Source organism: Triticum aestivum, chromosome 7D (assembly GCF_018294505.1).
Source record: "Triticum aestivum cultivar Chinese Spring chromosome 7D, IWGSC CS RefSeq v2.1, whole genome shotgun sequence".
NCBI classification, from domain to species: Eukaryota; Viridiplantae; Streptophyta; class Magnoliopsida; order Poales; family Poaceae; genus Triticum; species Triticum aestivum.
The window spans coordinates 555,191,053-555,263,141 of NC_057814.1; the positions used below are offsets into that span (position 1 = coordinate 555,191,053).

Sequence of the window (72,089 nt, forward strand, 5' to 3'; positions counted from 1 at the left end):
CATCAACCGCGTTGATATAACGCTTCCGCTTACGGTCTATGAGGGTACGTAGACAACACTCTCCCTTCTCGTTGCTATGCATCACCATGATCTTGCGTGTGCGTAGGAATTTTTTTCAAATTACTACGTTCCCCAACATTGGATTGATTGTTTGTCACGATGGCTTAAGATAATACTAAATTGTGTGACTTTTCCAATACCAACAATAGTGATTTTATTAGCACTCCGATTGCTTCTACTACCAATGCTGAATCTTGTGAAATCAATACCGCTTTGTTGAATCTTGTTATGAAAGATCAATTTTCTGGCCTTCCTAGTGAAGATGCCGCTACACATCTAAACAACTTCGTTGATTTGTGTGATATGCAAAAGAAGAAAGATGTGGATAATGATATTGTTAAATTGAAGTTGTTTCCGTTTTCGCTTAGAGATCGTGCTAAAACTTGGTTCTCTTATTTGCCTAAAAATAGTATTGATTCATGGAATAAGTGCAAAGATGTTTTTATCTCTAAGTATTTTCCTCATAGTGGGATTGAAGAGGTCAAAACTTTACATAGCAATGAACCCACTATTTTGGATTTCAAGGAATTTAATTATGATAATTTTTCTTTGATAGATTGTATTTCCTTGTTGCAATCTGTGTTAAATTCTCCTCATGCTTATGATCAAAATAAAGCTTTTACCAAACACATCGTTGATGCTTTAATGCAATCCCATAAAGAAAAGCTTGAACTAGAAGTCTCTATCCCTAGAAAACTTTATGATGAGTGGGAACCTACTACTAAAATTAAGATTAAAGATTATGAATGATATGCTTTATGTGATTTGGGTGCTAGTGTTTCCACGATTCCAAAAACTTTGTGTGGTGTGTTAGGTTTTCGTGAATTTGATGATTGTTCTTTAAATTTGCATCTTGCGGATTCCACCATTAAGAAACCTATGGGAAGGATTAATGATGTTCTTATTGTTGCAAATAGGAATTATGTGCACGTAGATTTCATCGTTCTTGATATAGATTGCAATCCTGCATGCCCTATTATTCTTGGTAGACCTTTCCTTAGAATGATTGGTGCAATTATTGATATGAAAGAAGGAAATATTAGAGTCCAATTTCCATTAATAAAAGGCATGGAACACTTTCATAGGAATAAAATTAAATTGCCTTATGAATCCATTATGAGATCCACTTATGGATTGCATACCAAAGATGACATACCTAGATCTATTATTGTTTTTATGCCTAGCTAGGGGCGTTAAACGATAGCGCTTGTTGGGAGGCAACCCAATTTTATTTTTGTTCCTTGCTTTTTGTTCCTGTTTAGTAATAAATAATTCATCTATATTCTGTTTAGATGTGGTTTTATGTTTTAATTAGTGTTTGTGCCAAGTAGAACTTTTGGGAAGACTTGGGTGAAGTCTTTGCGATCTTGCTGTAAAAAAAGAAACTTTTGCGCTCACGAGATTAGATGCCTTTTTTTTACTGGAGAGTGATTTTATGTTGATTCTTTTTGAAGATGATTAATAGACAAATTCCTCACGTCCACCAATTTATTTCAGAATTTTTGGAGTTACAGAAGTATACGTTTGATAGAGATTGCTACAGACTATTCTGTTTTTGACACATTCTATTTTTCCTGTATTGTTTGCTTATTTTGATGAATCTATGGCTACTATCGGGGGGTATGAACCATAGAGAAGTTGGAATACAGTAGGTTTAACACCAATATAAATAAATAATGAGTGCATTACAATACCTTAAGGTGGTGATTTGTTTTCTTATACTAACGGAGCTCATGAGATTTTCTGTTTGAGTTTTGTGTTGTGAAGTTTTCAAGTTTTTGGGTAAAGATTTGATGGATTTTGGAATAAGGAGTGGCAAGAGCCTAAGCTTGGGGATGCCCAAGGCACCCCAAGGTAAAATTCAAGGACAACCAAAAGCCTAAGCTGGGGGATGCCCCGGAAGGCATCCCCTCTTTCGTCTTCGTCTATCGGTAGGCTATATTTTTATTCACCACATGATATGTGTTTTGCTTGGAGCGTCTTGTATGATTTGAGTCTTTGCTTTTTAGTTTACCACAATCATCCTTGTTGTACACACCTTTTGGGAGAGACACACATGAATCAGAATTCATTAGAATACTCTATGTGCTTCACTTATATCTTTTGAGCTAGATAATTTTGCTCAAGTGCTTCACTTATACCTTTTTAGAGCACGGTGGTGGTTTTATTTTATAGAAATTATTGATCTCTCATGCTTCACTTATATTATTTTGAGAGTCTTTTAGAACAGCATGGTAATTTGCTTTGGCTATAAAATTTGTCCTAATATGATAGGCATCCAAGATGGGTATAATAAAAACTTTCATATATAGTGCTTTAAATACGATGGAAAGTTTGATACTTGATAATTGTTTTGAGATATAAAGATGGTAATATTAGAGTCGTGCTAGTTGGGTAATTGTGGAATTGAAAAATACTTGTGTTGAGGTTTGCAAGTCCCGTAGCATGCACGTATGGTAAACGTTGTGTGATAAATTTGAAGCATGAGGTGTTCTTTGATTTCTTTCCTTATGAGTGGCGGTCGGGGACGAGAGATGGTCTTTTCCTACCAATCTATCCCCCTAGGAGCATGCGCGTAGTGCTTGGTTTTAATGACTTATAGATTTTTGCAATAAGTATGTGAGTTCTTTATGACTAATGTTGAGTCCATGGATTATACGCACTCTCACCCTTCCATCATTGCTAGCCTCTTCGGTACCGTGCATTGCCCTTTCTCACCTCGAGAGTTGGTGCAAACTTTGCCGGTGCATCCAAACCCCGTGATATGATACGCTCTATCACACATAAGCCTCCTTATATCTACCTCAAAACAGCCACCATACCTACCTATTATGGCATTTTCATAGCCATTCCGAGATATATTGCCATGCAACTTTCTACCATTCCGTTTATTATGACATGCTCCATCATTGTCATATTGCTTTGCATGATCATGTAGTTGACATCGTATTTGTGGCAAAGCCACCTTCATAATTCTTTCATACATGTCACTCTTGATTCATTGCATCCCGGTACACCGCCGGAGGCATTCACATAGAGTCATATTTTGTTCTAAGTATCGAGTTGTAATTCTTGAGTTGTAAGTAAATAAAAATGTGATGATCTTCATTACTAGAGCATCGTCCCATGTGTGGAAAGGATGATGGAGACTATGATTCCCCCACAAGTCGGGATGAGACTCCGGACGAAAAAAAAGAGGCCATAAAAGAAGAGAGAAGAAAGGCCCAAATAAAAAAATATAAAAAATGAGAGAAAAAGAGAGAAGGGACAATGCCACTATCCTTTTACCACACTTGTGCTTCAAAGTAGCACCATGATCTTCATGATAGAGAGTTTCTTATTTTGTCAGTTTCATATACTAGTGGGAATTTTTCATTATAGAACTTGGCTTGTATATTCCAATGATGGGCTTCCTCAAAATGCCCTAGGTCTTCGTGAGCAAGCAAGTTGGATGCACACCCACTTAGTTTCTTTTGTTGAGCTTTCATATATTTATAGCTCTAGTGCATCCGTTGCATGGCAATCCCTACTCCTTGCATTGACATCAATTGATGGGCATCTCCATAGCCCGTTGATTAGCCGCGTCAATGTGAGACTTTCTCCTTTTTTGTCTTCTCACACAACCTCCATCATCATATTCTATTCCACCCATAGTGCTATGCCCATGGCTCGCGCTCATATATTGCGTGAAAGTTGAAAAAGTTTGAAAAGGCTAAGTATGAAACAATTGCTTGGCTTGTCATCGGGGTTGTGCGTGATGGGAACATTTTGTGTGACGAAAATGAAGCATGGCCAAACTATATGATTTTGTAGGGATAAGCTTTCTTTGGCTATGTTATTTTGATAAGAAATAATTGCTTGGTTAGCATGCTTGAAGTATTATTATTTTTATGTCAATATTAAACTTTTTTCTTGAATCTTTTGGATCTAAACATTCATGCCACAATAAAGAGAATTGCAATGAAAATTATGCTAGGTAGCATTCCACATCAAAAATTCTGTTTTATCATTTACCTACTCGAGGACGAGCAGGAATTAAGCTTGGGGATGCTTGACACGTCTCCAACGTATCTATAATTTTTGATTGTTCCATGCTATTATTTTATCTGTTTTGGATGTTTAATGGGCTTTAATATGCTATTTTATATTATTTTTGGGGACTAACCTAGCAACCGAAGGCCCAGTGCAAATTGTTGTTTTTTTGCCTATTTCAGTGTTTCGCACAAAAGGAATATCAAACGGAACGAAACCTTCATGAGGATCTTTCTTGGAACAAACGCAATCCAGGAGACTTGGAGTGGAAGTCAGAGACGCAACGAGGCAGCCACGAGGCAGGAGGGCGCGCCTAGGGGGGTAGGCGCACCCCCACCCTCGTGGGCCCCTCGTAGCTCCACCGACCTACTTCTTTCGCCTATATATATACTCCTATACCCTGAAAACATCCAGGAAAGCCACGAAACCACTTTTCCACCGCCACAACCTTCTGTACCCGTGAGATCCCATCTTGGGGCCTTTTCCGGCAATCTGCCGGAGGGGGATTCGATCACGGAGGGCTTATACATCAACACCATAGCCTCTCCGATGATGTGTGAGTAGTTTACCACAGACCTTCGGGTCCATAGTTATTAGCTAGACGCTTCTTCTCTCTCTTTGGTTCTCAATACAAAGTTCTCCTCGATGTTCTTGGATATCTATTCGATGTAATACTCTTTTGCGGTGTGTTTGCAAAGATCCGATGAATTGTGGGTTTATGAACTTGATTATCTATGAATATTATTTGGTTCTTCTCTGAATTCTTATATGCATGATTTGATATCTTTGCAAGTCTCTTCGAATTATCGGTTTAGTTTGGCCTACTAGATTGATCTTTCTTGCAATGGGAGAAGTGCTTAGCTTTGGGTTCAATCTTGTGGTGCTCGATCCTAGTGACAGAAGGGGAACCGACACGTATTGTATTGTTGCCATAGAGGATAAAAAGATGGGGTTTATATCATATTGCTTGAGTTTATCCCTCTACATCATGTCATCTTGGTTAAAGCGTTACTCCGTCCTTATGAACTTAATACTCTAGATGCATGCTAAATAGCGGTCGATGTGTGGAGTAATAGTAGTAGATGCAGAATCGTTTCGGTCTACTTGACACAAACGTGATGCCTATATTCATGATCATTGTCTTAGATATCATCATAACTATGCGTTTTTCTATCAATTGCTCGGCAGTAATTTGTTCACCCACCGTAATACATGCTATCATGAGAGAAGCCACTAGTGAAACCTATGGCCCCCGGGTCTACTTTACATCATATAAGTTTCTGATCTATAATTCTAGTTTACTATTTATTTTGCAATCTTTATTTTCCAATCTATACAACAAAAATACCAAAAATATTTATCTTATTATCTTTATCATATCTCACTTTTGCAAGTGGCCGTGAAGGGATTGACAACCCCTTTATCGCGTTGGTTGCAAGGTTCTTGATTGTTTGTGCAGATACTAGGTGACTCGCGTGTAGTCTCTTGCTGGATTGATACCTTAGTTCTCAAAAACTGAGGGAAATACTTAGGCTACTTTGCTGCATTATCCTTTCCTCTTTAAGGGAAAACCAACGCATGCTCAAGAGGTAGAAACGGTGAGCCCTGGCTCCGTCTTCACGGGGGCGAGCCCTGGCTCCATCTTCGGTTTGACGTAGCGGGGAGGAGCCGAGGAGGAGGCGCGCCCGCCGCCCTCGTTGATGATGATGCCTGCGCTGCGGGTGCGCCGGCCGAGCGGCGTCTCCGCTGCGGGCTCGGCCTTGACGCCGAACACCGCTGGCGAGCCGGAGGAGTGGGAAGAGGATCGGGAGGAGGAGTGGGAGGAGGAGCCGAACCTCCTGGGCATCCATTGCCCGACGCTCCGGTAGGGGACCGGCACGGGGCCCGCGGCAGGGTATGCCAGCGGCGGGTCGTTGCCGCCCTCGAGGTACTGGAGAACCTCGTGGAGCGTGCAGCCAGGGGCGCCCCACCATAGGTGGCGCCCCTCGCTGTTCTTGACGCCCCCACCACCGGAGCCCCCTTGGTGGATGCCAGCAGCTGCGCCTGCTAGTGCTGGAAGTACGCCGTCCACGACCCATGGTTGTCGGCGGCGTACTGCGGGAGGGCGCGTTGCTCCTCCGTTAGCGACGCCCGCACGCGGTCGACCTCGGCGGCGAAGAGGTCGGGGCGCACGTCGACGTCGGGCACCGGGGGAATGGGGACGCCACCGGCGCTGAGCCTTCACCCCGTCGGCCCGGCGCGCATGTCCGGTGGCACCGGGATGTTCGCCTCGAAGAACAGGTACGCCCCCCACTCGTGCAGCAAGCGGCGGCCGAAGCCGTTGGCCGCCGCCCCATCGCCGGGGAACCGCTCGGCCATCGTCGCGGATGGGCTTGGGGAGAGAGGGTAGGAACGTCAACGGCGGCTGCGCACGGGGAGAGAGGCAGAAATCGACGGCGGCTGTGGGCAGGGTGTGGCCAGAGGCGAGGGGGAGGCGTTGCTTTTTATAGCCGGGCGCCGTGTGTACGCGTGGCGGGAGTGGGGGCGTCGCCGCGCCACCCGTGAAGCGCCGCCCATGAGGAATCAATGGAAGGCTGACCTGCGGTAGCCTTGCCATTGATTCCGCGCGGGAAACCGAGGCATTCTAAGGACGACGAGGCGAGTGTCGCTGACTCGGCGGGCCCGCAGCTCTTTCGCGCCAAAATCACTCGCCCCGGCGCCCCCCAGTGCGCCGGGTTCGGCCTGGGTCCGCCGGCGCCAGTTTCGGCCCAAACCGGCGAAAACGGCTTCCTGGGGGCGCGACTGGGCCGATTTTTGGGCGCCGGCGCTGAAAAATCGCCTGGGGGCCTGTTGGGGGCGCGGCTGGAGATGCTCTTACATGATGGAATGGATGGGATGATGTGTTTAAGTTCAGCCAGTAGTGGAGGTTTCCTCAGCCCCCTTCTTTTTCTAGTTAGTTGAAAGAAAAGCAATGAGGAAGGTTGGCTTACCAGTAATTCTTGCTATGGTTGGACATCATCTTCAGTTTAGGTATCCATGGACGGTGGTGCTTGCGGGCGTGGTGGTCGTGGCGAGTCTCCGCCATGCAAGCTCACCCAACACGATGTGGAGGACAACAACTCTAGCCGGCCCGTTGTCGAGCCATGGCGGTCCAAGCAGGCGTGCGAACATGGTCACCTCTTCCGCAGCGGCGGGCGGAGTGCGTGGGCCGGCTTCAACAACCTCCACGAGGTCATTTTTCTGCAAACCTTGAGATGTCGGGAGGCGGATGCGGAGCTCCTCGCCGCGGAGCGCGCGGTGGCAGCCGGAGAAGGAGCCATCAACAGGCTCGCCGCCGTAAAGAAGGATCACACATACACCCACACTTGCTGCAAGTCGACGGGGAAGTTCTACCTCGGCCTCGACGATTGAGCCGGCCTCCCCTAGGTTTAATTTGTAGTTTGTTGATCTATGTTTAGCTATGTATGAAATTCGATTATGTTGATGAACTTTGTAGCGTGAAATCGTTTTTAAATTGATAGTACAAACTATAGCGGTTTTGTTCTGCCGGGCTTCCAAGTTTCTGCAAGACGGACTTCCGAGTTTCCGCAAAATCGTCTCAGGGGAAGTATCTAGAGACAAAGCTGGACAAACGGGCTGGGCCAGCCAGGCCAGCCCGCGAGCACGTCGGCATGGCCTGCCATGGGCCAGGCATGACACGGGCTCAACGGGTTGTGCCCGGCAGGCGACACGCCTGGGGCCGTGCATGGGCCTAGAGGCTGGGCACGCGGGCCGGCACGGCACGACCAGTTTATTACCTTTTTCAGATTTTAAAAAATTCTAATAAAAATTGTTCATAAAAAATGTTCACTCATTTTTAAATTGTGAATTTTTTGAATGCACAATTTTTTAGAAAAAATTAGAACTTTTTATTATCTCGAATTATTTTAACATAGAATAAAACAGAAATTGAAAAATTAAAAGAAAAGTAAAAACGAAAATGAAGAAAGAAACAGGGAGCGCCCCGCTCGGGCATGGGCCGGCCCAACAGGGGCACACAAGGGTTTTGAGGGTGTGCTCTCACGCGACTGCGGTCATCTCACCTGCCAAATAGGGGTTTCCAGCAGGCAGCCTACCTCAAACAGACCCTAGCGGGAAAAGTATGCAAAATGCCTGAAAAAGATACAACCAAGAACCGACCATTAAACGTTGATGCAGCTTTCTTTGCAGATAAAGGAAGTGGTGCGACAAGTGTTGTCCTTAGAGATGATAGGGGTCAGTTTATCGTCGCACAATGTAAGTTCATTCTAGTTGCAGTTGATGCAATTACCACAGAAGCGATGGCTATGAGAGATGGCTTGGCATTTGCCAACTCTCTTAGTTTCAATCAGATTGAAGCGGAGTCAGATTCACTTCAAATAATTATTTTTGTTCTGGTTATACAAGATGGTGGGATGAAGCTGCATCACTATTTACAGAATGTGTGGTCATTTATTTAGATACACTAGTAGAACGCCCGTGCGTTGCCACGGGCTGTATTGCCGACTTTTTTTTTACCGTTATAAAGCGCTATCATTTTCTTTCTTCTTTTCTTCTCCCAACTAAAAATGTTTTTTGAATTTAAAATTATAGAGTAGAACTTATACGAAATATGCTACAAAAATATCATCTTGTGTTTAAAACCATAGAACCGGCGATCTTTAATAAGGCCATCAGAAAGACATGCATAAGGCAACATAGTACTAAGGTGACTATGATTTGCCACGGATCCAAGACATGAAAGTCAAACTATAATAATTTGCTCATACACACTATGTGTAATTTAGACATAGATCAATTAAAGTCCAAAAAGAATAGTGATGAACAACGATCCTGTCATAATTCTAATCACAACATATGTTTGAAATATTTTTTTGGTTATACAAAAACAAACAAATAACATGCTTCTTTATAAAAATTAGAACTATTGCTTCCAAGGATGACTCCCTAGGTACGAGAATCAATCTGAAGCTGCCTTTGAGTAAACTATGATGCAAGAGGCTTTCAACCAAGAACCAGAATTGGGTTGACTACCCACAAAGGTCAGAACTATTCTTTAGAACTTCATAAAAAGCTAAATTCAATCTACAAATAAATATGAAGAGAGGTTAGTAAGTAAAACTAAGTCATGACTAAAATATTGAGGGGGGGATGATTGTTTTTAGTCCAAAGATGAATACCCCAGTATAATAAGAAATAGCATTGTGCAAGCATCGACAACAATAAAAAATAGTAGTAGCCTCTCAATCCCTCGCTATCTCTCTACAGCTCTTTACTACTCTCTTTTATTCCTCTCCCAAGACCACACACGACAACAACAACACGCTCAATCTCTCTTCTTCCCCCCAAAATCAGCAGCTAATCTTTCTTCTTCCTCTCAAATCGAACATCAATGCCCAAGCACCGCCAACCACCACACCGATCACTCGATCATGCATTCTGTCGTCCAGACGCACTGCACGCATGCACCACTGCCCCGCCTCTCTCCAACGCCTCACCCCCGCCCCACTGCGATCAAGGCGGACAAAAAGAGTATGCTGTCCTTTATTAACTTTATTAATTGTCACATGGTTCATCAAAGAAATTACCTAGACCAACATTCATCAACAAGAAAACACCACGTATGGCACAAGCTGATGTGTTAGCTTCCTGGGGTAATGCTGGAAGGTCTTCACAACCTGGATAAGTAAAGTTTGAAAGGTTATAACCTCGACTAACAGAAAAAAATGAATTTTAATGCACACACATGTAGATACATCTCTATTACTACTTGCTCACAAGTCCTTGACAATGGAAAACTTTGACATCCTCCTTCGTGATCTTAAACACTTGTAGGTAATTTCCTCCTTCATGCTTTTGAACTCTTAAATAGTGCACTGCAGCTCCCGCATCCATGAGGCATCGTGCCCAGTTAGTGCAATGCAACTCCCACATCGATGAGGCGGCGTGCTCCATCTCCTGGAGATAGACAAGCCACCGGTGCAGCCGCTGAATCCTCTCATCCCCACTTTAGGATAGCACTGCCCCACTGTAGGATTGTTCTGTGGCAACGCATGGGCAACCATGCACCTATTGCTGACTGGGATGGTGTGCATAAAACTACAGGCTGAACTTTGGATTGCCTAGATAAGCACTTGCACGTAGCATGCCTATATAACTATTTCCATAGATCAAGGTAATTCAAATGCAATAAACTGGTCCAATGTGGGTGACATGTACACTTAGTATTAACAATCAGAATGGGCAGAAATGACTGACTGAAAGTAGGAATGTCCGGTGTGCAGCGAAGTTTAATTTCTACATAAGAAGGAGGTGAAAGAAGAAAGCTTGACGATTGGGTACGTACCATGCTTACACTCGGTCGTGGGAGTTCATGTCGGACTTCCAGCCAAGCAGCAGGCATGCCACCTCCTGCCACCACTCGCAGGTCGTCATGTATAGCACCATGTGAGCTCCTCAACCCCGCTCACGCCCCCGGCATCCGTGACCAACAGCCGCATTGTCGTGTTCACCGGTAGCCTAATCCCCAGATGGTAAAGTATCAAACAATATGAGCAGTGTCCTAATAAGCCCTCTAGATACTTCACTGGTTTAAGAATCTTTTCCTGACATAACAAATTTTGAATTTTCCTTTGCACATGTTTGATTGAGATAAATTTTGAACTTCCTTTGCCCATAGTAATATATCTGAATCAGCGCCCGCAGAGAATGTAATTTTCATCATAGGTAATCTACAATGGAGTATCAATTTCAGAAAATAAACAACATACTGACCAAAATATATTATGAAGTAAACTGTACAAGATTCAGCTTACCTTTTGCTTGGGAAGAACCTTTCCAATCATTTTATTGGTTCATCTGTCTCTAGTAAGGCACATGCAAACTTCCCTCTATTTGTAGTCTGTAGACATGATCCCAGCGTAAGGTTGAGCAAGCAAACAACTCACATATTGCTGGAAATGATTTAGAAATTATATATTTTAGTAAACATGCCTGACCTGTAAAAAGCCTTGGGTATTTCTCGGTTTTATAGTGCAGAGCTCAACAACTGAAACTAAAAATACATGCTGGGTCAAGACAAGCTGAAACATGGCTTAAAGCACATCACATGAAACATCAGTCTATCCTACGCCATTTGGGTGTGGTGGTGTGGGGGGATGGAGTTCGTTGTCACTGCTCGTTGAAGGTTGATAATATCACTGGAATTTTAATTGTCGGAAGCACATAAGCTAATTTCAACCCTTTGTCAAAAGCCAAAATGAAGGCAACCACATCACATCCCATGAGATAGAAGATTAGAGAACTTACCATCAAGATGGAAACTGGGACGGGTTCCCCTCCGTCGGATGTTTGTAGACGACATCATAATCGGGGCAAGTCATACTATGCCTCTGATGCGTCGGACATTACCAAACGGACAACGGAGGCTTCGCCAGTTCACAAACCCATGGTGTCCACTCCTCGTCGACTCTCATTCCTTCGCCGGCATCATGGGTCGGGCATCAACGAACAGTCCCCCATTGCTGTTGAGCACGGCCTCCAACGTCACAACACCAAAGTTGCAAATTGTCTTGATTTGACTACAACATAGAAAACATCATTCAAATGGCAGATTATAAATATGCAAGAGAAAATTATATTGCGCTATCGGATATATCACACAATCTCTGTTCTTTGTCTTCTCCATGGTGCACACAACAAAGAATGCTAGATTTTGATCGATGCCTTGAGTTAACTGATGCCTGGTAAATAGATGATCGTGATCCAAAATCTGTACATGTTCAACCATCATTTTATAAGCACCTCCTGTAAGAAGTCTCCAATGGAAAGTAATGTTACTGAATGTTAGGTAAACCTGAACGACATAAAAATCAAGGTTGTACTATTACTGATAGATAGCTAACATGAACCACAAAGAACTTCAAAATAACCTTGTTTAGTCAGCCGTATCTCCTCGAACATTGAGCAGGTCCACACGAGTGCCTCCCCTCCATCTTGAAAGATAGCTGCCAGTAAAGCGGACCGATGTGCATCGTATCATATTGTTCTAGTCATATATAGAACCAATATAGATTATTAGAAAAATGGCATAACTCAATCGGACCAATTTATGCATAGATGAGGGTAAATTAATTGGATAATCAAGAAACGAGACAGAGAGATTCAATCGCTAATCGTTCCCCTACACAGAGAAGCAATTGATCTACTAATGCATGGCAGAATGTATGTCTTGCCCGAAATCAACATAGGAAGCTCCTTTTCTTTCACCAAACATGAAACATCAAGTGTACCCTACCTGCATACAGAACAAGACCAAGATCAACACATGCCTGTAAAATCGAGACCGCCAAATCTGATTCAAACACAAAACAAAAAGGAAGAGCCGCCAAGTCAGGCCGCAACCGCCTGGTCGTAACTGCTGCTGCTAGCAGGCATGTGTAAGAGGAAATCAGGCTGCCCCAACTATACGTTGAATTGCCCGTTTATTACCGAAACAGAAAATTACATATTTTCTATTTGATCAGCAATATACTTGGATCGTCATGAAATGCCTTGTGGATATAAAAAAGATCTTCGTCAGTCAGGTGTATAACATCTTCTTAAACTGCTAGTAACTCAGTTTGCTTCAGAATGGATTGTAACATATTCAATAGAAAACACTTGGTTATTATCAGAAGCATTCGGATGATGGTCAACGGGCTGGGTATGACTTGACTACAGATAAGTTTTACTGACAAACAACCACACCAACTTTCAATAGTAGAGCATTGAGCGGCTCCCATGTGCTTCTTGTTCACTGGTTTTTAGAACTACATCTCCAAATTTCTCCTTGTTCACTGGTTTTCAGAACTACATCTCCAAATTTTGACACAGAAGGCACGCTGACCCATTTGGGAGAACAAATGCAATATAGCAGATAAGAAATCAAATTGGGATTGACCTGCAACGGAAGAGAGGAGATAACAAATCTGTTGAAGATCGAGGAGCGGACACTTGGGCGCAGAGGTACCGCTCAACGGAGTGGTTCGGAGGCCATGGTCGACGAAGGAGAGAGGACGCGGCCCCGCTCGCAGGCGGCCGCCCCACGTGCGTGCACGTGCCCGGCAGTAGCATCTCTCCTTTGTCAGGGACGACCTGATAAACTGGGACCGGGAGGATCAGGCAGTGAAATCTCACCGGCGACCGGGGTGGAGGGATTGTCACGTCCCAGACGCAGATCTCGCCGTGGCCGCCGCCGAGGCGCCCATCGGCAGCCCTCGGGTAGATCGAGCAAGACATGAGCGCGTGAGGGCGGATGTCTTCCGGGTCGTTGTGCGCTTCCCCTCCCGGCTGCCTTCCGCCGCCTCTGCCGGACGAAGGCGAAGGCGGATCTCGGCGGCGGTGTCCCGATGGCGACCTGGAGGCCTGCAACGATGGTGGCGGCGCCTCCTTTAGGACCTCGGCGCCGGCTCCTCGATGACTGCTCGGCGCCGGCAAAGGGATCCGTGGCTAGCGCCTGGTTTCCGTCGATGTAGCGAATAGATCGGCGGCGTTTCAGGGATCGCGGTGGCGGGCGGCGGCATGGCTGCCCGTCGTTGTAGCGAATAGATGAGGGTAGCCTCGGTCGTGAGGTTTCTTTCGTGCGAGGGGTCGTCGTTCCCAGGCCCGTCCGTTTCTTCCGGTTTATCCTCGGTCGTCGTGATCGGCTCGGTGGGGTTCGGTGGGTGGGCGTGGGGTGGGGGTAATTTGATGAAAAAAACCGGTTGAAAAAAACCTGTCGAAAATAAACCAGTCGAAAGTGGGGGGACTATTCAACCAACTCAGACATTAGGAGTAGAGATTATAACCGTGCATCTTTCCAGCCCTCTCAGGCCATTACTCTTTTCGACCATTGGATCTGCATTGATAGGCATTTGTGGCCTTCAGATCTAATTTTTTTAATCTCGCATGGGATTCAGTTACGAACAGAGGAGACACACAGGCTGGGCCGCTGCTTCCGGAACAAAATCTGAGGTCATCTGTTATTTGGGCCCATGGGCCTTACGTCCGCGAGCAAATACCTACACCTCCTGACCTCCAATGGGAGCCGACGAAGGAAAGAAGAACATCGTTCCCAGCCGTCGGTCTCACAGGTCTGTACGATGCGACTAACCTACGCCCCGTCAAAGGTGCGATGCGACCGTACCTCTGGTTCGACCAAGGGAGCGACAGGGTCAACTTGCCAGGCGACGCCACAAGACGGTGGTGAGGCAGCGAAGCGTTGGCTGCAATAGTAGTAGTCCAGTCGCCCGTGATCCTTGGCCGCAAGAGGGGGTAAATCGCAATTGCTGCTGCCATTAATGGCAATCGATGCACACCTAGCAATTTGAACCGGCAGTTCGACACTTCAAGCACCCTGCAATGGCGAGTAGTGGCCATGAAGCGTTACTCCCCAATTTCTCTCATTATACTCTAGAATTCTCCATATATTTTGCTCCTTTGCGTGTTGCTTCATCTCTTCCGTATGGCATTTCCTTCCATTCATATCTTCTCCCCTCCTGGTCTATTTGGTTCTTGGGATCAATGTTTGCTTGGTGCGGAATTGGCTTGTTTGCTTGCATCATATTACAAATGGCTTTTCCGTAGGGTTCACTTGGGCGTTGGCTGATCTTGCTTCAACAGTAAACTGCGTTCCTGTTGACCCATTGTGCTCGAGGTGACAACTGGGATCATGATAGGCCTCCTATATTGTATTTTTGGCCGCACCCTGTTCTCACTAAGTTTGGACATGGCTCCTGGGCAGGCTAGCTTTTGTTTAGTCCATGTAATTCTTTATCATTGTTCCTTCCAAATACTGTGCTTGTTCTGTAGCATTTAGGGTGCAGAGTATACAAGTAAGCCATCATATTATCTTGCTTCCTCAAGGGTGTCTTAACATCAAAGACATTTAGAATTTGGCATCCAATCAGGCATATTAGCTTTTGTAAATCGACAAAAGCCACAATGTTAGATGAAGCAATAACGCACTCTGCATAATCCAATTTCTGTATGATCTCATACTTTCTTTTTCCCACTACCTACAGTGTCATAAATTTCTGGTTCGCATTTTTATGGGGAGACAATGATACCACTGTTTTAGAAGGAACTGAACAACTTTCAATTTTATCTAGATTCTTCTGCATTGAATCTTCTCTCTGCAAAATTACCCGTTGTTTTTCTTCACGAGGTATTAGTCTTAATTCATATGTAGATTGGGTGCGCTTGCTGTGTAATAAATAAGAGTTTTTATTCTTTGTGATTGGACGAGTATCTAATTAACAATTATTTAGGGTAAGAAAGGAAATGCATCACTCATTTCTGTTTTTGTTGCAGATACATGGACGTTCATACCAACAGAAGCTTGCCGTTATAAAGGTTGGGTAACTCAATCACTGGATTCATGTATTAGGTCAGAGGTTATTGGTGTTTTAAAGTAGCTAACATGTAAATGTTATATCTGCAGACAAAAGGCAGGCATGGGAAATTTATAAAATCAGGTTAACATGTGAATCTTTCTTATATCAACATGGCTTCAATTGACTGGCATAGATAAACCTAAATGAGAGTTATCTTTTGAAACTGTTAACTCCCATGAATCAATCCTATGTCATCTCCAGCAGTTGATTTCCCATAGATCGCCCCTCCCTTACCTGGGTTATTGAGAGTTCCAGCTAAACTCCAGTTGCACCACTATGATGGTCTTTCTGTCTTTCAAGTGTACAACTTACAAGGTATTGAAGTGCTACCAGTTGGAGATGAATCTCCAGAAGCATTGATGTTCAGAGAGAGAAGGAGAGAGACGCAGAGAGAGATGCCAATTGATGCTCAATCATTTGACTCATTTCCGCTGCAAATCATGAAAGTTGTTTTTCTCGCTCTTTACAAAATCAAATTCTATGAAGGCCAAGCCATATGCTACATTGTTGTTATTCAGTTTGTTGATAATTCAGCTCCACGGGTTGGTGATGAATCATGTATATTATTACCTTGATAGCAATCTCCTTTCATAAGTTCCTATCATTCTATTGGCAAAATAGACAGGTGCAGCAACGCGTGCCTTCATGGCCTAGTACGTACTGCAACTGGGGAGGTCATGTTTAAGCATTTTCTCGTTCGTGTAATCAAGCGGCTAATGTGCTATAGCTAACTAAGTAACTATAGTATTTATAATAAGTCTATTCTTACGAGCCTCCTGACTTTGCTGTTGGTATGCTCGTAGACAATGTAAACGTTTTTTGATTTAGTATAAAGTTGGCCATGGTGACCTTAAAAAAAACGAAGGACGCAGCCCTCGCGCCTCCCCCTGACCGCCGCCCGTGCGTGGCCGGTCCAATCCACCACCACGCCGCACGCGGCTGCTCAGAGAGGCCGAGGCCGAGATGCCGGCCTCACCGGCGTCACCGCCGCCTCCTCCCTCCCACCCCGCGCGCAACACCTCGCACTCGATCCACCCATCCCGATGCCTCGGCCTCGGCGCGCCTTTACCCTCCTCATTTTCGCCCTTCGTCCCCGCGGCAGACGAAGACGGCGCATCTCGAGCGCGTTCCCTGGCGGGTGTGCCGGCGGGGACGCAGATGGTGCTTCTGAGGAAGAGGAACGGGGCGGAGGACGCGCCGCTGATGCTGCCAGTCCTGGATGGGGATCTCCGAGCCAGTCTTGCTCCAGTTCTGCTTCGACAGTACTTCACCTTGACTTGCTGATTGTTATGGTACTTAGATCAAATTGTGCAATGCTTGAAATATCTCAAGTAGTAGAATTGTTGACTCTTTGCTGACGCGTTTGATGCGGTATTCATCGACTCAGGGGAGGTTCTATGTGGAAGTGGCTTACTTGCATCTTCTGTAGGATACTGTCCAAGATCAAAGGAAATTTCAGTTATATAGAGAGCAAGGAGGTATATATGAACAGGGTTCTACATTTTATCACCTAATTAAACTACGGTTGTTGATCTTGGACAGATTTTATTTATTTATTTTGATTGTCTTGTGTAATTTTTCAGACCCCTGCAAACTTATACTGCTTTGGGTGGTGTGCACTTGGGATACTGTTAAACCCAGTAGGGATTGGGGAGGGCCTTCAAAGGTATACGACAATTGAGTTGATCTCTGAGTTACATGTATTCTTTATGTAATTTACCGCATCCTTCATTTTTATTTTTCCTGAATAAACCTCCTTCATTTGATAGTTGTCACTTACTGATGATTCATTCCCTGTAAAATAGTTTGTGTGAAGGAGGCACACCACCAAGGTTTCTGATCTGATGGTTGGCAGGAAATAGTTGATGATTTCAAGTAAGTGGATGAAGCTCTCCTTGAAGTGATCGTGTATGTATATCAGCCTTTGCTAATACATAAACAAAATGTGTACCGTGCTTGATTTTCATTGTAACATTGCCAGGTCTGCAGAGTGGCCGTTGATCTGAAGGATTGACTTGTTGACACCACCAATGTGTACTACGCAGGTTGATCTGAAGGTTTGACTTATTGTTAGGTAGAAGTTCAAAGTTTTGATACTTGCACCTGCATTAGCTTGAATCCTTCAGAATTAGTGTCTTTATAGAGATACAAGCTGCACAAGCCTTTCCATGGTCCACAGTAATTTCTCCCTGAACCCAAGCAAGCCTCTAAATTAGAATAGAAAGTTGCATAAGCAACAAACTTCTAAATTCCTCTATCTTGTATCACAAATAGTGGGTACATGTACAATACCGTTGGACCTCATTTTTTTATAGAAAAACCACTCGTGACCCTGCTTTATTTGATTGATTTGTAAGAGTTCAGACTAGAAGACTTATAGAGAGGTATACTGGGATTACCAATTTTAGTTATGAAACATATCAAAGTAGAAACCAGGAATACACAACTCCATGGTCCACTCACTCAAAACCACAGAAAAGGATTTGCCTTACACCACATCAGCCATTTTCCTTTAGCCTGCTACCTATCCCTTCCACAATCATTGCTAGTGAGACTTTTGTTTTTGTTCAAAATTAAAAAATCAACTCAGAATTTTGTTGCGGCTTTAACATTTATACCATGCGAGAATTAATATCCGCAGAAGAATTTCAATTATCAGTCTAGAATTACCTCATAAAGTGCTGGATTATTATCTAACAATCGTACATCAACCAATGACGAGACGTCAAAATCCGGACACACCCATTACATCAACCAAGTGGGCAGTACATAGTTTTGTTATCCGTTGCAATGCACGAGTTCTTCAAGTATTTGTCTCATTAGGGCTTCTGTATACATGTCTTGAACAAGATAGTCTATTGGAGAAGAAGGTTTCCTGAATGCAATTTGGTGGTTCCTTCATTGCCATCTCGGCCTACTGCTTCTTCTCATGTCCTCCCTCTTCTTTCTATTACCACCACCTCTCTTGTCTGCAGCTGCACCACGTCGCCTCCTGATGTCGGCGTCGCCGCTGCTACCGGTCCCCGGATCAGGGTGTTGATCACCACTTTCCATTTCCATGGAGCTCGTGCTCGTTGTGTCCGTAGCACTCTGGTCACTGAGCGCATGGATAGGGTTCATCTTGTCCAGCAAAAGTTCTGGCAAGGTACACTTGTCATCGTCATCTTCATCTTCGTGTGAATAACATGGAGTTGCTTCCACCACAGCGTCTGAGCCTCCTGTCCCGCCCATTCCATCACCATGGACATCTACGGGTATGTTCTCTGCCGGCAACTTATGCTTTTCTGAATCAAGGAATCCAGTGCTTGTCATCAATGGATTCCCCGGCAACACACCATCTTCGGTGTTGCCCTCAGCTGCTCCACCATCACTCTCGATGCTCATGAATTCATCGGTGGACTTCTCATCGCAGCCGGTTTCACCCAGGGCATGTTTATCGCTCGAAGTATCCGGTGTGTCGTTCTGATCTAAACTGGTGACATTATCATCGGTCTCCTCATCTCTTCCTTGAGCATTCCTTCCCACATCAACTCCTCCAACGTTGAACACATCTTCACCACTTTGAACAGTTGCTTCTTTTTCTTGTGAACTGGAGCTATCTACTCCACCTCCCACCAGCGCTTGGACTGCCCGTTTCGCGGCATTGGTAGCCCATGCCTCTTCATGGATGGTATCACTGTTGCATATGCAGCATAGACATAAATAAACAATGTGTAATTTGACCGCTGAGATATTTAGGGAAGTGAGCTCTGAACTGTTAATTGTTACCTCTTCACACTGGGTTCCAAAGATGATATTTTCTCTTGTGCTCTGCTAAGCAGGTCCAATGCGGAGGTTCTGATACCGTCGGAAGAGAAACCACCAAATTGTGCAATTTCAAGTAGAAAATGAACATCTAACTGGATCTGCGTGCAGTACAGTCTCTGTAAGATGAGATGGAAAGGTCTAAATGGACACCAAACCGAAGTAATCGTACGCGTACAAGATTTGTTCAACCAACCTGATGAAGAAGTGTGTCCTTGGGTAGATTCTGAGCGTGATGGATCCAGGGATCTAGGTTGCTCCCGAGCCAGATTATCATGGCCTCCATCAACTCCTGCAGCAGTTTTCTCATGGTCCCGTCTTTACCGGCCAAGATGGTGCCATACAGATTACTCAACTGTCTCACCCGCAGGAACACCGTCTGGAATGCAGAACAAGGCATCATGGGCAGGAAGCTTGTCGCTGTCGATGTTGGTTTATCATGCAGACTCGACGTGGTGTCTCGTATGAACTGCTGGCAGAAGTGTGTCCATACTTGACCGGATGCTTCCTTGATGAACACGGTCAAGCCGTGGAGTTCTGGTTCCATCTGCGACGGCGACGCTTGGTTGTTGCTCTTTATGAAGACACCGTGGGCGATGATCGGAAACAAGGAGACCAGCGTGGTGCAGTTGATGAGGAAGGAGAGCTGCCACATGTACTGCTGCTGCTGGTCGACTGCGTCGACGGCTAGGATGGAGTGCATGTAGTCTCTGAACAACCCGGCCAGGAGCTGCAGCACTGAGCTCTTCATCCCAAGGCGCAGCAGCGGGGACACGTCCTCCACAACCTCCTGCATCAACGTGACAAATTTCCTTCCACTGGCCGTGAGCAAGCAGTGCTCATTTTCGCCACCGCCGCTGCCACCGGGAGCGGGAGGTAGCCTTAGGACTCCTGACCTGAGGAACCTCCCCAGCACCCATGCGTCGGAGCAAACCAACAACCTGACGACCTTCTCCAGATGCTTGGCATACGTTGACAGCAGCTCCTCCATGCAAGGCCGGATCAATGCCTTGACATCTTCCACCGAGACGACCGTGCCGAGCATGGAAGAGTAGGAGACGGCGCAGTTGGCGGCTTCAGTCGCCAGTGCCAGCTCGTCGCCGGCCCCGGCTTCTGATACGGACCTGAAGTAGTCGCGGAACGTGGCGACAAAGTCATCAATTTCCCCCTTCACCCACCGGCTGAGCTCGGGAGACGGTGTCGGCCCGTGCAGCGCGACGAAGCTCCTCGACGCCTTGAGGATGGAGGAGAAGACCGTGTGCGCCAGCTCCCCGATGCAATTCCTGTGTGATGATGACCTCAGCTCCTCGACACACCGGAGGGCACCTCCCCGGCTGTAGAACTTGAAGAGGAGGTGGTTCGCCCGTTGAGCGTCGCCGAGGCTGCAGAGGCCGGAGAGCGCCTGGAGGAGCTCGTGCCGTGGCGTCCGCCGGTTGCCGGCGAGGGTGGCGAAGCGGTCGGCGACTCTGGCTCTCCGGGCCGACAGCGCGGACATGCTTGCCGTGATCATCTGGGCGTCGTCGCCGTGCAGTTTCTCCAGCGCCTGCCCTTCCGCTTCAAGGAGCTCAAGGGCTTGGTCCATCCTGTGCTCTGACAGAAGAACGTCCAACGGATCGACGGCGGTGTCAGCGATACTGCTGGGTGATGGATCAATTGTTGAATTCTCCGGTATTATCGAGGGCGAGTACAGGTTGTTTGTGAGATGTTGGAGGAGGCTCCTCTGCGCCATGGCCTGGCGTTTGAGATGGTCGACATCTTTCTCCAGATCGCCAGCTTCTTGGAACAATCTGGCCATGCATATTACTGTCGATCAGGAGCTTCATTGATAAATTAATTGGTTGACTGACGAACGATGTATGGCATACCTGAGGAAGGAGAGGTAGGTTAGGTGAACATTCCTTTGGAAGTCTTCCTGCGAGGCCTCGTTTATTTCCAGGAGCTCGGAGCACAAGTGTTGGATGCCCTGCAAAATTCATTAATTTTCTAGAGAAGCAGTAAGAAAGTGATCCTGATCGAGCTGCACAAGTGTTCAAGAGATCAAAGTTGGTGTAACCTTTGCGGTCATGGAGTGCAGCTCCATGTTGTAGGGGGTTGGAGACCTCTCCTCCTCGGTGCTGCCTTCCTCTGTCTCTTCATCGTCCTCCTCCTGCTCCTCATAGTCGTCGTCCTCCTCGTCCTCATAGTCGTCCTCATCGTCGTAGTCGTCCTGGCGGCGGCGAGGGTACCTCCAAGAGGAAGCCATGGTGGTGGTGCTGGGCTGCTGGCCGTGAATGGAATTGGAATGGAACGAACGTGTCTTGTGTAAGCTGGTAGCTGTTGCGGATCTTGGAATTAAAATGAAAATAGAATATGCAGCTAGTGTGGCGCCAAAGTGCCGGCCATCAGCATCACACACGCCGGCCCGCCTTGTTGCCTCCGCCAGGTATAGGCCAACTCGATATATAGTTTGCATCCTGCCAGGCTGCCACATTCTTGACTTTTTCACCCAGTAATGACGCACCTCCATATATTTTACTACTGACAAATAACTATTTCTATGTCAATTTTTAAGAGACATCAGACGGATATTTGGGGCAAAACGACCACGATTGTGGTCGGTTTTGTAGAAAAACCACCGGCTTTCTCTTTTTGAAAAAAAAAACACCGACCCGGTAAGATTTTTTCTGATGGCACTGATGGCTCCCAAACTGCCTCGTTCTGACCCATGGGGCCGGCATGTAACCAGTAACATGCATCATCTGACCTATGAAAAGAAATCAAGTCAGAATGTTGGATAAGGCTGAAAGGACTACCCGCAGTAAGGTCAGAAGTTTTTACAAGGTTCAGTGAGAGCACCATACAAAGAAATAAGCAACCTAGGAAAGGGAGGATTGTCTCATGTCAGTGTATCCATATTTGTTCTCCGAGCAACCGGAATCTCAAGGACGAGATTCATTCTAATGGCGTAGGTTGGTGACATCCTAAGGGGTAGGATGGTGACATCCTAGGGGGGCATCCTCCAGATGACCGACTGTTGAGTTCTGTCCGTCACGCGGTGGTAATTCGAATGTAGGCACGTGGTCCTACGGTGGGTATCCCCTCTACTATTTGACGTCTTGGTTATAGCTCTATTGGGCCTGGCTGGTGGCTCTCTTGGCCCATAGTATTTTGGACCATACTCTTGATTGTCTTGGGCCTTAGGGTGGGCCATATCTAAGTATATGCCTACCTTTGAGGTATAACCCCGTCACTTGCTCTGCTCTGGTTTCCATTTTTTCTTTTGTTTCTTCTCTGGCCTGGTTTCCATTTTTTTTCTTTTGTTTCTTCTATGTTTTTTTCCTTGTTTTCATCGGTTTTTCTTTGTTCCTTTGTTATACTTTTCTTTTTACCCGTTTTCTTTGAATTTTTATTTCTTTGGTTTTATTTTGTTTCTATCATGGTTTTCTTTGTATTATTATCCTTTTTTGCTTTTTTTGGTTTCTTTGTCGGTTTTAATCATTTTTTACACATGTCTACTTTTCCTAACAATGTACAATTTTACCGCCCACGTGAAAGATTTTTTGATACACTTTCAACATTTTTCAAATATGTTATGTACATTTTCTAAATACGTTTGAGCAACTTGTTCAATACAAGGTAACAATTTTCAAATACACGTTGTACATTTTCTTCATGACAATAAATATTTTTAACTACACATATTTTTTTACATTGTTTAAATATTTTAAAAATGTATACACATTTTTCATATACATGTCACATACATTTTTTTATGGTACAAAACATCTATTATCTATTATTTAATCAAAACAAGAGTCAAACTAGCCATCACGTTCGTCCTCATATGTTAAATTATATCAACCATTAATTCCAGATATAAACGGCCAGGATTTAAAGAAGAAAACATTGCATACAAATATAGTTGTCTACATGTTTTTGACCTAAAAATTCTGTCACGTAGGACATATTAGATGGAAGGGTGCAATCATAATCACAAAAGTGCAGGAGACGTGTAGGGAGTCTGTCACGTAGTGCATATCTTATCTTATCTTATCTTACCTACTAATAAAAGGGCTAGCGTTTCTTACTCCACCCTAATTTTCGTCCGTTCGGTCCGTCGTTAGATTTTCGTCCGTCCGTATGAAAAAGATTACATCTTGCACATGGGCCGGCCCATTGACGATGCATCGCTTAAATCAGTCAAAAAATAATGTGGTTCGGTGGTATCGAACCCGAGCCTCCTCTTTATCGGAGGTAAGGAAGGTACTAGCTCGCCTATGATTCAATTCTGTCAAAAGACAGTGTTCGCTCGTATTAATCAATAGTACCACATCGCTGCTTTATATGAAATTACACCAATTTATATATGTCCACAAGTACACAAGGAACAAGCTTGGCAAGAAATAAAAGAGATGCCTGAATAAAGATGGATTGCGCTATAACAGGAATAAAGAGGGGACCTTGAGGCAAGGAGATCCAATAAATGCGGGAATAAAGATGGATTGTGTTGCCCGAATAAAAAGATGGAATGTGTTCCACTATAAAAGAAATAAAAGAGAGGACCCATGGCAAGGAGGGAGATCCGACAAATATGGGATTTAAATAAATAAGGACATGCATGGCGAGAAATAAAAAAGAAGGCATAAAGATGGGATGTGAAATACTAAAAGAGAGGCCTAAAGATGGGATATGGTACACTATAAACGAATGGCAAGAAAATCCGAGGGTTATCCGATAAATGTCCGAGGTGCGCTATAGAAGAAATATGAAGAGATAGACCCAAAAAAGAGGGATGTATACGCCCATAGTTTGACATAAAAAAAATGTTGTCTCTATGCTTTAAAAAAATCTTCACGTCTTTAATAAATATGCATGTGAAATACTAAAAGAGATATGGTACTAAAAGAGAGGCCTAAAGATGGGATATGGTACACTATAAACGAATGGCAAGAAAATCCGAGGTTATCCGATAAATGTCCGAGGTGCGCTATAGAAGAAATCCCAAAAAAGAGGGATGTATACGCCCATAGTTTGACATAAAAAAAATGTTGTCTCTATGCTTTAAAAAAATCTTCACGTCTTTAATAAATATGCATGTGATTTTTTTTCAAGAGTTGCAACAAAAATATTTGCATATAAAAAATAAATGTGGTAGAGGATGAAGAATTTCACAGAGAGGGAAACGAGGACGAGCTCGGGGCGGCGGTACGAGGATAAGCTTGAGGTCATGGAGCGAAGCCAAGAGCTGAAATGATGTTGAACATGCCCTAAGTTGGTTACGCTTAACCGTCCATGATGCATGTATGTCTCCGTAGTGTGCAAATGTATATAATGTTTGTTTTTATCGTTTTCCTTTACCGATAACAACACCCCATTTCATGCACGCCATGAATAAATCTAAGAACATCTTTGTTTCGGCTGCAACTACATATTCTCAAACTCTAAACCACCCAATTATAGACTATAAGAACGTGTGATATTTTTTTTCTCCTGTTGTAACGCACGAACCCTTTTACTAGTATTAAATAAAAAAAGGCGCAATCCCCGTCACATATAAGATATGGAAGACGTGTAGGAGAAGGAGACCTACAGGTCTATATAGCGGTGGAGATATAAGTTGGACTACAAGTATATGATATCATGTACGTGTCCAAATATAGAAAGCTAACGTACGCACACGTGGGTGCCTAATACAACACGGAAGCCAATCCGGCAAGCAAGTCTACTCGGACATATATATTGCATGCATGATATCCTGCTGATGCCATTAAAAAAATATGACTTGGCAGGCATGTTCCTTGCTTCTAATTAGCTTAAGCGATTGTAAACGAGGTACAACCAATAAATAGCAGCCTAACTGGAGTACGAAACACACGCTAGGAAAAAGTGCAGTCCGCAACCGGAACAGAGAGACTTTGTGTATGTTTTTTTCTCTTTGAACTCCACTACATGTACGTTTCAAGGCCACTGCATGTATCAATTAGCACTACAAGAAATTTGTTCATTGTTGACCCTCCATTTTGGTCACTGAATCGTCATTATTCATATTTTAGGACCCTATTTTGACCAAATTCAAAAGGTCAACAGTTGGCCGTCAAGAACGAACCAACATGACCTTTCTAAAATTTTGGTCGCAGATCTCTATTGACCAAAATTTTGGTTTGGTCATTACCCATTTCTCTGAGCCACGTACGATCTGATGTGGCTGAGCTGACGTGGCATTGCTAGTGACCAAATGGAATCATCATAAATTTCACAGCCCGGTCCACCAATCTAGCCTACATGGGCCTGGCCCAATACATATTTTATTATAAAAAAAAGTCTGATTTGTATGGGCTGATGCATTATTTTGCCAGAAGCATGCATATATCAAGATAGGCCCATTAAAAAACAAGTACAACAAAATACAATATTGCAAATAAACTGAATATTTCATTTCAGTAACACTTCACATGAAATACAATACATCATCCAATGACTCCTCTATACAACAAGGTTCAAGGCCCAACAAGTGAACACCAAAATGATTCTAAAAGTGCACAGAAAAATAGTTCTATATGTGCAAGTGCACAACAAAAGGATCCAACAAGTGCACAAGCGCACAACAACATAGTTCTACAAAGATTGGATGAGAAGCACAAGTTTTAAGTTATCACACATAACATCAATGAGAAACGAAGCTTCTTGTGCCCTCCTTCTACCCTCCACTTCTTCTGAGTGACTCAGATCATCCTGGTAATAGGAATAATCAAACATAAGAAAGCATACAAAATATGAGAGAAAGAAAGACAAATGGTGGTTTTACATTCAGCTGTGAGACTTAAAAGTTCACATCAATGAACAGAAACACAAGACATTAAGACATACTCCCATAGAAATTTCAGGACTTGCAAGATTATTCGTGTGTTAGCTCTGAACACTTTGTGCAAAAAAGCTCACATCAATAACTTCCAAGATCAAGACATGTGAATAGTGTATCTTTAACACAGTATAATAAACAACACAACCATGAGCAGTACAACATAACACAACTCATAAACAACCAAACCAAACTGATAGCAAACTACTCCCTCTGTCCCAATATAAAAGCGTGTTTTACACTACACTAGTGTCAAAAACACTCTTATATTATGGGACGGAGGGAGTATAAGTTAACCTCAATGCAAACAACACATGCACACAAAGTATACATGGCAGAAACACAACCTCATATGTAGAACTTAACATACACTAGTAGAAAAAGGGCCATTTGTCCCGATTCGTAAGGCCCATTTGGCCCGGTTGGGGAACCGGGACTAAAGGGTCGGTACTAAAGCCCTATACCTTTAGTACCGGTTCTTATACCAATCGGGACATATGGGGCTCCACGTGGCCGTTGCGGCTTGCCCTGGCAGGGGGGCCTTTTGTCCCAGTTGGTAGCACCGGCCGGGACCAATAAGCTACCACGCGTCAGCAGTTGAGGGGCTAGGGTTTTTGTTTTTTAAGGGGGGGGGGGTTGGGGGTTTTGGGGGGTTTTGTATGGTTAATTTAGGTGTTTCATATATTGTGTTAGGTAGCTAATTAATTAATAGAGAGAAGTGCCCTCTCTTATCTCCGTGCTTGGTCGACGCTACTTACTATACGTATAGAGAGGCCCTCGACACGCTAGCTAGTAAGCAAATGAAGGAAACCATTAAGTACAGAAGTTCGTCATGAACATATGCATACAGAGAGAAGTGATATTGACCTCTTCTTCTCCGAGAGATTGGGCGAACAACAAGTTTTCCTATATCTATCCGACGCTACTCGCTACATATATACAATATAAGATCTCTTACAATCCCCTAACATCTGAACTCAACTTCCACATGGTATTCTCCGGCTTTATTGATGACGTGATCAAGAAAGAATCCCGCCAATTCCTCTTGAATTGCTTTCATGCGATCTTGTGGTAGGAGTTCATCCCGCATCTGCCACGTCTAATTTGAAGAAGGGGGTTAATACATATATATGAATGAAATTCAATAGAAATGATGGTGTAATAAAATGAAATTGTGAATATTATTGCTTACACACTTCATATTGTCTTTTGGAGTAGCCCCGCTTATTTTTGCAAGTCGCGTTGTAGATGAACTCGCACACGTAGTATCCACAGTAATCATTCCCGGGTTCCTGCCACAAGCACTTTACGAGAAATAGAGGTCAATCAAACTGATAATGGAGCATTATAAATGGCATTGATGAAAGTAGTTAGAATCAACGGGATCGAGATGCGCGGAACTAGCTAGCTAGTAGTACTTACTTTCAGGTGTGTAAATCGCAGCTCCCCCGGCAGTCCCAGAGCTTGTGCGGTGAATACTTTCCAAACCCTGCGAGACAAAGAAAACAATTACTTGATATCAGGAAATGAACAAAGTTGCCGATATGGTGTGATAATGATCAATTGAACTTACTTCTTGAGCATTTTAGTCATGTCCGCATATTCCTCGGGATCTTTTCGTCTCGAGTCTAAGACGGTTACAAGTCCCTGCTCAAGCTTAATCTCTAGGAGAATATAGTGGAAGCTGCGCACGCATGCATAACTCATCAATTGCATTACTATAACCTCGAGTAATAAGGGAAACGGAATATGCACAAGACAGTAGCACTCACTTGAAGTTGTAAGGAAAGAGTATTTTATCTTTGTTTTGATTTATTAGCAACGATTTGAGCAAGTTGGCCTCGATGTCTTTGGCATGAAACTTAACCGTAAATTCATCTATGAGATTTGTGTTAATGAACCCAATATCATAGATTTCCGCTTTTTGCATTTGACGATCTTCAATCTGCATAATATAGTGAGGATAATCATATATACATGCAATGAAAGAGCTGAGCTATATATAGAGACTTAATGACAGAAGTAGTACTTACAGACAGTAGCAAGTGACCATTAATTTATCGAGGGCCTTTTGATTGAAAAACTAGAAGAACTCCTCAAATGGAAGAGTCAACAATTCAATTCCAACGAGGTCGTGCTCCTCTTTAACTCTCAGCATCAAAGTATCCTTCCCCCAGACTCTCTGCAGGTTTTCATGTACCAATCATGGAATCTTCGTGAAGGAAATATGCCCTAGAGGCAATAATAAAGTTATTATTTATTTCCTTATATCATGATAAATGTTTATTATTCATGCTAGAATTGTATTAACCGGAAACATGATACATGTGTGAATACATAGACAAACAGAGTGTCACTAGTATGCCTCTACTTGACTAGCTCGTTAATCAAAGATGGTTATGTTTCCTAGCCATAGACAAAGAGTTGTCATTTGATTAACGGGATCACATCATTAGGAGAATGATGTGATTGACTTGAGCCATTCCGTTAGCTTAGCACTTGATCGTTTAGTATGTTGCTATTGCTTTCTTCATGACTTATACATGTTCCTATGACTATGAGATTATGCAACTCCCGTTTACCGGAGGAACACTTTGTGTGCTACCAAACGTCACAACGTAACTGGGTGATTATAAAGGTGCTCTACAGGTGTCTCCGAAGGTACTTGTTGGGTTGGCGTATTTCGAGATTAGGATTTGTCACTCCGATTGTCGGAGAGGTATTTCTGGGCCCACTCGGTAATGCACATCACTTAAGCCTTGCAAGCATTACAACTAATGAGTTAGTTGCGGGATGATGTATTACGGAACGAGTAAAGAGACTTGCCGGTAACGAGATTGAACTAGGTATTGAGATACCGACGATCGAATCTCGGGCAAGTAACATACCGATGACAAAGGGAACAACGTATGTTGTTATGCGGTTTGACCGATAAAGATCTTCGTAGAATATGTGGGAGCCAATATGAGCATCCAGGTTCCGCTATTGGTTATTGACTGGAGACATGTCTCGGTCATGTCAACATAGTTCTCGAACCCGTAGGGTCCGCACGCTTAAAGTTCGATGACGGTTATATTATGAGTTTATGTGTTTTGATGTACCGAAGGTAGTTTGGAGTCCCGGATGTGATCACGGACATGACGAGGAGTCTCGAAATGGTCGAGACATGAAGATTGATATATTGGACGACTATATTCGGACACCGGAATGGTTCCGGGGGTTATCGGCTATATACCAGAGTACCAGGGGGTTACTGGAACCCCCACGGAGGTAATTGGGCCTCATGGGGCCAAGTGGTGGAAGAGGAGAGGCGACCAAGGGGCAGCCGCGCGCCCCTCCCCCCCAAGTCCGAATTGGACAAGGAGGGGGGCGGCGCCCCCCTTTCCTTTCCCCCTCTCTCTCCTTCCCTCTCCTCTCCTACTCCAACATGGAAGGGGGAGTAGGACTCTTCATGGGGCGCGCCAAGGGTGTCCGGACCCCTCCCCTCCTCCACTCCTTTATATACTGGGGAGGGGGCACCCCATAGACACAACAATTGATCCCTTGGATCTCTTAGCCGTGTGCGGTGCTCCCCTCCACCATAATCCACCTCGGTCATATCGTAGCGGTGCTTAGGTGAAGCCCTGCGTCGGTAGCATCATCATCACCGTAATCACGCCGTCGTGCTGACGAAACTCTCCCTCGAGCTCTGCTGGATCGGAGTTCGTGGGACGTCATTGAGCTGAACGTGTGCTGAACTAGGAGGTGCCGTGCGTTCGGTACTTGGATCGGTCGGATCGTGAAGACGTACGACTACATCAACCGCGTTGTTCTAACGCTTCCGCTTTCGGTCTACGAGGGTACGTGGATAACACTCTCACCTCTCGTTGCTATGCATCACCATGATCTTGCGTGTGCGTAGGAATTTTTTTGAAATTACTACGTTCCCCAACAGTGGCATCTGAGCCAGGTTTTATGCGTTGATGTTATATGCACGAGTAGAACACAAGTGAGTTGTGGGCGATACAAGTCATACTACTTACCAGCATGTCACACTTTGGTTCGGCGGTATTGTTGGATGAAGCGGCCCGGACCGACATTACGCGTACGCTTACACGAGACTGGTCTACCGACGTGCTTTGCACATAGGTGGCTGGCGGGTGTCAGTTTCTCCAACTTTAGTTGAACCGAGTGTGGCTACGCCCGGTCCTTGAGAAGGTTAAAACAACACTAACTTGACGAACTATCGTTGTGGTTCTGATGCGTAGGTAAGAACGGTTCTTGCTCAGCCCGTAAAACTTGCAACAACAAAGTAGAGGACGTCTAACTTGTTTTTGCAGGGCATATTGTGATGTGATATGGTCAAGGCATGATGGTATATTTTATTGTATGAGATGATCATGTTTTGTAACCGAGTTATCGGCAACTGGCAGGAGCCATATGGTTGTCACTTTATTGAATGCAATGCAATCGCCCTGTAATTGCTTTACTTTATCACTAAGCGGTAGCGATAGTCGTAGAAGCAATAGTTGGCGAGACGACAACGATGCTACGATGGAGATCAAGGTGTCGCGCCGGTGACGATGGTGATCATGACGGTGCTTCGGAGATGGAGATCACAAGCACAAGATGATGATGGCCATATCATATCACTTATATTGATTGCATGTGATGTTTATCTTTTATGCATCTTATTTTGCTTTGATTGACGGTAGCATTATAAGATGATCTCTCACTAAATTTCAAGAAAAAGGTGTCCTCCCTCAGTATGCACCATTGCCAAAGTTCGTCGTGCCCAGACACCAGGTGATGATCGGGTGTGATAAGCTCTACGTCCATCTACAACGGGCGCAAGCCAGTTTTGCACACGCAGAATACTCAGGTTAAACTTGAGGAGCCTAGCATATGCAGAATTGGCCTCGGAACACTAAGACCGAAGGGTCGAGCGTGAATCATATAGTAGATATGATCAACATAGTGATGTTCACCATTGAAAACTACTCCATTTCACGTGATGATCGGACATGGTTTAGTTGATTTGGATCACTTGATCACTTAGATGATTAGAGGGATGTCTATCTAAGTGGGAGTTCTTAAGTAATTTGATTAATTGAACTTTAATTTATCATGAAGTTAGTCCTGGTAGTATTAGCATATCTATGTTGTAGATCAATAGCTCGCGTTTAGCTCCCCTGTTTTATTTTTTATATGTTCCTAGAGAAAACTAAGTTGAAAGATGTTAGTAGCAATGATGCGGATTGGATCCGTGATCTGAGGATTATCCTCATTGCTGCACAGAAGAATTATGTCCTTGATGCACCGCTAGGTGACAGACCTATTGCAGGAGCAGATGCAGACGTTATGAACGTTTGGCTAGCTCAATATGATGACTACTTGATAGTTTAGTGCACCATGCTTAACGGCTTAGAATCGGGATTTCAAAGACGTTTTCAACGTCATGGACCATATGAGATGTTCCAGGAGTTGAAGTTAATATTTCAAGCAAATACCCGAGTTGAGAGATATGAAGTCTCCAACAAGTTCTATAGCTAAAAGATGGAGGAGAATAGCTCAAGCAGTGAGAATGTGCTCAGATTGTCTGGGTACTACAATCGCTTGAATCAAGTGGGAGTTAATCTTCCAGATAAAATAATGATTGACAGAATTCTCTAATCACCATCACCAAGTTACTAGAACTTCGTGATGAACTATAATATGCAAGGGATAACGGAAACGATTCCCAAGCTCTTCGTGATGCTGAAATTGACGAAGGTAGAAATCAAGAAACGCATCAAGTGTTGATGGTTGACAAGACCACTAGTTTCAAGAAAAGGGCAAAGAGAAGAAGGGGAACTTCAAGAAGAATGGCAAGCAAGTTTCTGCTCGAGTGAAGAAGCCCAAATCTGGACCTAAGCCTGAGACTAAGTGCTTCTACTGCAAAGAGACTAGTCACTGGAAGCGGAACTGCCCCAAGTATTTGGCGGATAAGAAGGATGGCAAAGTGAACAAAGGTATATTTGATATACATGTTATCGATGTGTACTTTACTAGTGTTTATAGCAACCCCGCGGTATTTGATACTAGTTCAGTTGCTAAAAGTAGTAACTCGAAATGGGAGTTGGAGAATGAACAGAAACTAGTTAAGAGTGAAGTGACGATGTGTGTTGGAAGCAGTTCCAAGATTGATATGATCATCATCGCACACTCCCTATACTTTCGGTATTAGTGTTGAACCTAAATAAATGTTATTTGGTGTTTGCGTTGAGCATGAATATGATTTGATCATGTTTATTGCAATATGGTTATTCATCTAAATTAGAGAATAATTGTTGTTCTGTTTACATGAATAAAACTATGGCCATACACCCAATGAAAATGGTTTGTTGGATCTCGATTGATACACATATTCATAATATTGAAGCCAAAAGATGCAAAGTTAATAATGATAGTGCAACTTATTTGTGGCACTGCCGTTTAGGTCATATTGGTGTAAAGCGCATGAAGAAACTCCATGCTGATGGTTTTTTGGAATCACTTGATTATGAAACACTTGATGCTTGCGAACCATGCCTCATGGGCAAGATGACTAAGACTCCGTTCTCCGGAACAATGGAGGGAGCAACTGACTTATTGGAAATAATACATACTGATGTATGCGGTCCGATGAGTGTTGAGGCTCGCGGCGGGTATCGTTATTTTCTGACCTTCACAGATGATTTGAGCAGATATGGGTATATCTACTTGATGAAACATAAGTCTGAAACATTTAAAAAGTTCAAAGAATTTCAGAGTGAAGTGGAAAATCATCATGACAAGAAAATAAAGTTTCTACGATCTGATCGCGGAGACAAATATTTGAGTTACGAGTTTGGTCTTCAATTAAAACAATGTGGAATAGTTTCACAAATTCGTGCCATCTGGAACACCACAGCATAATGGTGTGTCCGAACGTCATAACCGTACTTTATTGGATATAGTGCAATCTATGATGTCTCCTACCGATTTACCACTATCGTTTTGGGGTTATGCATTAGAGACAGCTACATTCACGTTAAATAGGGCACCGTTTAAATCCGTTGAGATGACACCCTATGAACTATGGTTTGGCAAGAAACCTAAGCTATCATTTTTTTAAGTTTGGGGTTGCGATGCTTATGTGAAAAAGTTTCATCCTGATAAACTCAAACCCAAATCGGAGAAGTGCGTCTTCATAGGATACCCAAAAGTTACTGTTGGGTACACCTTCTATCACAGATACGAAGGCAAGATATTCGTTGCTAAGAATGGATCCTTTCTAGAGAAGGAGTTTCTCTCGAACGAAGTGAGTGGGAGGAAAGTAGAACTTGATAAGGTAATTGTACCTTCTCTCGAATTGAAAAGTAGCTCATCACTGAAATCAGTTCCAGTGATGCCTACACGAATTACTGAGGAAGTTAATGATGATGATCATGAAACTTCAGATCAAGTTTCTACCAAACCTCGTAGGTCAACCAGAGTAAGATCCGCACCAGAGTGGTACAGTAATCCTGTTCTGGAAGTCATGTTACTAGACCATGACGAACCTGCGAACTATGAGGAAGCGATGATGAGCCCAGATTCCACGAAATGGCTTGTGGCCATGAAATCTGAGATGGGATCCATGTATGAGAACAAAGTGTGGACTTTGGTTGACTTGCCTGATGATCGGCAAGCCATAGAAAATAAATGGATCTTCAAGAGGAAGACGGACGCTGATAGTAGTGTTACTATCTACAAAGCTAGACTTGTCGAAAAAGGTTTTTGACAAAGTTCAAGGTGTTGACTACGATGAGATTTTCTCACTCGTAGCGATGCTTAAAGTCTATCCAAATCATGTTAGCGAATTGCCACATTTTATGAAATCTGGCAAATGGATGTCAAAACTACATTCCTTAATGGATTTCTTAAAGAAGAGTTGTATATGATGCAACCATAAAGTTTTGTCGATCCTAAAGGTGCTAACAAAATGTGCAAGCTCCAGCGATCCATCTATGGACTGGTGCAAACATCTCGGAGTTGGAATATACGCTTTGATGAGTTGATCAAAGCAGATAGTTTTATACAGACTTGCGGTGAAGCCTGTATTTACAAGAAAGTGAGTGGGAGCACTACAACATTTCTGATAAGTATATGTGAATGACATATTGTTGATCGAAAAAAATGTAGAATTTTCTGGAAAGCATAAAAGAGTATTTGAAAGGAGTTTTTCAAAGAAAGACCTCGGTGAAGCTGCTTACATATTGAGCATCAAGATCTATAGAGATAGATCAAGACGCTTGATAAGATTTTTCAATGAGTACATACCTTGACAAGATTTTGAAGTAGTTCAAAATGGAACAGTTAAAGAAAGAGTTCTTGCCTATGTTACAAGGTATGAAATTGAGTAAGACTCAAAGCCCGACCACGGCAGAAGATAGAAAGAGAATGAAAGTCACTCCCTATGCCTCAGCCATAGGTTCTATAAAGTATGCCATGCTGTGAACCAGATCTATTGTATACCCTACACTGATTTTGGCAAGGGAGTACAACAGTGATCTAGGAGTAGATCACTGGACAGCGGTCAAAATTATCCTTAGTGGAATAAGGATATGTTTCTCGATTATGGAGGTGAAAAAAGGTTCGTCGTAAAGGGTTACATCGATGCAAGTTTTGACACTTATCCAGATGACTCTAAATCTCAATCTGGATGCATATTGAAAGTGGGAGCAATTAGCTAGAGTAGCTCCGTGCAGAGCATTGTTGACATAGAAATTTGCAAAATACATACGGATCTGAATGTGGCAGACCCGTTGACTAAACTTCTCTCACAAGCAAAACATGATCACACCTTAGTACTCTTTGGGTGTTAATCACATAGCGATGTGAACTAGATTATTGACTCTAGTAAACCCTTTGGGTGTTGGTCACATGATGATGTGAACTATGGGTGTTAATCACATGGTGATGTGAACTATTAGAATCATTACTGTGTAATCTAGATTATTGACTCTAGTGCAAGTGGGGGACTGAAGGAAATATGCCCTAGAGGCAATAATAAAGTTATTATTTATTTCCTTATATCATGATAAATGTTTATCATTCATGCTAGAATTGTATTAACTGGAAACATGATACATGTGTGAATACATAGACAAATAGAGTGTCACTAGTATGCCTCTACTTGACTAGCTCGTTAATCAAAGATGGTTATGTTTCCTAGCCATAGACAAAGAGTTGTCATTTGATTAACGGGATCACATCATTAGGAAAATGATGTGATTGAGTTGAGCCATTCCGTTAGCTTAGCACTTGATCGTTTAGTATGTTGCTATTGCTTTCTTCATGACTTATACACGTTCCTATGACTATGAGATTATGCAACTCCCGTTTACCGGGGGAACACTTTGTGTGCTACCAAACGTCACAATGTAACTGGGTGATTATAAAGGTGCTCTATAGGTGTCTCCGAAGGTACTTGTTGGGTTGGCGTATTTCGAGATTAGGATTTGTCACTCCGATTGTCGGGGAGGTATCTCTGGGCCCACTCGGTAATGCACATCACTTAAGCCTTGCAAGCATTACAACTAATGAGTTAGTTGCAGGATGATGTATTACGGAACGAGTAAAGAGACTTGCCGGTAACGAGATTGAACTAGGTATTGAGATACCGACGATTGAATCTCGGGCAAGTAACATACCGATGACAAAGGGAACAACGTATGTTGTTATGCAGTTTGACCGATAAAGATTTTCGTAGAATATGTGGGAGCCAATATGAGCATCCAGGTTCCGCTATTGGTTATTGACCGGAGACGTGTCTCGGTCATGCCTACATAGTTCTCGAACCCGTAGGGTCCGCACGCTTAAAGATCGATGACGGTTATATTATGAGTTCATGTGTTTTGATGTACCGAAGGTAGTTCGGTGTCCCGGATGTGATCACGGACATGACGAGGGGTCTCAAAATGGTCGAGACATGAAGATTGATATATTGGACGACTATATTCGGACACCGGAATGGTTCCGGGGGTTACCGGATATATACCGGAGTACCGGGGGGTTACCGGAAGCCCCTCGGAGGTTATTGGGCCTGATGGGCCCAAGTGGTGGAAGAGGAGAGGCGGCAAAGGGGCAGCCGCGCGCCCCTCCCCCCCAAGTCCGAATTGGACAAGGAGGGGGGCGGCGCCCCCCCTTTCCTTTCCCCCTCTCTCTCCTTCCCTCTCCTCTCCTACTCCAACGTGGAAGGGGGGAGTCCTACTCCCGGTCGGAGTAGGACTCCTCATGGGGTGCGCCAAGGGTGGCCGGCCCCTCCCCCTCCTCCACTCCTTTATATATGGGGGAGGGGGGCACCCCATAGACACAACAATTGATCCCTTGGATCTCTTAGCCGTGTGTGGTGCCCCCCTCCAACATAATCCACCTCGGTCATATCGTAGCGGTTCTTAGGTGAACCCCTGCGTCGGTAGCATCATCATCACCGTCATCATGCCGTCGTGCTGACGAAACTCTCCCTCGAAGCTCTGCTGGATCGGAGTTCGTGGGACGTCATCGAGCTGAACGTGTGCTGAACCCGGAGGTGTCGTGCGTTCGGTACTTGGATCGGTCGGATTGTGAAGACGTACGACTACATCAACCGCGTTGTTCTAACGCTTCCGCTTTCGATCTACGAGGGTACGTGGATAAAACTCTCACCTCTCGTTGCTATGCATCACAATGATCTTGCGTGTGCGTAGGAATTTTTTTGAAATTACTACGTTCCCCAACACTTTGCATCACCGTTGTTAGAGATCTTTCATCTTTGACGAGAGGCTTCCCGTAATGGTATTGTGTTCGTCCACCTCCATTGTATCATAATGTACATCATCGGGAAGGTAATCTCCAAGATTGGTACCGGGCAAAATCTCTGGATGATTAGCCACGATATCGCTAGACACCTTGAGCGGGGGGCACGATTGGTTCGCTTGTTCACCGAGCTGGGCAATTTTTTTCCCAGCTCGTCGTTCTGCTAACCTTCGATCACTGATAGTACTTCCCGACCGCTCCGCTTCGATATATGACCTTTCAATAATGCGCTCATAGTTGCTTTTCGACGGAGACGGTGGTGGTTTCTTGAGGGCATCGATAGTGCGCTTTACTTTCACCGGATCTATCTTCTCCTCCGGAGGTGGATGTTTCTTTGCTTTCACCGCTTCAAAGAAGTCCCTCACTTTGGCTTCCACGATCTTCGCATTTTCCTCCACGGTCCTCTCGTATGGTAACTTCTCTAGAGGCTTGAGAGATGGACTGAATCTGTATTGCCTCCCGCCTCTGGCTGTACTGCTAGACGCCGGAGCAGACAGAGCGGCTGCGGCTGTCTTCTTTCCTTGCTTACGAGGCGGAGGAGAAGGACGACGACGCGCCAGAGCAGCCGGAGCGGCGACGGGTCTCTTCCGCCCTTGCTAACGAGGCAGAGAAGGAGGAGGCTGGCTACTCGGGCGCGCCGCCGCATGCGGAGAAGGAGGCGGAATGCCGCCACGCACTGGAGAAGGAGGGGGAGTGCCCTGATCACTCGCCGGAGGAGGAGGCGGAGTGCCCTGACTCGCCGGAGGAGGAGGAGGAGGCGGAGGCATCCAGTTCGGAAGGTTGATGAGCTCCTTCCGCCATAGGCATGGAGTCTTCAGAGCAGAACCCAGCCGAGTCTCCCCTTCATCGGTAGGGTGGTCAAGCTCGAGCTCCTCAAATCCCTCCGTTATTTCATCCACTGTCACCCTATCATATCCTTCTAGAATTGGACGGCAGTGAAAAGTTGCGCCGGGTTCAGGAGGTCGAACAGAGCCGACAGCCGCCTTGACTTTGAAGTTCTGCCATTGCATCATAAGGTGGAAATGTTGAGACTCCGTTATAGCATCCACGGAGTAGCTAGCAGGAGCCTTGAAGATAGGCTCCAGCTGAAGCAGCTCGGTGGAAGCCACGCTGCTTCTCCGCTGAGATGGCGGGGTAGCTTCGGGGGTAGCTTCGGCAGGTTGCTTGCTGTGAACTGCTTCTCGTTCCTCTAGTGCTTGTACCCTTGCGTGCAGCTTCTACAGTTGGGTATGCTCCACTTTCCTCCTCCTCTCCTGGCATTTGTAACCGCCTGCCTCCGGAAACCCAGCCTTCCACGGAACGGAGCCTGGCGTGCCTCGTGTCCGTCCAGGGTGCTCAGGATTCCCGAGGGCCATTGTGAGCTCATCGTTCTCTCTGTCTGGAATGAACGTCCCTTCCTGCGCTGCGGTGATATAGTCCTGAAGCTTCGTGACGGGTATTCGCAGTTGCTCGTTCGTCCAAACGCACTTCCCTGTTACAGGGTCCAAGGTTCCGCCAACCCTGAAGAACCAAGTCCTTGAACGGTCTGGCCAGTTCAATGTCTCTGGTTCGGCCCCTTTATCAAGCAGGTCATTCTCAGCCTTGGCCCACAACGGCCGGGCTTTGAGGTAGCCACCTAACCCCGTGCGATGGTGATGCTCCTTCTTCGCAGCATTTATCTTGTTTGTCGCTGACATCTTCTTACTCTTGTCCGATGTCTTGTGGGCCACAAATGCGTCCCAGTGATCTCTGAGCTTCTCATACCGGCCGGTGAATTCTGGTGTCTTTTCTTCGTCGACAAACTTTGTTTTCAGCTCATTCTTCCACCTCCTGAATAGATATGCCATCTTCTTAAGAGCATGAGACTTGATCAATGGCTCTTTAACTGGCTTCTCCGGATCCTCCTCTGGCGGTAGGGTGAAATTTGCCTTCAGCGCGGCCCAAAGATCATCTTTCTCCCTATCGTTGACATAAGACACCTCAGGGTCTTCCTTCTTAGGCTTATACCATTGGTGGATGCTGATCGGGATCATGTCCCTAACAAGAACCCCGCACTGAGCAGAAAATGCTTCCTTGGTCCGAATGGGTTCAATCGGTTGGCCATCACGCGCGATTGCTGTGATCGTGAACCTTTCATCCGAGCGCAACTTTTTCTTCGGGCCTCGTCTCTTTACCGAAGTTGTGCTCGATCTGGAGGGCTAGAAAGAAGAAGAAAGACAAGAGTTAATATGTGTACATACCAAAACAATGAATGCATCAATTAGCTAGTCAGCACAGGCTTAATTAATATATATACCTGGCCGGACTCTGTTCGGTCACCGGAGCCGTCATCACGGTCTCCTTCTTGCACCGGCATTCAGTCACCGGAGCCATCATAATCATGTCCTTCCTCCTCCATTGTTCGATAACCGTAGCCTGCTTCACCCTCTCCTTCCAGTCCATCAGTTTCGTTGAGATACAACATGACATCACCTCCGGCTGCGATTATGTCCCCCAACACCTGTTCTGCTTCCTCGTCTCGGCCGTGCTCCATAGTTTCTGCAAATATTACAACATGGCAATTATTATACAAACATGACAGATGGATATATTAGTGGAAAACGTAGACCTAGCTAGCTAATCACAACAAGGAATCATATTAGTGGCCTCAACGCTTCTCTAGGGTTTGGGGTGGCCTCGGCAACGCTTCAAGGGTTCGGGGTGGCCTCGACGACAGCGCTCTTTTAACTTGGTAAATTTGGGTGGCCTCGGCAGCTCTTCTAGGGTTTGGATCAACTTGTGCACATTGCCAGACCCTCGACCCTCAACCGCTCGACGATCCACGACCCTCTATGTACCCTATTTCCTGAACCTCGACCCCCTAATGTCATGTTTGTCTAGTGTCAAAGGATTCAACACAACCATGTCTTCATCATTAGGCGAAAGTAACAGGCGCATGATGGTACGCAGTTCTGCAAAGTTGTTTTGGAACGGAGTCCCAGATAGGATAATTCGCTTTTTCGTACAAAGTTCAGCAAGAGTCTTCCGAGTATCGCTATTTGGAAGGCCTTTGCATACCTTCATACAAAAAGGCGAATTATCCTATTCGGGACTCCGTTCCAGAATAACTTTGCACAACTTCATACCATCATGCCCCGGTTACTTCCGGCTAATGATGAAGCCATGGATTTCTTAAATACTTTGACACTAGCTAGGCAACCTCTCGACCCCTCGGCGATCCTCGACCCTCGACCGCTCGGACGATCCACGACCCTCTACCCTATTTCCCGACCCTCGACCCCCTCATGTCACGTTTGTCTAGTGTCAAAGGATTCAACAAAACCATGTCTTCATCATTAGGCGAAAGTAACAGGCGCATGATGGTACGAAGTTCTGCAAAGTTGTTCTGGAACGGAGTCCCAGATAGGATAATTCGTTTTTTCGTACAAAGTTCAGCAAGAGTCTTCCGAATATCGCTATTTGGAAGGCCTTTGCTGAAATTAGTACAAAAAGGCGAATTATCCTATCCGGGACTCCGTTCCAGAACAACTTTACACAACTTCGTACCATCATGCCCCGGTTACTTTCGGCTAATGATGAAGCCATGGATTTCTTCAATACTTTGACACTAGCTAGGCAACCTCTCGACCCCTCGGCGATCCTCGACCCGCGACCGCTCGGACGATCCACGACCCTCTAGCCTATTTCCCGACCCTCTAGCCTATTTCCCGACCCTCGACCCCCTCATGTCACATTTGTCTAGTGTCAAAGGATTCAACAAAATCATGTCTTCATCATTAGGCGAAAGTAACAGGCGCATGATGGCACGAAGTTCTGCAAACTTGTTCTGGAACGGAGTCCCGGATAGGAACATTCGCTTTTTCATACAAAGTTCAGCAAGAGCCTTCCGAGTATCGCTATTTGGAAGGCCTTTGCTGAAATTCATACAAAAAGGCGAATTATCCTATCCGGGACTCCGTTCCAGAACAACTTTGCACAACTTCGTACCATCATGCCCCGGTTACTTCTGGCTAATGATGAAGCCATGGATTTCTTCAATACTTTAACACTAGGCAACCTCTCGACCCCTCGGCGATCCTCGACCCTCAACCCTCGAACCCTCAGCGACCCTCGACACCTCGGCGTTCCTTGACCCTCGAACCCTAGGCCCCTCGACGACCCTCGAACCCTCGGTGACCCTCGAACCTCTACCCTAGTTCCTGACCCTCGCGCCTCAAACCCTCGGCGACCCCCCTCATGTCGAAGTTACCGGGGAGGGGGTATATCGACCCCTCCCCCTCATGTAAGAAGAGGAAAAAGATCGAAGAAGAAAAAAGAGGAGAAGAAGAAAGGAATAGAGGAGAAGATCGAAGAAAAAAAAGAAGAAAAAAAAGAGGAGAAGAAGAAAGGAATAGAGGAGAAAAAAAATAGAATTTCTCCTCTTTTTTTCTTTTTTTCTCTCTTCTTATTTATTTCTCCTCTTCTTCCTCTCCTCTTCTTCTCCTTTCTTCTTCTCCTTCTTCCTCTTCTTATTTTCCTTTTTCCACTCCTTCTTTTTCTTCTTCTTCTTCCTTCTTCCTCTTTTCTTCCTTTTCCTTATTTTACTTTTTCCTCTACACTAACCTAAAATGCACTAACCTAAAATCGATATCTACTAATTAACAACCTAAATAAAAAATTTAATACATATATGAAAAAAACATCATATGAAAAAAAACATCATATGCACAAAAAAACATCATATGACAAAAAACATCATATCAACATCATCACATATATAAAAAAACAACGGAAGGCCGCCGGACCTTGGGGCGGCGCGGCGACGGCTTCGGGGCAGCGGTGGCGCGGGGCGGTGATGGCGTCGGGCGGCGACGGTGTCGGGGCGGCGCGGGGAGGTGACGGCGACGACGTCGGGACGGTGACGGTGTGGGGTGGCGCGCGGCGACGGCGTCGGGGCGGCGCGAGGTGGTGACGGCGCGGGGCGCGGGCGGTGAAGAGGCAAGGCGCAGTGACGGGGGCGGCGACGGCGTCGACGGGGCGAGCTCGGGCAGCCTGGCGGCGCAACTGCAGAGATGAAAATGAAAAACGCTAAGTGTTTGCTTATATAGCAAAGCCATTGGTCCCGGTTCGTGGCACCAACCGGGACCAATGCACACCTTTAGTCCCGATTGGTGGCACCAACCGGGACCAAAGGTCTCTTTTCAGCAGCCCAAAGGGTGGGAAGCAGAGGCCTTTGGTCCCGGTTGGTGGCACCAACCGGGACTAAAGGGGGGGGGGGTCATTGGTCCTGGTTGGTGCCACGAACCGGTACCAATGCACCCTTTTCGTCCCAGTTGGTGCCACCAACCGGGACCAAAGGCCTTGTGCTGCCCGCGTCAAAAGTTTAGTCCCACCTCGCTAGCTGAGAGAGCTCGAGAGTGGTTTATAAGCGCTGCTGCGCCCACCCTCTCGAGCTCCTCTCAATTGTAGGCTTTCGGGCCTAACCTGTCACTGTGTGCATGTGGGCCTACTGGGCCTGTTGTGGGCCTGAATCCTGGCCCATGATTGGGTTTCTAGTCGTATTCAGGCCGTGGTGGCCCAGTAGGTGGCACTTTTTTTGTTTTCTTTGTTGCTTTATTTATTTTATTTTGTTTCTACTTTCAGCAAAATACTTACTGTTGCTATTTTATTTTATTTTATTTTGTTTCTACTTATTTACTAACGTTTATTTTGTTTCTACTTATTTATTTTATTTTGTTTCTACTTATTTATTTTATTTTGTGTACTTATTTATTTTATGTTGTTTCTATTTATTTATTTTATTTTGTTTCTACTTATTTATTTTATTTTATTTTTGCTTATAATGTTTTAAACAGAAAATACTTTGATAATTTTAGTCGCATAAATTTTATATAATTTTAGTTTCAATAGTACTAGAGGTTTATAAAACTTTTTAGTTGATTCCTTTTGCTATTAGAGTTTCATTAAAGTTTTCTAGTTCATTCTTTTTTCTATTAGAGTTTCATTAAAGTTTATTTTGTTTCTACTTATTTATTTTCTTTTATTTTTTGCTTTTTTATTGATTTTATGAAAATTCTTTTTTGCTTTTAATGTTTTGAACAGAAAATACTTTGATAATTTTAGTTGCATAAATTTTATATAATTTTAGTTTCAATAATACTAGAGGTTTATAAAAGCTTTTTAGTTGATTCCTTTAGTACCGGTTCTAAGACTGTTACAAAGGCATTTCATTTAGTACCGGTTCTAAGGCTCCCCACGAGCACCTTTAGTACCGGTTCGTGGCATGAACCGGTAATAGAGTTTTTTAATTGATTATTTCTGCAGCTGTTTTTTAGTCCCACCTCACCAAGCGAGAGGCACTCGCAGCGGTTTATAAGCCCTGAGTGCAGAGACGATATGAAGGAGAGGCGCAATGCTCACCTGCACGTTTCTTAGCTTCAGGCCTTGAGGAAGTGGTGTAGACTGCACGGAGCTATCAGGGTTTCGGACGAAAACTACACATAGCTCTGTGCAGTCTACACTATTTCCTCAAGGCCTGAAGCTAAGCAACGTGCAGGTGAGCATTGCGCCTCTCTTTTATTTTGAGCATTGCACCGTTCAAAGCGACATCATCAATTTTCATCCCTTTCCGACTTCATTTGTTATTTTTCATGCATTTACTGATTTTTTTTGAGCTATAAGACCCTGAAATTCAAAAGCATTTCAAATGAACTCTGAAAAGGTTGAAAGTTGGCATGATATCATCATTTCACCCACATAGCATGTGCAAAAAAGTTGAGAGGATTACGGCAAAAACTAGATGCACTTTGTGTACAAAACGGACAATCTCTTTCGAAGTATCAGGGTTTCATACGGAAACTCATCTGTTACAAAGGGATTTCATTTTTTGAACTTATTTGAACTCCAGACTTTTTGTGTGTTCAAAATGCACCATTCAAAGCCACATCATCAATTTTCAACCCTTTCTGACTTCATTTGTTATTTTTCATGCATTTACTGATTTTTTTGAGCTATAAGACCCTGAAATTCAAAAGCATTTCAAATGAACTCTGAAAAGGTTGAAAGTTTGCATGGTATCATCATTTCACCCACATAGAATTTGCTAAAAAGTTGAGAGGGTTACGACAAAAACTGGATGCACTTCGTGTACAAAATGGACAATCTCTTTCGAAGTATCAGGGTTTCAGACAAAAACTCATCTGTTACAAAAGGCATTTTATTTCTTCACATGTAACTGCAGTGATATTCTAGATCAAAGGCATCATCATAATAGTTGTGGAGAGAAAGTCTTCACTTTTTCTTCGCTTGTGTCCTTTGCTTATTGCGCCGTAACCATGGATAATCTTCATCGTTTAACAGGGTGCTTGGCTCAGCCTTGACTTTGAAGGGAGGAATTTCATGAAACTTTTCATAATCTTCAGACATGTCTGTCTTGCCCTCCACTCCCACGATGTCTCTTTTTCCTGAAAGAATTATGTGGCGCTTTGGCTCATTGTATGATGTATTCGCTTCCTTATATTTTCTTTTTCTCGGTTTGGTAGACATGTCCTTCACATAGAAAACCTACGCCACATCATTGGCTAGGACGAACGGTTCGTCAGTTTACCAAAGATTGTTCAGATCCAGTGTTTGATACGTCTCCAACGCATCTATAATTTTTTTATTGTTCCATGCTATTATATTATCTGTTTTGGATGTTTAATGGGCTTTACTAAGCACTTTATATTATTTTTTGGGACTAACCTATTAACCGAAGGCCCAGTGCAAATTGTTGTTTTTTTTTCCTATTTTAGTGTTTCGCAGAAAAGGAATATCAAACGGAGTCCAAATGGAATGAAACCTTCGGGAGAGTTATTTTTGGAACAAACGTGATCCAGGGGACTTGGAGTGGACGTCAAGAAAGAAGCGAGGAGGCCACGAGGCAGGGAGGCGCGCCTGCCCCCCTGGGCGCGCCCCCACCCTCGTGGGCCCCTCGCAGCTCCACCGACCTACTTCTTCCTCCTATATATACCCATATACCCCGAAAACATCCAGGAGCACCACGAAACCCTATTTCCACTACCGCAACCTTCTGTACCCGTGAGATCCCATCTTGGGGCCTTTTCCGGCGCTCCGACGGAGGGGGAATCGATCACGGAGGGCTTCTACATCAATACCATAGCCTCTCCGATGATGTGTGAGTAGTTTACCACAGACCTTCGGGTCCATAGTTATTAGCTAGATGGCTTCTTCTCTCTCTTTGGATCTCAATACAAAGTTCTCCTAGATCCTCTTGGAGATCTATTCGATGTAACTCTTTTTGCGGTGTGTTTGTCGAGATCCGATGAATTGTGGGTTTATGATCAAGTTTATCTATGAACAATATTTGAATCTCCTCTGAATTCTTTTATGTATGATTTGTTATCTTTGCAAGTCTCTTCGAATTATCAGTTTGGTTTGGCCTACTAGATTGATCTTTCTTGCAATGGGAGAAGTGGTTAGCTTTGGGTTCAATCTTGCGGTGTCCTTTCCCAGTGACAGCAGGGGCAGCAAGGCACGTATTGTATTGTTGCCATCGAGGATAAAAAGATGGGGTTTATATCATATTGCTTGAGTTTATCCCTCTACATCATGTCATCTTGCCTAATGCGTTACTCTGTTCTTATGAACTTAATACTCTAGATGCATGCTGGATAGCGATCGATGTGTGGAGTAATAGTAGTAGATGCAGAATCGTTTCGGTCTACTTGTTGCGGACGTGATGCCTATATACATGATCATGCCTAGATATTCTCATAATTATGCACTTTTCTATCAATTGCTCGACAGTAATTTGTTCACCCACCGTAATACTTATGCTATCTTGAGAGAAGCCACTAGTGAAACCTATGGCCCCCGGGTCTATTTTCCATCATATAAGTTTCCAATCTATTTTATTTTGCAATCTTTACTTTCAGTTTATATTATAAAAATACCAAAAATATTTATCTTATTATCTCTATCAGATCTCACTTTTGCAAGTGGCTATGAAGGGATTGACAACCCCTTTATCGCGTTGGTTGCAAGGTTCTTATTTGTCTGTGTAGGTACGAGGCGACTTGCGTGTAGTCTCCTACTGGATTGATACCTTGGTTCTCAAAAACTGAGGGAAATACTTACGCTACTTTGCTGCATCACCCTTTCCTCTTCAAGGGAAAAACCAATGCAAGCTCAAGAGGTAGCAGTGTTGTCATTCCGTACTGTGGGTCTACCTGTACCCCGCCTCCTGACAGATTGACCCATTTGCACTTAAACAAAGGGACATTAAAATCATGTCCGTAGTCAAGTCCCCATATGTCCACTATGTAACCATAATATGTGTCCTTTCCCCTCTTGGTTGCTGCATCAAAGCGGACACCGCTGTTTTAGTTGGTGCTCTTTTGATCTTGGGCGATCGTGTAAAATGTATTCCCATTTATCTCGTACCCTTCGTAAGTCAATGCAGTCGAAGATGGTCCCCTGGACAACGAGTACAACTCATCACAAACAGTGTTGTCACCTCTGAGACGTGTTTCCAACCAACTGCTGAAAGTCCTGATGTGTTCACATGAACTCCAATCGTCACACTACTCCGAGTGTTTGGAGCGCGGACTGTTCTTGTGTTCATCGACATACGGGGACACCAAGGTAGAGTTCTGTAGAACTGTGTAGTGTGCTTGAGACCAAGAATGCTCGTCCCTGCATATTATTGAGTCCCCTCCAAGCGTGCCTTTCCAGTCAGTCTCCCCTCATACCGTGATTTAGGGAGACCTATCTTCTTAAGGCTAGGAATGAAGTCAACACAAAACCCAATGACATCCTTTGTTTGATGGCCCATGGAGATGCTTCCTTCTGGCCTAGCGCGGTTACGGACATATTTCTTTAGGACTCCCATGAACCTCTCAAAGGGGAACATATTGTGTAGAAATACGGGGCCCAGAATGACAATCTCGTCGACTAGATGAACTAGGACGTGCGTCATGATATTGAATAAGGATGGTGGGAACACCAGCTCGAAACTGACAAGACATTGCGCCACATCACTCCTTAGCCTTGGTATGATTTCTGGATCGATCACCTTCTGAGAGATTGCATTGAGGAATGCACATAGCTTCACAATGGCTAATCAGACGTTTTTCGGTAGAAGCCCCCTCAATGCAACCGGAAGCAGTTGCGTCATAATCATGTGGCAGTCATGAGACTTTAGGTTCTGGAACTTTTTCTCTGGCATATTTATTATTCCCTTTATATTCGACGAGAAGCCAGACGGGACCTTCATACTGAGCAGGCATTCAAAGAAGATTTCCTTCTCTTCTTTGGTAAGAGCGTAGCTGGCAAGACCTTCATACTGCTTTGGAGGCATGCCGTCTTTTTCGTGCAAATGTTGCAGGTCCTCCCGTGCCTCCGGTGTATCTTTTGTCTTCCCATACACGCCCAAGAAGCATAGCAGGTTCACGCAAAGGTTCTTCGTCACGTGCATCACGTCGATTGAAGAGCGGACCTCTAGGTCTTTCCAGTAGGGTAGGTCCCAAAATATAGATTTCTTCTTCCACATGGGTGCGCGTCCCTCAGCGTCATTCGGAACAGATAGTCCGCCGGGACCCTTTCCAAAGATTACGTGTAAATCATTGACCATAGCAAGTACGTGATCACTGGTACGCATGGCGGACTTCTTCCAGTGATCTGCCTCGCCTTTGAAATGCTTGCCTTTCTTTCGACATTGATGGTTGGTCGGAAGAAATCGATGATGGCCTAGGTACACATTCTTCCTGCATTTGTCCAGGTATATACTTTCGGTGTCAGCTAAACAATGTGTGCATGCGTGGTATCCGTTATTTGTCTGTCCTGAAAGGTTACTGAGAGCGGGCCAATCATTGATGGTTACAAACAGCAACGCGTGCAGGTTAAATTTCTCCTGTTTGTGCTCATCCCACACACGCACATCGTTTCCATTCCACAGTTGTAAAAGTTCTTCAACTAATGGCCTTAGGTACACATCAATGTTGTTGCCGGGTTGCTTAGGGCCTTGGATGAGGACTGTCATCATAATGAACTTCCGCTTCATGCACATCCAAGGAGGAAGGTTATACATACATAGAGTCACGGGCCAGGTGTTGTGATTGCTGCTCTGCTCCTCGAAAGGATTAATGCCATCCGCGCTTAAACCAAACCATACGTTCCTTGGGTCACCTGCAAACTCAGCCCAGTACTTTCTCTCGATTTTTCTCCACTGCGACCCGTCAGCGGGTGCTCTCAACTTCCCGTCTTTCTTACGGTCCTCTCTGTGCCATCGCATCAACTTGGCATGCTCGTCGTTTCTGAACAGACGTTTCAATGGTGGTATTATAGGAGCATACCACATCACCTTAGCAGGAAGCCTCTTCTTGGGGGGCTCGCTGTCAACATCACCAGGGTCATCTCGTCTGATCTTATACCGCAATGCACCGCATACCGGGCATGCGTTCAAATCCTCGTACGCACCGCGGTAGAGGATGCAGTCATTAGGGCATGCATGTATCTTCTGCACCTCCAATCCTAGAGGGCATACGACCTTCTTTGCTGCGTACGTACTGTCGGGCAATTCGTTATCGTTTGGGAGCTTCTTCTTCAATATTTTCAGTAGCTTCTCAAATCCTTTGTCAGGCACAACATTCTCTGCCTTCCACTGCAGCAATTCCAGTACGGTACCGAGCTTTGTGTTGCCACCTTCGCAATTGGGGTACAACCCTTTTTTATGATCCTCTAACATGCGATCGAACTTTAGCTTCTCCTTTTGACTTTCGCACTGTGTCCTTGCATCAACAATGACCCGGCGGAGATCATCATTATCGGGCACATCGTCTGGTTCCTCTTGATCTTCAGCAGCTTCCCCCGTTGCAGCATCACCGTATTCAGGGGGCACATAGTTGTCATCGTCCTCTTCTTCTTTGCTGTCTTCCATCATAACCCCTATTTCTCCGTGCTTCGTCCAAACATTATAGTGTGGCATGAAACCCTTATAAAGCAGGTGGGTGTGAAGGATTTTCCGGTCAGAGTAAGACTTTGTATTCCCACAATTAGGGCATGGACAAACATAAAACCATTCTGCTTCTTTGCCTCAGCCACTTCGAGAAAATTAAGCAGGCCCTTAATGTACTCGGAGGTGTGTCTGTCACCGTACATCCATTGCCGGTTCATCTGCGTGCATTATATATAATTAGGTGTGTCAAAAACCATTACAGATTCACATGGATAGATAAGTGACCAAATTAATAGAAGTTCATCATCACATTAAAACTAAAGTACATACATAGTTCTCATTGAACAACATATAGCTCTCTAGACCATCTAATTAAACCATACATTGAAACTATGTAAAACCTTTCAATGCAACAACAAATGCGATCATAATCACAAACAAGGTAACAATTGATCCAACAGCATAATGATACCAAGCCTCGGTATGAATGGCATATTTTCTAATCTTTCTAATCTTCAACCGCATTGCATCCATCTTGATCTTGTGATCATCGAAGACATCTGCAACATGCAACTCCAATATCATCTTCTCCTCCTCAATTTTTTTATTTTTTCCTTCAAGTAATTGTTTTCTTCTTCAACTAAATTTAACCTCTCGACAATAGGGTCGGTTGGAATTTCCGGTTCACATACCTCCTAGATAAATAAAATATATGTCACGTTGGTCGGCATAATTGTCATAAACAATAAATGAACCAAATAGTTATAAAAGATAATATATACCACATCTGAATCATAGACAGGACGAGGGCCGACGGGGGCGGATACCAAAACCATCGCACTATATAATAACAAGCAATAATAAAAGTAAGAAAATTAGACAAGTATCTATCTAAAGTAAGAATTTTTTTCTTTCAGAAAGAAGATAAGAACAAGAGGCTCACCACGGTGGTGCCGGCGACGAGATCGGCGCGGGCGATCGACGGCGGTGAAGACGGGGACGGGACGTGACGGACCGCTAAACCTAGACAAATCTCGGGGAAAATGGAGCTCGGAGGTCGAGTTTCGAGAGGAGAAAGCTTAACTAGTGTGGCTCGGGGATTTCATCGAACGCCTCATGTGCATAGGAGGTGAGCTAGAGCACCACAATGCTCTCCCCTCGCCGGCCAGAAAAAACAGAGCACTGTGATGGGGTATATATAGCCACCTCATTGGTCCCGGTTCGTGGCTGGAACCGGGACTAAAGGCCTCCCTTCTGTCCCGGTTCTAGGCACGAACCGGGACCAATGGTTGTGGGCCAGGAGTGAGGACGATTGGTCCCGGTTCGTGCCTAGAACCGGGACAAATGCCTCCCGAGGCCCGGCCGGCCCCCTGGGCGCACGAACCGGGACGTATGCCCCCATGGGCCCCGGTTCGTGACAGAACCGGGACTAATTGGCTGGCCAGGCCCCAACCAAAGCCCTGTTTTCTACTAGTGATAATTCATCAGTTTAAATCTAAGGAGTACCAATCAGAACCATTTCTTGCAGTGATCTCAACCTTTATTATTGAACAGGAAATAATTACAGAAATAAACTAATGAAATAATCTTCTCAGAAGAGTCCCAACAATTTGCATTAACTATTAACATGGTTGCAAAACTTCAGTAGTAAAGAGGGCACCATGTTTCTTTTGTCTTTACTTGACTTGAATTAAAACATGAAGCACATGAACAAATCATACGAACAAGCAACCCCATAAAGGCTCTTGAATCTTGTTTATACTTTTCTTGTAGAACAACATGTGGGGGAAGAGCATACCATGATGGGATCTCAATCATTAATGATCTCAATCGAAGCATACAACCTGGACAATGTAGACTAAATCTGGAGAAAAAAATATTACTTGTCCACAAGGGTGAGATTGGCCTACACATTGCCAAACAACCCTTTGCAGTCACTTGGTTCAGATCTTCCCTACAAGGTGATGAGCATTCCGCTGCAGCAAACAAATAGAATTAAATTCAAAATACAACCACTTTTATGGAGACTACTACAAGGCAAGTTTAGCTAATAGGACTTCTATAGCATGCAAGATGTTTCTTAGATCAACAAAAACAAGAACAAGAGCTATGACAGCGAACCCTTGAGCAACATATAATGAGCAGGGTATTCAAAGAAGGTCATATCTTCCACACAAGGCTGATCAGAACAAGAAATATTCAAGTCTACTAATTTATTACTGAATCACATAGCATCATAGGAGAAAACAATGATTCAAGTTTAAATAAGACATACATATATGCTAAGGAAAAGTAAGTCACAACCAAAAGCATTTTGACTTCCATTTATTTGCACACGCAAAATCATCAGGTGCTCACAGTTCAGATCAGGTAAGGTAATTTTGTAGCTCCCCACTGTTGCTGGCCTAACAAGACTCGTCCTCCAGCATAACAACATATTTGAAATCTCCATTATAGTAAATAAATGAGAGGACAATGCATAAGTCACATCATATTATACAACAAGCTAAATCTAGGGTTTGTGGTCGGTGGTGTATATACATGCACATAGAGTAGGCTGGACTTGTGGAAGTCAAATATACTTGCCACCACGGTAGAGTGAGGTGCCATGGGGCAGGTAGCGGAAGGCCGTCGCCACCCAGCACCCACTCACGCCCAAGCCTTCTTTCTTCTCATCCTCTTCCTCTGCCCAATATGGCACTCCTGCCATTGCCGTGTACAAGAAAAAAAATGATGGTAAGGCTCAAAAAGCAGACCAAGGAAACTAACATGATAGAGAATCAAATACTAATGCATAGATAAGCCTCTATACAACGAGCCACATATAATAAAAAAAGGGCAGCCGACAATAACCGACTATAGGTTCATGCACATGTACCACAAAAAATCTCCTTATATTATTTATCTCAAGAATTCCATGTAGATGTTAGACATGCTTGAAAAGAAACCTAGCTTCAAGAGAAAAATAAATATACAATCTTAGGATAATCAGGACAATCTTGGTATAACAAGAAGCTGGCAACGAGCAACAAATCAGGCGACATACAGATAAAAGAATTAACTATTGTAATTTCAGCTAATAACCAGTTCTAAAAATTCTACTTAAGCAGATGCTGCTAACAATGGAGAAATTGTGAATAATCTGTAGCAAGTAAGTTTACCCATAGAGGCAAAAGGGAGGGGCAAGGCCGGTGTAGAGCTTGTCGTGGACCTGGAAGGCCCTCTAGAAGTCAATGGTGATGGTTTGGAGCTGCACGCCGAGCCTGTAGGGCAAGTGGAGCAAGCGTGAAGGTGGGGAAATCGAGATCTGAGGCAGGGAGGCGCGGTATTGAGGTCCTTGGACGGGGTGGACTTGCCGACATGGCCAGAATCTTGGGTGGATTCTTCATTTGGTGAACAGGGAGGCTATGTTCACAATCACTAGTAATTGAATTTGGGTCATGTTGGGGATTCAGAATGTACACAACATATTTGTGTCAGAGAAGTTAAATTAGGTGCAGGTCACCCAAAACTGAATTTCTTGCAATCCAAACCATACAAACAGGAAGGAGATGGTTGCATAGATACAAATCCATGAGGTGGCAGCCAAATTGACCAATCTGGACCTCATCTTCTCTCTCTGTTTGGCACTAACTAACTAAATAAAAAAACTGGACTTGTTCATACAAATCCCTCTTGAATTCCTTGAGGCAACCAGGATTTGCATCAACATTCCTTAACTTAGCATCATTAGTGAGCAGAGGTAGAGGGGGAGGGATATGCTACCTGCCGCAGTGGGTCGTCATGGCCGTGCTTGAGCTCGGCAAGATCTCTTGGTCGCCCTAGCAGGAGACCCCTCCTGCCCCTCCTCCTTGAGCAGAGCATGGCCGGTGGCTAGGGGCGCCCCTCCTGCTGATGCCACTAAAAAAATATGACTTGGCAGGCATGTCCCTTGCTTCTAATTAGCTTAAGCGATTGTAAACGAGGTACAACCAATAAATAGCAGCCTAACTGGAGTACGAAACACACGCTAGGAAAAAGTGGAGTCCGCAACCGGAACAGAGAGACTTTGTGTATGTTTTTTTCTCTTTGAACTCCACTACATGTACGTTTCAAGGCCACTGCATGTATCAATTAGCTAGCCCAACACTATTTCTATTGCTTCTTTTCTAACACTGAAGCACGTCCATACGAAGCATCCCATGCATGTAGCATATTTCCTTACCATTCAATCAGACTGAGCTCAGTGCACATATAATTTAATATGTGTAGGACACATACATACATACATATTGCCAAAATTAGGGCCTCTTTTAACTTGCATGATAATTAAAATACAAAAGCGCAAAACATAGAATCACAATTTGATATCAATTTTCTACATGGCTGAGTTTGTAAAAAAAATGATTGCAACACAGTGAAGAGAAAATTATTGTAGTGATTTTTTGTCAGTTGGGAAGTTATATTTGAAATGTAATTGAGTTGTTAGGAAAAATTCTGATCCTACAAAATTTTAATAAAAGACAATGAAACAAAGAGTTTCTAGAAAAGTGAATCATGCCCGCCAAGACAAGTAAGAAAAGGACAGTGCAATACAGAAGATTAAAACTGAAAACAAAAGCCCACGCCATGCAAGCAAACCGAATGATTGTAAGATATAGAAGATAAAAATGAAAAAAACTAGAAATTTCCGTAGGAAGAATATATTACATATTCATAAAATGCTTTTCCCCATAATCGATCATATGCACTCGAGATACTTTTGATCATAGGAACTACAATTTCACGTCAACTCAAATTCTACACGGTTCAATCTGTAATTTTTTATTGAACTACAACAAAAAATAAATATTCGGAATAAGATGGAAATTTATCTTTGAATGTAAAGTGAATTGTTAGGAAAAATTTCGATCAACCTAAACTGTAATAAAAAACACTGAACCGGGGTTTCCATATCCTTGAACGTAAAGTGAATTGTTAGGAAACATTTCGATCAACCTAAACTGTAATAAAAAACACTGAACCGGAGTTTCCGTACGAAAGAGGAGCATATTGCCCGACGCAAGATTAATACTAAGAAAAGCATGCGCCATGCACGCAAATCGAATTATAGTAGAATATAGAAGATAAACTGTAAATAATTAGAAACTTATGCAGCAAGAATAGTTTATGTATACACATGTCAAGATGTGTTCTATCCATTCGTTATTGAGAAGCCCATGTCAACTGTAACAAGGTTTTTTAGATGTATACCACAATACGACTATGATAAAAAAAATCAATACAGGAGAGAGAGAGAGAGAGAGAGAGAGAGAGAGAGAGAGAGAGAGAGAGAGAGAGAGAGAGAGAGAGAGAGAGAGAGAGAGAGAGATTGAGAGTATATGTCAATAACTGTCAACTGAAGATGAGAATGCATGAAAATATTTTGTGGGATGGTATTGCGAAAAAAACACAAGAGCATACAACCAATATTTACGTACAATTTGGACATTAGGTTTTAATTTAGTTTCTAATGGAAAGATGGACACAAATGAATGATATAAAATCGCAATTGAAAGCTAAAGTAGAATGGGACTCTATATTTATTTATTTATTTATTATATTAACATAACATAATTTGTACCAGCAAACCCATGCAAATAATGGAAATATTTTAACTAAAGCTCAATAATTGTTTCACAAGGTATACTTATTGCCAGAAACATTCTTATATGTTGAACAATAAATCAGAGGTGCTATGTAATCAAATAAATCTAAAATAGTTTGTCTTCCACAAATATCCGGCTAACATATAATAAAATAAGTGTTCACATGGTATATTTAGGCTGCAAATTTTCAATAAAATATTAAAGTGTCTGTAAAATAAACTATTAGTACAAGAAATGTAAGAAAGCACAAACATAAACCCTATAAATCTAGCCGCACAAATGCGTGGGTTGCCCTGCTAGTTTTTTATTACACAAACATTTTGACATTGTATACACTTTTCTGAAAATGTCATAAACAGAATTTTTGAAACTCATGAACATTTTTTAAAATGTAACATACATTTTTTAATGTATGTGACCATTTTCTAAAGATCATAAAGACATTTCTTAATATGTCACATACATTTTTTTTAAATGTGTGACCTTTTTGAGATGTAACAAACATTTTTCGTACACATGATTAACATTTTCCTATACAAGTTTAGCATTTTTGAAATGCATGATTACATTTTTCCAAATTTTATGTAAGTGTGTTTTTTGTAATATATATTTAGATTATTTCGAAAAATAAACAATAGTAAGAAAATAAAACAAAAAAACAAAAAAATGTGAAGAAAAATGGAAGGAAAAAAAAGAAAAAAACACGAGTAGCGTGAGTGTGGCGTGGCCCATGTGATTATGGGTCGGTCCGGCCGGCGACGACTCTGGTAGACGACCCATGCTAGTAATCACAACGGGCGGCACGTAGCCGCGCCCACTATTGCCTCATAGTCACATTGAACTAAGGTGGATGCTACAAATCAGCCGACAAATTTCTTCGGGAAATCAGTCGGGTGGCGGGCCGTCCAATCTTTCTTCTCGCAACTGTTGGATCGGTCAAACACACGTTGTGCTACAGGACGACTTGCCGCGGAAGCAGCGCTGCCCCGCTTGCAAGTAGGAGCCGCGTCCCATCATCGATGGAGTTCGGCGTTGGGCAGCAACGGCAACGCCACACCGGTGCGGCGGTGCTCCAAGGTAGCACCGGTGGCCCATCACAGCTTCGATGGTGCTCCAATGCAGCACCGGGGGCTCGTCGCGGCTCTGGTGATGCTCCATTGCAGCGCCACATCGGCGCGGCGGTGCTCCAACGCAGCAGCGACCACCCATCGCAGCTCTGACGATGCTTCATTGCAGTGCGAACAGCTGCACAGCGGTGCTCCAATGTAGCACCAGCAGCCCGTCGCCAGCTCTGGCGATGCTTCATTGCAGCTGCAGCGCAACAAACAGTGGCGTAGCGAATGGCGACTGCTCCGGCAAGGTGGGGCTGAGCACCACGACTGTTGCAAACCCCGGTGGCGCCCCCTTCTCAACAAAAAGCTGTTGTCACCGTGTTCATCGCGGCAGCGTAGCGGTGCCACTTTGCAGCAGGAACACTCCTTGTTGGACTAGGGAGTGAGAGAGGGCAGGAAGAGAGGAGTGGGCGCGACCATGGCAGGAAGCAGAGCGACAAAGAAAACTAGGAGCACGTTTTTCCCCCTTTTCGAAAGTCGTTTCCGAGTTGCATGGCCGTGCCTCATGCGGAAGCAAAACCGTGCCTCTCGCATAAGCAAAACCGTGCTTCTCACGGAAGAAAAAGAAGAAGAGGAAACACATTTTTTTTCATTTCCAAGAGGCACGGTTGTGCCTCTCGCGAAAGGGAAAAAAAGAAAACACGTTTTTTTCTTTTTCAAAAGGCACGGCCGTGCCTGTCACGGAAGAAAAAAAAAGAGAAATGCATTTTTTTTCGTTTCCGAGCATGCCTCTGGCGAAAGAAAAACCGTGCCTTTCACGAAAAAAAATAAGTTTTTTCGTGCAATTTTTTTTCAAAAAGCTAAGAAAGACCGGTAGATAACCGAAAAGTCGACCCCCCCCCCCCCCAGAAAAAAGCCATCTAAAAAGCCAAAAACGCATGTGAATTTTATTTAAAGGGAGCACCCGGAGCGCGACACGTGGCATCATTGCGGAGGCTCCTAAAGGAGCGCTCCTCAATGAGTTGTTGTCACTAATCGGCCAGCGGCAAGCCTTAAGGTCCAATAGTAGTGTAGCATCGTAGCATGGTAGCAGCCCAATTAGCATGTTGGCCCAGCTAGCAGCCAAATCGCTCTCTTGTTTTGACCAACAAGCCCGAGGGCTTTTTATTTCTTATCAAAGATCGTGACATCATTTATAAAGCGACTGCATGAGAAATGTAGGGGGTTCATTGACCATGGTAAAAAATTCCAAATAAAACAAAAACGATCTAGCTATCTCATGTGCTGCCACATTTGCCTCCTTTGGGCATAATTCATAGGAAATATAGTCAAAGGCACTTGCATGCAGCATGCAGCCATGAAAAATTGCTGAACTTGCAGTCACAGAAACCCCCTTTGGGATAAGAGTCAACATTACCTACTCATTGTCGGACTGGAGAATAACCTTGTAATGCCCCATTTGCTGAGCAAACCTTACACCATCTCGAACAGCAGTAGCTTCAACCATAAGTACATCCGGTGCTCCTTAAATTCTGAAGCATCGAGCGGCCACAAATCCTTCATTAGAGTCTAATCACCACCCCGCCTGAAGCGGTCACATGGGTTTCCCCATTGAAAGAAGCATCCACATTCACCATGCACATCCCTTCACGGGGTTTATGCCATCCCACTCGAGGCCTTTGAGGTTTTTTTTCCCCGCTTCTGATATAATTACGTGATAAAATACTAGTTGACATCACAGATTGTTTGATCACCTGGAGCTCCTCTCCATGTGTTACTTGCCTTCTCTCCCACCAAATATACCAAGCGGTATTTAGAACTAGCTCTCGTATGGGAACTTCTTGGCATGAGGGCACTGGATGGTCGTTTTTTAAAAGCTCCTCCGACACAACGGCTCTAGATATGTCGGCACACAAAGACACTTCTACCTCTTCTTTTACTCCTAATTCCTTCCAAATGTACCTTGCTCTAGTACAAGTAAAAAAAGGATATGCTTCAAATCTTCATATCCCAGTGGACCCAAAAGCGCATTGACTCGAATGAACGGCGTGTCTACGTGCTAATATACCCACACACGGGATAGATTCTTTCAATGCTCTCCAGCCAAAAACTTACACTTTTGGTGCCACAGTAGATGTCCATAAATTCCTCCAAACCTCCCTATCTCCTGCTCGTCCAGTGTCATGATCACTGGCTTAACTTCTTCTAAACTTATGGTTCCACTCACCATAGTAGGACGATTTTACTGAAAATATGCATGTTTTTCAATTGTGCCATGCAACAAATACTCACAATCATCCACTAGCGGAAATGACATGGCCAAAAATATCCCTAACGAGCTCCTCATCCCATTGACCCAAGACTGGATTGATCAGATCACAAACTTTTTGCACTAAATTCCTACCTTTAAGAGTTAAAACTCGTAGACTAGGATTTGCTGGTGGTAACCAGTTATCACTCCAGATATCAATTTGTGTTCCATCCCCAACCCTCCATATATAGCCCTTCTTGAAAGCTTCAAGACCCGACATAATATTTTTTTCATGTGAATGATGATCCACTTTTCAGTTTAGCTTTCAAAAGAATCCCATCAGGAAAATATTCCGTCCTTGGGATAGAAGAACATAAGGAATCCGGACTCTCTAACAACCTCCAGCATTGCTTTGCAAGCATGGCTACGTTAAAACAATGTAAGTCACGAAAGCCCATACCTCCACTTAATTTAGGTATGCACAATGTCCACCACGCCATCTAGTGCATCCGTTTCTTATCTCGATCATCACCCCACCAATATCCAACTATAGCATCATGTATACCTTTCAAAATTTGCTTTGGTATGTTGAAAATAGTCATAGCAAATATTGGGACAGCTTGTGCAATCATTAAAAATAACAGAAAAATCAGTGCATAAAAACTAACAGAAGCATCGCTCTTCTTCATTTGTCTCCAACGTTGGGGCGCCCCTATGTCTCGCTTATAGTGAGACAAAGGGAACCGTCATGTCAAGGGCAGTGTGAGGTGGGCAGGCCTAGGTGCGCTGGAGGTCACATCCTCATTCTTTCTATTATTTTTTTCACTTTTTTCGTTTTTGGATTTATTTGTTATTTAACATTTGTTTACACTTCCAAAAACTATAAACATATGCTCCCTTCGTAAAGAAATATAAGAGCATTTAGATCATTAAAGTAGTGATCTAAACGCCCTTATATTTCTTTACAGAGCTGATATATTACAAAAAAAATTACATCATGTTTTGAAAATGTTAACCACGCATTTGAAAAATGTTAAATATGTATAGAAGAAATGTTGACCATGTATACAAAAAATATACAATGTGTGTGAAAAAATTTGATCATGTATTTCGAAAATATTAATCAATCTTTAAAAAAAATGTTAAACAAGTATTTTTTAAAAAGTTAATCAAGCATTTGCAAAATGTTAAATGTGCTTACAAAAAATGTTAAACATGTATATAAAATATATACAATGTTTGTGAAAAAAGTTGATCATGAATTTTCAAATGTTAATCAAGCATTCAAAAAATATTGAACAAGTATTTGAAAAATGTTAATGAAGAGTTTGAAAACTGTTAAATGTGTATAGAAAAAATGTTGACCAAGTATTCAGAAGATGTTAATCTTGCATTTGAAAAAATGTTGATCAGACATTTGAAAAATGTTAAATATGTATAGAAAATAATGTTGACCATGTATTAAAAAAAGTTAACCAAGCATTTGAAAAAAAAGTTACATGTGTATAGAAAAATCTTGACCATGTATTCAATAAATGTTAATCTTATATTTAAAAATACTAAAGAAGCATTTGAAAAATGTTAAAATGTCAGGAAACATGTTGATCATGTATTCAAAAATATTAAACTTGTATTTGAAAAAAATTAAACATTTTCAGAAAAATGTATTAGATCTATACCAAAAATGTACAATTTTTATGAAAAGGGTAAAATCATGTATTTAAAATGTTAAACGTGCATATAATTTTTTCTGATGAATATGAAAAGTGTTGAATGTGTAATGAAAACCGAGAGAAACCAAAAAATAAAATGAAAAAAGAAACAAGAAAAATCAGGAAAACCGAGAAAGAAAAAAACTGAAGAGAAGAAGAAGAAGAAAAACGAAAAAAAACCCAGTGAAAATTGACGAAAAACAAAGAAAACGAGAGAAAATGGAGAAACTCATGAAAAAACTAAAAAACTAGGTAAGAACCGTGAAAAATGAAGAAAAACTATATGAAAATAATCAAAAAAACACCCATAAAAACAAATAAAGAAATGAGGAAACCGGTGAAAACAAAGAAAACAAAAAAGCCAAAGTAAATAGGAGAAGAACAAAGAAATCAAAAAAAGAAACAAAGAAACCACCGGAGCGAAAGAAACATGGGAAGCAACGACCTCAAAGTTGGAACGAACCAGCGAAGTGTTTGCTCGCGAAAAAAAAAACCCAGAAAAACAAGCCGGCTCAGTCTCGCGTGAGAGAGCTATTCCATTCAAGCAAGAGTAGCTTCCATTTCGCGTAAAGCGCGTAGTGCCGTCTTTGCCTCGCTAAGAGTTCTAATATCGTACCCATGTACCCTGTGTGTTGTAATATATTCTGGTCGTGCGTGATGTCAATTTGTACTGTGTAACAGAAGATTCAGATCCTTGGGCTGGTATGAAGGGCAGATCCGGTTCTTTGAGCCGAGGTGCCACCGTCTGATGTATTTTTAGCAGTGTTGTAGATCATGTGATGAATTATTTTTTATATTTATATTCATGGTGCCTTTATATTTAACCTATAGATGTATATTTCTTCCGGTTGCTTGTTTATTCTTGGCCAATCTAGATAAGTACTCAGTACTCGGAGAGATGTGCATTACTCAAGTTCAATCTTGCAAATAAACTACCGCAGTATCAGAAAGTGGAAATGCTTGTATTTAATTGTTGCCATTGAGGATAAAGGTTTATTAGATTATTCATTTGGATCTCATAACTAACAATATATCATCTTGCTTACAGTAATTACATGTGTTTACACTTACAGTTCAGATGGTGCAGAGGGATCCCGATCTAAGGGACATGCTATTTTGCTACAAGATGCAAAGGGTATCTCAGTCTAATATATTTGGACGTACCGCCTATGTAGAATCAACACATCCGTATGTTTAACATGAGCATGAAAAATTTCATTTTGCGTTTTCTCCACATGATTATATTACTTGCCGCAATTTTATGTATTGGAGAGATGCACTTGGGGAACCTATGAGCTGCGGTCCAGTTTTTAGCATAAGAATCACATTTCAACAAATTTTGCATGTCTTTTTATTTTCTGTTTTGTTTTATTCTTAAAATACAAAAATATTATCTACCAAGTTGTCTCTTAATTACCTTGTGCAACTAGCAAGACTAGCAAGGTTGACACCCTTGTTATCTCTGTTGCGGACACAATTGAAGTTTTAACCGTGTTGTTGAAAATAACTACCGTTGCAAGAATGCAGTTACCTCCACGGATTGATTCCTAAGGGAAAATTTGCTACTTGCTACACACGCCTACACTGGGGATCCCCACAAATCTACCTTGGGTTTGTAGCAGCTAGGTGCTTGGAGGAAAACCAATTGGAGCATGCCATCTTCGCTGGTTACACGACCGCCATGTTGCAAGCGGCTAATGCATGCGTCCACGCCCGCCCCACCCTCGATCATTCAATGGGATAGATTTGATGCATGGCATGTGTGTGTGCAGCGCCCCGCTCTCTCTCTCTCTCTGTGTGTCTCTCACTAGTAGAAAAAGGGCCATTTGTCCCGGTTCATAATGCCCATATATCCCGGTTGGGGAACCGGGACTAAAGGGTCGTTACTAATGCCTAGGTCTTTAGTCCCGGTTCTTACACGAACCGGGACAGATGGACCTCCACGTGGCCCGTGCTGCGAGCCCCGGCAGGAGGCCCTTTAGTCCCGGTTGGTGGCACCAACCGGGACCAATAGGCATCCACGCATCAGCTGTTCAGGGGCTAGGGTTTTTGTTTTTGTTTTTTCTGAAGGGGGGTGGATTTGGGGGTTTTGTATGATTAATTAAGGTGTTTCATATATTGTGTTAGGTAGCTAATTAATTAATAGAGAGAAGTGTCCTCTCTTATCTCCGTGCTTGGTCGACGCTACGTACTATACGTATAGAGAGGCCCTCGACACGCTAGCTAGTAAGAAAATGAAGGGAACCATTAAGTACAGAAGTTCGTCATGCATACCGAGAGAAGTGATCGACCTCTCCTCCTCCGAGAGATTGGTCGAACAACAAGTTTTCGTATTATCTATCCGACGCTACTGGCTACATACATATACAATATGTAAGATCTCTTACAATCCCCTAGCATTTGAACTCAAGTTCCACATGGTATTCTCCGGCTTTATTGATGACGTGGTCAAGAAAGAATCCCGCCAATTCCTCTTGAATTGCTTTCATGCGATCTTGTGGTAGGAGTTCATTCCGCATCTGCCACGTCTAATTTGAAGAAGGGGGTTAATACATATATATGAATGAAACTCAACAGAAATGATGGTGTAATAAAATGAAATTGTGAATATTATTGCTTACGCACTTCATATTGTCTTTTAGAGTAGCCCCGCTTATCTTTGCAAGTCGCGTTGTAGATGAACTCGCACACGTAGTATCCACAGTAATCATTCCCTTGTTCCTGCCACAAGCACTTTACGAGAAATAAAGGTCAATCAAACTGATAATGAAGCATTATAAATGGCATTCATGAAAGTAGCTAGAATCAACGGGAGATGCGCGCAACTAGCTAGCTAGTAGTACTTACTTTCGGGTATGTATATCGCAGCTCCTTCGGCAGGCCCGGAGCTTCTGCGGTGAAAATTTTCCAAACCCCGCAAGACAAAAAATATATTATTACTTGAGATATCAGGAAATGAACAAAAAGTTGCCGATATGGTGCCATAATGATCGATTGAACTTACTTGTTGAGAATTTTAGTCATGTCTGCATAGGTCTCGGGATCTTTTCGTCTCGAGTCTAAGACGGTTACTAGTCCCTACTCAAGCTTAATCTCCAGGAGAATATAGTGGAAGCCGCACATGCATGCATAACTCATCAATTACATTACTATAACCTCGCTCGAGTAATAAGGGAAACCGAATATGCACACGACAGTAACACTCACTCGAAATTGTAAGGAAAGAGTATTAAATCTTTGTTTTGATTTATTATCAATGATTTGAGCAAGTTGGCCTTGGCATCTTTGGCGCCCTTTTAACCTGAAATTCATCTATGAGATTTGTGTTAATGAAACCAATATCATACATTTCTGCTTTTCTGCACTCGACGATCTTCAATCTGCATAATATAATGAGGATAATTATAAATACATGCAATGAAAGAGCTGAGCTATATATAGACTTAATGACAGAAGTAGTACTTACAGACAGTAGCAAGTGACCGTTAATTTATCGAGGGCCTTTTGATTGAAGAACTGGAAGAACTCCTCAAATGGAACATACAACAGATCAATTTCAACGAGGTCGTGCTCCTCTTTAACTCTCAGATACAAAGTATCCGTCCCCCCAGACTCTCTGCAGGTTTTCATGTACCAATTATGGAATCTTCGCATCATCGTTGTTAGAGATTTTTCATCTTTGACGAGAGGCTTCCCGTACTCGTATCTGTGTTCGTCCACCTCCAAGAAATCACAATGTACATCGTCGAGCAGGTAATCTCCAAGATTGCTATAACCGGGCACCATCCCCGGATCATTAGCGACGATGTCGCTAGACACATTGAGCGGGGGGCACGATTGGTTCGCTTGTTCGCCGAGCTGGGCAATTTTTTCCCAGCTGCTCGTCGTTCTTTTAACCTTTGATCACTGACAGTACTTCCCGACCGCTCCGCTTCGAGATATACCTTTTCAGTAACGCGCTCATAGTTGGTTTTCGGCGGAGACTTTGGTGGTTTCCTCAGGGCATCGATAGTGCGCTTTGCTTTCACCGGATCTACCTTCTCCTCCGGAGGTGGATGTCTCTTTGCTTTCACCCCTTCAAAGAAGTCCTTCACTTCTTTTTCCACGATCTTCTTGTTTTCTTCCACGGTCCTCTCGTACGGTAACTTCTCTAGAGGCTTGAGAGGTGGACCGTATCTGTATTGCCTCCCGCCTCTGGCTGTACTGCTAGACGCCGGAGCAGACGAAGCGGCTGCGGCTGTCTTCTTTCGTGCTTGCTTACGAGGCGGAGGAGAAGGACTACGACGCGCCGGAGCAGCCGGGGCGGCGGCGGGTCTCTTCCGCCCTTGCTGGCGAGGCGGAGAAGGAGGAGGCTGGTGGCTGCTCGGGCGCGCCGGCGCAGGCGGAGAAGGAGGCGGAGTGCCGCCACGCGCCGGAGAAGGAGGCTGAGTGCCCTGATCACTCGCCGGAGGAGGAGGCGGTGGAGGAGGCGGAGTGCCCTGACTCGCCGGAGGAGGAGGAGGAGGCGGAGGCGTCCAGTTCGGAAGGTTGATGAGCTCCTTCCGCCATAGGCATGGAGTCTTCAGACAAGAACCCAGCCGAGTCTCCCCGTCACCCGTAGGGTGGTCAAGCTGGAGGTCCTCAAATCCTTCTGTGATTTCATCCACCATCACCCTAGCATATCCTTCTGGAATCGGCCGGCAGTGAAAAGTTGCGCCAGGTTCAGGAGGTGCAACAGAGCCAACAGCCGCCTTGACTTTCAATTCCATCCACTGCGTCATAAGGTGGCAATGCTGAGACTCCGTGATAGCATCCACGGGGTAGCTAGCAGGAGCCGTGAAGACAGGCTCCTGAAGCAGCTCCGTGGAAGCCACGCTGCTTCTCCGCTGAGATGGCGGGGTAGCTTCGGGTGTAGCTTCGGCAGGTCGCGTGCTGCGAACTGCGTCTCGTTCCTCTAGCGCTTGTACCCTTGCGTGCAGCGCCTGTAGTTGGGTCAACTCCTTTTTCTTCTTCCTCTCCCGGCGTTTGTAACCGCCTGCGTCGGGAAATCCAGCCTTCCACGAAAGGGAGCCTGGCGTGCCTCGTGTCCGTCCGGGGTGCTCAGGATTCCCGAGGGCCTCTGTGAGCTCGTCGTTCTCTCTGTCCGGAACGAACGTCCCTTGCTGCGCCTTTTCGATATACTCCTGAAGCTTCTCGATGGGTGTGTTCAGCTGCTCGTTGGTCCAAACGCACTTCCCTGTTACAGGGTCCAATTTTCCCCCAACCCCGAAGAACCAAGTCCTGCAACGGTCTGGCCAGCGTCGCGTCTCTGGTTCGATCCCTTTATCAATGAGGTCATTCTCAGCCTTGTCCCACAACGGCCGGGCTTTCAGGTAGCCACCTGACCCCGTGCGATGGTGATGCTTCTTCTTTGCAGCATTTTTCTTGTTTGTCGCTGACATCTTCGCTGCTCTCTCAGATTTCTTTTTGGTGACAAATGCGGGCCACTGATCTTTGATCTTCTCAAATCGGCCGATGAATTCTGGAGTCTTGTCTTGGTCGACAAACGATGATTTCAGCTCATTCTTCCACCTCCTGAATAGCTCAGCCATCTTCTTAAGAGCATAAGCCTTGATCATTGGCTTTTTAACTGGATTCTCCGGATCCTCCTCTGGCGGGAAGGTGAAATTTTCCTGCAGCGCGGTCCAAAGATCAGCTTTCTGCCTATCGCTGACATAAGACACCTGAGAGTCTTTGTCCTTAGGCTTCAACCATTGCTCGATGCTGATCGGGATCATGTCCCTAACTAGAACCCCGCACTGAGCATTAAATTTTTGCTTGGTCCGGAGGGGTTCAATCGGTTGGCCAGCGCGATCAATTTCGATGATCGTGTACCTTTCATCCGCGCGCAACTTTCTCTTCGGGCCTCGTCTCGTTACCGAAGTGTTGCTCGATCCGGAGGGCTAGAAAAGAAGAAAAAGAAGAGAGTTAATATGTGTACATACCAAAAACAATTAATGCATCAATTAGCTATAGTCAGCACATGCTTAATTAATTAATATATATACCTGGCCGGACTCCGTTCGGTCACCGGAGCCGTCATCACGGTGTCCTTCCCCCTCCATTCGGTCACCGGAGCCGTCATCACGGTGTCCTTCCCCCTCCATTCGGTCACCGGAGCCGTCATCACGGTGTCCTTCCCCCTCCATTCGGTCACCGGAGCCGTCATCACGGTGTCCTTCCTCCTCCATTGTTTGATCATCGTCGTAGCCTGCTTCTTCATCCTGTCTTTCCAGACCATCGGTGCATGTGTCGTTGAGAAACGACAAGACGGCATCACTTCCGTGTGCGATTATCTCCCCCAACACCGCTTCTTTTGCTTCGTCTCGGGGGTGCGGATCCATAGTTTCTGCAAATATTTACAACATGGCAATTATTATTCAAACATGACAGATGGATACATTAGTGGCAAACGTTGAACTAGCTGCTAAGCACAGTAAGGAATCATATTAGTGGCCTGGCCTCGACGCTTCTCTAGGGTTTGGGGTGGCCTCGGTAACGCTTCAAGGGTTTGGGGTGGCCTCAACAACGCTTCAAGGGTTCGGGGTGGCCTCGACGACAATGCTATTTTAACTTGGTAAATTTGGGTGGCCTCAAGAGAGTTTGTCGATCGGGTAGGGGCGCGGCGGGAGGGGGTAGGAGAGCGACATCGTTTTTTTTCTAGGGTTTGGGTGTCCTCGAGAGTTTTGGTCGAGCGAGAGGGCCGGGGGGTGCTCCGGACATCCCCCCTCACTTTAACAAAGAACTATATTAAAAAAAGACTTGCTTTGCCGCGGGTCCTTCTTCATTTTTTCCTTTGTTTTTTCTTATATGTTTGTTTTCATTTTCATTCTACATTTTCGTACATATGAAAAAAATAAAGTTTCTATACAAAAGTGCACAATTTTTATGAACAAATTACAACATCTAAATTAACTATACATCTAAATAAATATAACTATACATCTAAAATTTTCCTAATCTTAAAACTAAACTAAACATAAACTAAAATAATCTAAAAAACATCTAAAACATCTAAAAATAGCATCTAAAAACATCTAAAAAACATCTAAAAACATCTAAAAATCTAATAGCTAGCACGACGCAGGGGCGCAGGGGCACGACGGAGGGGCCGGCGCCGGCGGGGCAGGGCAGGGGCACAGGGGCGCGGGACAGGGGAGGGGCGCGAGAGCAGGCTGGTGCTCACAGGGGGCGGCGGGGCACGGTGGCGCCGCGTCGGGGCCGGCAGGGGCGCGAGGGTCGACGCCGTCGTCGGGGCAGAGGGCGTCAGTGGCGGCGGCGACGACATTGAGCAGCCTGATGGCGTCGGTGGCGGCGGCGACGGCGACGTCGAGCAGCCTGACGGCGTCGGTGGCGGCGGCGACGACAAGGTGGAGCAGGGGCGTCGGGGGAAGAAGTGATGGATTTGGTCGAAACTGCTAAGTATTTTCTTATATACCCAGGGCATTGGCACCGGTTCGTGGCACCAACCGGGACCAATGCCCCCTTTAGTCCCGGTTGGTGCCACCAACCGGGACCAAAGGTCTCTTTTTAGCAGCCCAAAGGGCAGGAAGCGGCGGCCTTTGGTACCGGTTGGTGGCACCAACCAGGACTAAAGGGGGGCATTGGTCCCGGTTGGTGCCACGAACCGGTACCAATGCACCCTTTTAATCCCGGTTGGTGCCACCAACCGGGACCAAAGGCCTTGCACAGCGGGGTGGTGGTGGGAGTTTAGTCCCACCTCGCTAGTTGAGAGGGGCGCGCAGTGGTTTATAAGCCCCACTGCCGCACCCCTCTCGAGCTCCTCTCCATTGCAGGCTTACGGGCCTAACTGTGACTGCTATGCCTGATGGGCCTACTGGTCCTTCTGCGGGCCTGAATCCTGGCCCATGGATGGGTTTCTAGTCGTATTCAAGCCGTGGTGGCCCAGTAGGTGGCAATTTTTTTATTTTTTCCCAGTTTTTTTGTTTTCTTTTTTGCTTTATTTTTTGTTTTGTTTCTACTTACAACAAAATACTTATTTATTTTATTTTATTTTGTTTCTAATTACTTATTTATTTTACTTTATGATAATTCTTTTTGCTATTAAAGTTTCTAACAAAAAAAGTTCTTTATGAAAATTCTTTTTGCTTTTAATGATTTTGAACAGAAAATACTTTGATAATTTTAGTTGCATCAATTTTATATAATTTTAGTTTCATAAATTTTAGAGGTTGCTTATAATGTTTTTAACAGAAAATACTTTGATAATTTTAGTTTCATAAATTTTATTATGTTATTAAAGTTTATTTTATTTTATTTTATTTTGTTTCTACTTATATATTTTATTAAAGTTTATATTATTTTGTTTCAAATTACTTATTTATTTTATTTTATGATAATTCTTTTTGCTATTAAATTTTCATCCATTTACTGATTATTTTGAGCTAGAAGACCCTGAAATTGAAAAGCATTTTAAATGAACTCTGAAAAGGTTAAAAGTTGGCATGGTATCATCATTTCACCCACATAGCATGTGCAAGAAAGTAGAGAGTGTTACGGTAAAAACTGGATGCACTTCGTGTACAAAACGGACAATCTTTTTCAAATTATCAGGGTTTCATACGGAAACTCGTCTGTTACAAAGGGATTTCATTTTTTTGAACTTATTTGAACTCCATAGTTTTTCTGTGTTCAAAATGCACCATTCAAAGCCACATCATTAATTTTCAACCCTTTCTGACTTCATTTGTTATTTTTCATGCATTTACTGATTATTTTGAGCTATAAGACCCTGAAATTGAAAAGCATTTCAAATGAACTCTGAAAAGGTTAAAAGTTGGCATGGTATCATCATTTCACCCACATAGCATGTGCAAGAAAGTATAGAGTGTTACGGCAAAAACTGGATGCACTTCGTGTACAAAACGGACAATCTCTTTCGAAGTATCAGGGTTTCATACGGAAACTCGTCTGTTACAAAGGAATTTCATTTTTTTGAACTTATTTGAACTCCATACTTTTTATGTGTTCAAAATGCACCATTCAAAGCCACATCATCAATTTTCAACCCTTTCTGACTTCATTTGTTATTTTTCATGCATCTACTGATTATTTTGAGCTATAAGACCCTAAAATTGAAAAGCATTTCAAATGAACTCTGAAAAGGTTAAAAGTTGGCATGGTATCATCATTTCACCCACATAGCACGCGCAAGAAAGTAGAGAGTGTTACGGCAAAAACTGGATGCACTTCGTGTACAAAACGAACAATCTCTTTCGAAGTATCAGGGTTTCATACGGAAACTCGTCTGTTACAAAGGGATTTCATTTTTTTGAACTTATTTGAACTCCATACTTTTTCTGTGTTCAAAATGCACCATTCAAAGCCACATCATCAATTTTCAACCCTTTCTGACTTCATTTGTTATTTTTCATGCATGTACTGATTATTTTGAGCTATAAGACCCTGAAATTGAAAAGCATTTCAAATGAACTCTGAAAAGGTTAAAAGTTGGCATGGTATCATCATTTCACCCACATAGCATGTGCAAGAAAGTAGAGAGTGTTACGGCAAAAAATGGATGCACTTCATGTGCAAAACAGACAATCTCTTTCGAAGTATCAGGGTTTCATACGGAAACTCATCTGTTACAAAGGGATTTCATTTTTTGAACTTATTTGAACTCCATACTTTTTCTATGTTCAAAATGCACCATTCAAAGCCACATCATCAATTTTCAACCCTTTCTGACTTCATTTGTTATTTCTCATGCATTTACTGATTTTTTTGAGCTATAAGACCCTGAAATTGAAAAGCACTACAAATGAACTCTGAAAAGGTTGAAAGTTGGCATGGTATCATCATTTCACCCACATAGCATGTGCAAGAAAGTAGAGAGGCTTACGGCAAAAACTGGATGCACTTCGTGTACAAAACGGCAATCTTTTTCGAAGTATCAGGATTTCATACGGAAACTCGTCTGTTACAAAGGGATTTCATTTTTTTGAACTTATTTGAACTCCATAGTTTTTCTGTGTTCAAAATGCACCATTCAAAGCCACATCATCAATTTTCAACCCTTTCTGACTTCATTTGTAATTTTTCATGCATTTACTGATTTTTTCAGCTATAAGACCCTGAAATTGAAAAGCACTACAAATGAACATGGATAGATAAGTGACCAAATTAATAGTAGTTCATCATCACATTAAAACCAAAGTACATACAGAGTTCAAATTGAACAACATATAGCTCTCCAGAGCATCTAGTTAAACCATACATTGAAACTATGTAAAACCTTTCAATGCAACAACAAATGCGATCATAATCACAACTAAGGTAAGAATTGATCCAACGGCATAATGAACCAAGCCTCGGTATGAATGGCATATTTTCTAATCTTTCTAATCTTCAACCGCATTGCATCCATCTTGATCTTGTGATCATCGACGACATCCGCAACATGCAACTCCAATATCATCTTCTCCTCCTCAATTTTTTTTATTTTTTCCTTCAAGTAATTGTTTTCTTCTTCAACTAAATTTAACCTCTCGACAATAGGGTCGGTTGGAATTTCCGGTTCAACCACCTCCTACATAAATAAAATCTATGTCACGTTGGTCGGCATAATTGTCATAAACTATAAATGAACCAAATAGTTATAAAAAGATAATATATACCACATCCGAATCATAGACAGGACGAGGGCCGCCGGGGGCGGATACCAGAACCATCGCACTATATAATAACAAGGAATAATAAAAGTAAGAAAATTAGACAAGTATCTATCTCAAGTAAGATTTTTTTTCTTTCAAAAAGAAGATAAGAACAAGAGGCTCACCACGGTGGTGCCGGCGACGAGATCGGCGCGGGCGATCGACGGCGGTGAAGACGGGGACGGGACGTGACGGACCGCTAAACCTAGAAAAATCTCGGGGAAAATGGAGCTCGAAGGTCGAGTTCCGAGAGAAGAAATATTAACTAGTGTGGCTCAGACATTTCATCGAACACCTCATGTGCATAGGAGGTGAGCTAGAGCACCCAAATGCTCTCCCCTCGCCGGCCAGCAAAAAACAGAGCAGTGTGGAGTGCTCTGCTCGCCGGCGATGGGCTATATATAGGCAAATCATTTGTCCCGGTTCGTGGCTGGAATCGGGACCAATGGATGTGGGCCAGGAGCGAGGCCCATTGGCCCCGGTTCGTGCCTAGAACCAGGACAAATGGGTCCAGACGAACCGGGACCAAAGCCCACGAGGCCCCGACCGGCCACCTGGGCTCACGAACCGGGACGAATGCACCCATTGGTCCCGGTTCGTATAAGAACCAGGACTAATGGGCTGGGCAGGCCCGAACGAAAGCCCATTTTTCTACTAGTGTCTGCTAAGCAACATGCACATTCTTTGTTCTCCACAGTGATGGTCTATTGTTGCTGCCATGCCCGTACTGCTCATGCCCTCTTCCTCCGCCCTTCTTCATCACTCCTGGTGGACAAGCCAGCGAAGATCGTTGCACCACCATGGCACACGACCACGGGAAGATCGATCCGAAGGTTCTCCACCGTGCTAAACCCCGGGGAGACGATGTGTCAAGGGGAACAAACTTGGGGTCACCGGATACGGCACCGACGGGGATCCGATGAGCCAAATTGGATGCCCATGATCCCAACTGGTGAGGTCAGCTCTCCAAAATCATTAGCTGGTTAGTGATTTTAAGGATATCTATGCTGCATACATCATTTCAGCATGCTCAAAGCTCTTTTTTTTAAATTGGAAGCACATAGATGATATGTTGCAATGATTCTGGAGGTCCACTGCAAATGCTTTGTCTCCATGCTGGAAATTGTTTATTTATGTTATGGCGAATTTTCTTACGTATTTTGCTTTGACTAGTGGGGTTTTGTTGAATACACAAATCAAGGTTTGAATATATGGAATATCGGGTTCGTATCGGTTTGCCACCAGCATATCGATATCAGTTATTTGGTGATATGTAGTTATATCATAGACAACATATCCAAAAAATAATCATATTCTTGTTCAAAACATGTCTTTTAGTAAAAAAGAAAAGAGAGTATGATGTCAACGCCTCAACGCAATAAATTTAGATTACTAGTTTATTTACTCCCTTATTAAGAAACTATTTGACAAAGATTTACAAAATCCTAGATCGGGGATTAATAACAATAAATTACATATGCGTTTTTCAGAAGATTATAAACACATATCTTTGATCGATCACTGAAGTTGTAAATACATAAACTTATTTTCACTGTTTCTTAGAAAGACTTGTTGTCATCTACTATGTATTAGTCTATATCAATGCACATATTGGGTCAGATATCAGCCATATCGATCGATATTTCGGCCTATATCGGAAGATGTGTGAGAAAATAATATGTTATATTCATATCGGTTGGCCCCCAAAGTTAATATATGGGTCGCTTCGCCCTAGATTTAGAAGCTTCACACAAATCATTTTGCTCCATGGATGTGTTTGAATCGCTACAAACATTTCCTACGAGGGTATCGCCATACGCGCAAATGGTATCAGGTACGTGGGCGAGGATGCGGGCGACAGGGCGGGCGACGGTGC

At 43.8% G+C, this 72,089-nt stretch overlaps 2 long non-coding RNA genes across 22 annotated transcripts; one reads left to right on the top strand and one right to left on the bottom strand.

The window, feature by feature from the left end:
* Window positions 1–9,107: 9,107 nt before the first annotated feature.
* Window positions 9,108–13,586, bottom strand: LOC123170211 (uncharacterized). 20 transcript variants are annotated; one of them, XR_006485095.1, is made up of 7 exons: window positions 13,267–13,578; window positions 12,021–12,136; window positions 11,398–11,860; window positions 11,088–11,143; window positions 10,905–10,990; window positions 10,436–10,820; window positions 9,277–9,767 (listed from the first exon to the last, which is right to left on the bottom strand). It is a non-coding gene; the product is annotated as an uncharacterized lncRNA (long non-coding RNA). The 20 variants fall into 20 exon arrangements; XR_006485092.1 differs by having other exon boundaries at window positions 11,398–11,895; XR_006485085.1 differs by having other exon boundaries at window positions 11,398–11,895; window positions 12,021–12,095; window positions 13,267–13,576.
* A 2,787-nt stretch (window positions 13,587–16,373) lies between these two features.
* On the top strand, window positions 16,374–19,306 carry LOC123169553 (uncharacterized). Of its 2 annotated transcripts, none has more exons than XR_006484879.1 (5): window positions 16,374–16,795; window positions 16,891–16,981; window positions 17,087–17,169; window positions 17,309–17,411; window positions 17,485–19,306. It is a non-coding gene; the product is annotated as an uncharacterized lncRNA (long non-coding RNA). The 2 variants fall into 2 exon arrangements; XR_006484880.1 differs by having other exon boundaries at window positions 17,309–17,378.
* Window positions 19,307–72,089: the final 52,783 nt, after the last annotated feature.